We start from the raw sequence: 55877 nt of genomic DNA on the forward strand, positions 1-55877 counted from the left end.
ACGAATCTCATAGAATTTTTTGAGGATGTAACTAGTAGAGTGGATAGGGGAGAACCAGTGGATGTGGTATATTTGGATTTTCAAAAGGCTTTTGACAAGGTCCCACACAGGAGATTAGTGTGCAAACTTAAAGCACACGGTATTGGGGGTAAGGTATTGGTGTGGGTGGAGAATTGGTTAGCAGACAGGAAGCAAAGAGTGGGAATAAACGGGACCTTTTCAGAATGGCAGGCGGTGACTAGTGGAGTACCGCAAGGCTCAGTGCTGGGACCCCAGTTGTTTACAATATATATTAATGACTTGGATGAGGGAATTAAATGCAGCATCTCCAAGTTTGCGGATGACACGAAGCTGGGTGGCAGTGTTAGCAGTGAGGAGGATGCTAAGAGGATGCAGGGTGACTTGGATAGGTTGGGTGAGTGGGCAAATTCATGGCAGATGCAATTTAATGTGAATAAATGTGAAGTTATCCACTTTGGTGGCAAAAATAGGAAAACAGATTATTATCTGAATGGTGGCCGATTAGGAAAAGGGGAGGTGCAATGAGACCTGGGTGTCATTATACACCAGTCATTGAAAGTGGGCATGCAGGTACAGCAGGCGGTGAAAAAGGCGAATGGTATGCTGGCATTTATAGCGAGAGGATTTGAGTACAGGAGCAGGGAGGTACTACTGCAGTTGTACAAGGCCTTGGTGAGACCACACCTGGAGTATTGTGTGCAGTTTTGGTCCCCTAATCTGAGGAAAGATATCTTTGCCATAGAGGGAGTACAAAGAAGGTTCACCAGATTGATTCCTGGGATGGCAGGACTTTCATATGAAGAAAGACTGGATGAACTGGGCTTGTACTCGTTGGAATTTAGAAGATTGAGGGGGGATCTGATTGAAACGTATAAGATCCTAAAGGGATTGGACAGGCTAGATGCAGGAAGATTGTTCCCGATGTTGGGGAAGTCCAGAACGAGGGGTCACAGTTTGAGGATAGGGGGGAAGCCTTTTAGGACCGAGATTAGGAAAAACTTCTTCACACAGAGAGTGGTGAATCTGTGGAATTCTCTGCCACAGGAAACTGTTGAGGCCAGTTCATTGGCTATATTTAAGAGGGAGTTAGATATGGCCCTTGTGGCTACGGGGGTCAGGGGATATGGAGGGAAGGCTGGGGCAGGGTTCTGAGTTGGATGATCAGCCATGATCATAATAAATGGCGGTGCAGGCTCGAAGGGCCGTATGGCCTACTCCTGCACCTATTTTCTATGTTTCTATGTTTCTATGTAACCGCTGAGCCAGTTAATAGTGTCCTCAGTGGAAATGTGTGAGTCCTATACAAGACCAATGTTGGCCTTAGTCTTCAAAATGACTTACCCATTGGGTGCCAGATGGGTTGTTGCAAAGTCCCCAAATGTGAAGACTGATCACACATGAGCCTTGCATTATCTACAACCAATTCACATGGCCAATGGCACACTGTAGCATCCGCAACAAGAAATGTGTTTGCTGGTTTCCCATTCATTGGTGTCACTGGCTTAGCAGTTTGGACTAGGAGGGGAATTGACATGGGCGATATGCAGTAGGAACACTCAAAAGGTTCTGAGTTGATACCTAGGGTAAGGTCCATGAGCCAGTCCTCATTAGGGGATCAGAAGCAGAAAGGGTCTGTAACTTTAAACTCCTTGGGGTGCCAGATACGGCGTATGAAGGGCTATCTCAAGACCAAAAGAACAACTATGGTTGAGGTTAGAGGCAGAATTGGATGCACGTCAGCTCTGGCAGGGTTTGCAGGCCAATTACTTCCAAAGTAAAACCTAACATGATGAATTCACTCCCAGATGAGCTCAATGCATACGAAGTTTTAATTTAGAGACGTGGAAGGTGGGATTGATCTTCAGGATCTTGGGGACCTACAAGGTGTAAGCCACCGGGTTTATTTTCCTCAGGACTTTGAAGGGTCTAATGAACTTGGGCACCAACTTCCAAGATTCCACTCAGAGAGGTAAATCATGAGTGGACAGCCTGACCTGTTGCCCAGGTTGCAAAGTGGGTCCCTGTCTTCTCCTTGGGTCCGCCTTGGTTTCCACTTTCTGTTCCGAGTCCAGCAAAATCTCTCTTGCCCTCATCCATTTTTGCTTGCAGCGTTGGATGAGATCTTCCACCGCAGGGACCCCAACCTCGGCCTCCTGTTCCGGAAATCTCCGGGACCCCAATCTCGGCCTCCTGTTCCGGAAATCTCCGGGACCCCAATCTCGGCGTCCTGTTCCGGAAAACTCAGGGACCCCAACCTCGGCCTCCTGTTCCGGAAATCTCCAGGACCCCAACCTCAGCCTCCTGTTCCGGAAATCTCCGGGACCCCAACCTCGGCCTCCTGTTCCGGAAATCTCCGGGACCCCAACCTCGGCCTCCTGTTCCAGAAAACTCAGGGACCCCAACAAAACTGGCACTTGAACAGTGACCCCCTGTTCACTGAATGCTGTAAGGTGTTGTGGACGACCTCTGCCACATCAAAAGGTCACACCACTCATCAGGTCTGTCTGAGGCCAGGCATCTTAGGGTACATTCTAAATCTTGGTTGGTTCACTCCATCCGGCCGTTGGACTGTGGGTGAAACCTGGAGGGAAAACTTGCTGTTGCTCCAATCAGCTTACAGAATGCCCTCCAGAAATCTGATATGAATTGTGGAGCACAATCCAACACAATGTCCATCGGGAATCTGTGGATCCTGAAGACCTGGTCAAGGACAATCTCAGCTGTCTCCGCTGCAGATGGTAGCTTCTCCAAAGCAATGCACATGTAGGCTTTTGGAAACCAAGCTACAACTACCCTGATGACCAACTTCCCTCTTGGATGGCGGGAGACCCATGGAGTCCATGGAGACATGTGCACGGGATCAGGTAGGGGCGGAGCAGCCCTTGAGGTCGGGTACAGGGATCCTAGTTCTTGGCACAAACCTCACTTGCCTGCACATACTGCTGAGCCTCTTTGATCATTTTGGGCCACCAATGCCGCCTCCTGATAAACCTGAGGGTCTCCGGGTGTGCAGTCATTCTTGATGAATGTCCCCTTTGGAGTACTTGGAACCGGATGGAACTTGGGATGAACAGCTAACCCAGAGGACTGTTCTTAGGAATCTCTCCTTGCACCTGGGCCTTGTGAGTAAGTGCATCGATTCCCCAACGAATTGGCACTTCCACCTTGGTTTGAGGCAAAATCGTGATAGGCAGCTTCTCCCGTTCCGGTTCATAAACTGATGGGACAGGGTATCTGGTTTCTGGTTCTTCAACCCCGGTCGATAGGTCAGGATGAATTCAAACAAAGCCCACCTGGCCTACCTGGAATTCAGCCTCTTGCGTCCTGAATTTAAGCCAGATTCTTGCGGTTAGTCTAAATGATAAACGATAACTTAGCCACGAGAACCTCCCGATTCCCGATGTCATAGTTCCTCTCTATTGGGGATAGCCACCTGGAAAAGAATGCACACGGGTGCAATTTACTGTCCAAAGGCCACTGAGCTGAAGTTCCTGATGAACTTCCGGTAAAAGTTTGCAAACCTCAGGAATTGTTTGATACTGGACATTTGTGGCCAGTCTCTGACTCCCTGTGTCTTAGTAGGGCCTATCTTGAGATTGTCATTGGAGATGATGAAACCCAAAAATGAAATGGTCGTCACGTGAAACTCAGACTTCTCCAACTTGACATAAAGTCCATGCTCTAGAAGCCTTTTTAAAATGTCCTTGACATCCTCCTCCATAGACTTCCAGGAGATGAGGATATCATCCAAGTAGACGAAGGCTTGCTTATGAAGAGTATCCCGGAACACGTAATTTATAAAAGCTCAGAAAACATCTGGAGCAAGGCCGAAAGACGTGACCAGGTATTCGTAGTGCCCTGTCAGTGTATTGAATGCAGTCTTCCCTAATACGGACCAGATTATACGTGCTCTACAGGTCTAGCTTTGTGAATACTCTCGCTCCTTGGAGCATCTCAAAGGCTATATTCATGAGTGGAAGGGGTCAACAATTCTTGGCCATTATGTGGTGTAACCCCCTATAATCAATGTATGGCCGCAGACTCCCATCTTTCTTTTGTATGAAGAAGGAGCCTGTGCCAACTGGTGAGACGGAGGGCCGAATGAATCCCGTGGCAAGTTTCCTTTATATCCTCTTCCATTGAGCTTATCTCTGGGCCTGAGAGTGCGTACAATTGACCCGTGAGGGACAATTACCAGGCAGCAGGTCTACAGCACAGTCGTAGGGTCGGTGCGGTGGAAGAGCTGAGGCCTTTCCCTTGCTGAAGACCTCCTCCAAGTAGATGGAAGGGATTTTGACCAGTTTGGGAGTTGCTGTCTCCTCTGGTCCTTCTTTTGAGGATGACTCCTGAGGCAGCTTAGGTGGCAGGGTGATTCGACAGACCTCAGAGTTCCCCTAGGCTCACAAAGCTTATTCGTAGAAACAGTGGCAAAATCAGATTCCAAATTCCCATCTGTATCCTCAGATGATGGCGATGAGGCGTTACAGATGGTCCTTGTCTCACCGGGAATAGGCTTCAAGGATCTGCATATAGGAGTCTTTCCTTTCCTCGACCTGGCGGCTGGATTCCTCAGGGTTAGCTATGTTTTCCAGACTGCTCAGGCATCTCCCTGGTCTTCTCCTGAACTAGAGATTCCCTTTCTCTAGTTCGCATACGGTCCCGACTAGACAGTGTCGGGGCACACACAGTCCCATTGGCTGGGACCGGCTTGTCTGTCCTTGAGGACAGGACTAGGTCTCCAGAAGGCCTCAGGTTCCCTTGCGCTGAAGACCACATCCTTGTTGGCCATTGGTCTTGGGAGAGTCTCAGGATTGGAACACCACACCGCAAACAAACTTTCTTACAGTGACCAGACCAAGAGTGATTCTTCCCTCCCTCCAGTCCACAGATGGGTTATGCTCGGACAGCCAAGAGTACCCAAGGATAGGTGGACGAGTGGAGAGTCAGTAATGATCCCCTATCCTCATCTACAACACCACAGTCTGTTGCTGGATCTGCCTAGAACCCAGTGGCTGGCCGTCCAAGATGGTTATGGGATGGAATGGCTCAACTCTCACAGCGATATGTCGAACCGACAGGCTGTTCCTAAATCCAGAAAATGACCCACTGCCCCAGAGTCCACAAAAGCCTTCACCTGTCTCAAGTTCTTACCCCAGGTGAACTCCACCTTCAGTACAAAACCAGAATCCATGGGATTGGGAATAGTGGCTCCTACCATCACAGTCCTCCTGACACTGGACCGTCTTAGCAGTTCTCCAGGTGGCTGCAGCTTCAGACATTCAGCCTGCAGGTGGCCTGCTTCCCCACAGTAAAAGCAGCAACCTTGACTCTATCACTGGGACCTCTCATCAGCGCAGGGTCTAGTGCCACCTATCAGCATGGATTCGACTGGATCTTGAGCAGGCAATAGTCGCGGTCCGAGTTGGGGAGTGGAACTACAGTGCATAGGGACCAGGCTCTGACTGGCTCTCTTGGATCTCCTGAAGTGGTCCCACTCTCATTCTGCCAGACAATTATCGAGACGGATGGACTGGCCAATCAGAAACTCTAAGTTCTCTGCTGGCTCTCCCAAGGCGAGGGCATTCTTCATCTCGGAGTCCGTGGCCAAGGCTTCCCTGTACCAACCATTCTGCTGGGCCAAGGTCCGAAATTTGATTGTGTAGTCAGCCACTGACTGACTACTTGAAAAGGATGGGTTGGACCCAAAAACTGGGGTATCCAAAGCAAGGTTCAAGACATGGTATCAAATTGGATCTGAGCACAAAACCAACACTAGACGATATCGCCAGTAGGCTTACGATTGAGCACTAAACCACAGTTCAGGTGTTCTTTAAATACTTATTTCTTGGCACCCAAAACATGATTACCAATTATCGGGACCATCCTGAACCCTTAAAGGGGCCATGCCAGCTATCCGTACTCCGGGAAGTTAGGGCGTCAAAATCCGGGAGGCTGGCATGGTTGGAAGCATCTTGTAACAATGGTGATGAACTACTTTGAGAGCTTGGTCATGGCTAGAATTAACTCCTGTCTCAGCAAGGACCTGGAGCCACGGCAATTTGCTCATCGCCACAATAGGTCTACAGCAGATGCTTAACTCACTGGCTCTCCATGCAGCCTTGGATCACCTGGACACTACCAATATTCACATCAGGCTGCTGCTTATTGACCACAGCTCAGAGATTAATGCAATCATTCCTACAGTTCTGATCAAAAACCTCCAAAACCTGGGCCTCTGTACCTTCCTCTGCAACTGGATCCTTGACTTCCTCACCAGAAGACCACAATCTGTGTGGATCAGAAATAACATCTCCACTTTGTTGATGATCAGCGCTGGTGCACCTCAGGGATGTGTGCTTAGCCTACTGCTCTACTCTCTCTATACCCATGACTGTGTGGATAGGCACAGATCGAGGACCATCTATAAATTTGCTGACGATACAACCATTGTTGGCAGAATTTCAGACGGTGATGAGGGGGCGTACAGGAGCAAGATCGATCAGCTGGTTGAGTTTGGTCACAGCAACAACCTTACGCTCAACATCAGAAAGATGTGGACTTTAGGAAGGGGAAGTTGAGTGAGCACACACACCAGTCCTCATGGAGGGATCAGCAGTGGAAAGGATGAGCAATTTCAAGTTCCTGGGTGTCAATATCTCTGAGGATCGATCCTGGACCCAACATATCGATGCGGCTACAAAGAAGGCATGACAACAGCTTTATTTCATTTGGAGTTTGAGGAGATTTGGTTTGTCAACTAAAACACTTGCAAATTTCTACAGTTATATACTGTGGAGAGCTCTAACTGATTGCATCTCTGTCTGGTATGGTGGGGGGGGGCGGGGAGGGGAACACTGCACAGGATTGAAAGAAGCTGCAGAGAGTTGTAAACTCTGTCAGCTCCATCATGGGCACTGGCCTCCCCAGCATCGAGGACATCTTTAAGGAGTGATGTCTCAAAAAGGTGGCATCCATCATTAATGACTCCCATCACTTGGGATGTCCCTCTGCTCGATGATGCCATCAGAAAAGAGGTACAAGAGCCTAAAGGCACACACTCAACGACTCAGAAACCACTTCTTCCCCTCTGCCATCAGATTTCAGAATGGACATTCAACCCATGAACACCACCTCACTACGTTTTTTCTCTCTTATTGAACTCACAGTTTTTATTATGTATTTCATTGTACTGCTGCCACATAAAACAAATTTCACGACATATGCCATTGACGTTAAACCTGATTCTGGTTCAGAGGATCGTTCTGGGACCTGCATAAAGTGCCATCACAAAGAAGGCACAACAGAGCAACACACACAGAACGCTGGAGGAACTCAGCAGGTCAGGCAGCATCTATGAAAATGAATAAACAGTCGAGGTTTTGGACCAGGGCCCTTCTTCAGAACTGGAAAGGAAAGGCAAAGACACAAGAATCAAAAGGTGGGGGGGAGAAGAAAAAGGATGGCTGGAAGGTGATGGGTAAAGCCAGGTGGGTGGGAAAGGTCAAGGGCTGGAGAAGAAAGAATTTGATAGGAGAGGAGAGTGAACAATAGGAGAAAGGGAAGGAGGAGGGGACCCGGGGGAAGTGATAGGCAGGTGTTAAGAAGTGAACGGTCACAGTGGGGAATGGTGGGCGGTGGGGAATTCATTTACTGGAAAGAGAAATTGATTTTATGCCTTCAGGTTGGAGGTACCCAGATGGAATATAATGGTGGCCTCATCTTTGCACGAGGAGGCCATGGAGCGACACATTGGAACAGAGCCTCGACTTTCTTAGAAGTTAGTGTAGATTTGGCATGTCATCTCAAATTTTGATAAACAGTGGAGAGTATCCTGACTGGTTGTATCACAACCTGGTATGGAAACACCAATGCCCATGAATGGAAAAGCTGACAAAAGTGGTGGATACGGCCCAGTCCATCACAGGCAAAGCCCTCCCCACCACAGGGAGTGATGCCACAAGAAAGCAGCATCCATCATCAAGGACCGCCCACCATCTTTGCTCTCTTCTCATTGGGCAGGTGGTAGAGAAGCCTTATGCCCCAGCTCACCAGGTTCAGTAACAGTTATTATCCTTCAACCATCTGAACCAGCGTGGATAACTTCACTCACCTCAAAATTGAATTGATTGGCAAGCTGCTGGCTAATCAATTGAAATCTAATTATGTTAAATCTCAAATCAATCAGATTTATAACCAAAATGATCGATTGATACTGGATCATGTGGGGATTAATCAAACCTTTTGTGATTTTTATTCTTCTTTATATCAATCAGAGTCTCCTCGAGATTCTAAATATATGAATGATTTTTTAGATAAGTTAGACTTCCCTCAGATTTCACAGGATATGTCTTCTATATTAGATACTTCCATTACTATGGATGAGATTAAGAATGTTATTTTTTCTATGAATTTGGGGAAAGCTCCTGGCCCGGATGGGTTTACCGTTGAATTTTATAAATGTTTTGCTTCTTTATTGATCCCTTGGCTCTGTAGGGTTTTTGAGGCTTCTCTGAAACTTGGTAAACTTCCTGAATCTTTTAATAGAGCGTCAATTTCTTTAATACTAAAGAAGGATAAAGACCCTGCTCAATGTGCATCTTATAGACCAATATCTTTATTAAATGTTGATTCTAAAGTTTTTTCTAAGTTATTAGCAAATAGACTAGAAAAAGTACTTCCTTCTATTATTTCGGAAGACCAAATGGGTTTTATTAAAGGTCGTTACTCTTTATATAATATTCGTACATTGTTAAATATTGTTTATACTCCCTCACAAAATGTTCCTGAGTGTGTTATTTCTTTAGACGCCGAGAAAGCTTTTGATAGAGTAGAATGGCCTTATTTATTTAAGGTGCTTGAAATGTTTAATTTTAGCTTGAAATTTATATCCTGGATTAAACTGTTATATCATTCCCCTGTAGCCTCGGTCCGTACTAACTCTTTAAACTCACCTTTTTTTCCTCTCTTTCGTGGTACTCGACAAGGCTGTCCTCTTAGTCCCCTATTATTTGATATTGCATTAGAACCTCTTGCAATTGCCATTCGAGAATCTTCAAATATTACTGGGATAACTCGGGGATTAAAGTCCCATAAATTATCACTCTATGCTGATGATTTACTTTTATATATTTCTAATCCTGAGAAATCCAGTCCTGCTGTTTTAGAGTTATTAGCACAATTTGGGTTTTTTTCAGGTTATAAATTAAATCTTAGTAAGAGTGAACTCTTTCTGATTAATAAACATCTTCCCTTATATTATAAATTTCCATTTAAATTGATTGATAACTATTTTTCTTATCTTGGGATTAAAATTACTTGTAAATATAAAGATTTATTTAAGATTAACTTTTTACCATTAATAGACCATATTACTCAACTTTCATCTAAATGGTTTCCCTTATATTCAACTTTGATTGGTCGTATTAATGCAGTTAAGATGTTATTTTTGCCAAAATTTTTATATGTGTTTCAGGCATTACCAATTTTTGTTCCAAAATCTTTCTTTGATAAAGTTGACTCTAAAATTTCTTCATTTATTTGGCAGAATAAGAATCCGAGACTGGGTAAAATACATTTACAGAAAGCTAAGAGAGATGGAGGTTTAGCATTACCTAACTTTAGATTCTATTATTGGGCTATTAATATTCGACATATGAAATTTTGGTTACTTGATCAGGATATACTATCTATTCCTAAATGGGTAGCATTGGAACTACAATCTGTTCAGGGTTATACACTTGGCTCTATTTTAGGCTCCTCTCTCCCTTTTGATTCGAAACGCCTTAAGCAGGTGTCTAACCCGATAGTTAAATATGCTTTGCGCATTTGGTTTCAATTCAGAAAATTTTTTGATCTTAATCAATTCGGGTTAGCGATTCCTATTTTAGGTAACATATTTTTTCCTCCCTCTTTTACGGATCGTGCTTTTCAAACTTGGAAGACTAAGGGTATTTTACGGTTTTTGGATTTATTTTTAGATGGTTCCCTTATGTCTTTTGAACAATTATCTAATAAATATAACTTATCAAGAATACATTTTTTTAGATATTTACAAGTTAGAAATTTCCTAAGTACTATACTTTCTTCCTTTCCAATGCTTCCTCCTACATATATTTTAGATTCGATAATTAACCTCAATCCATGTCAGAAAGGTGCATCGGCTATGATTTATAATATTATTATGAAACTTAGGAAAGCTCCATTTGATAAGATTAGGGTAGATTGGGAACAGGAATTGGGGCTTACCATTTCTGTGGATGATTGGGGGCAGATTTTATAATTAGTTAATACTTCCTCTATTTGTGCTAAACATTCCCTAATTCAATTTAAAGTGGTTCATAGAGCACATATGTCCAAAGATAAGTTAGCGCGTTTTTACTCGCATATTAATCCTTTTTGTGATAGATGTTCGGGGCAGATAGCCTCTTTAACTCATATGTTTTGGTCTTGCCCTACTTTGGAAACTTTTTGGAGAGATATTTTTAATATTATTTCTAAGGTATTAAATATAGATATCTCTCCTCACCCTATTACTGCTATCTTTGGACTACCTAAAATTTCTAGTAATCTTTCCCCTTCAGCCCGTAGAATGATCGCATTTCTTACTTTAATGGCGAAAAGATGTATTTTACAACATTGGAAAGAGCTTAATGCTCCAACTACCTTTTTTTGGTTCTCTCAGACGATTTTATGTTTGAATCTGGAGAAAATTAGAAGTAACCTTTATGATTCTTCATTTAAATTTGAACAGATTTGGGGACCTTTTATTCGATATTTTCATTTAATGTAATATATACCCTTCTTGTTTTTTTTCTTCACTGTTTTTAATGGAGGTCGGGATTGAGGACGTGATTTTAAGTTTAACTCTGTTTGGTTTCAAGTTAGCCCATTGCTTTGCTTTGCTTTTAGTTAGTTGCACGGTGGGTTTTTTTTGGGGGTTTTTTTTTCTTTTTTTCTATTAATATATATAAAATTTAGTATACTATTATGTTATCTTGGTTTCTTATGTTTAAATTACATTGTAGTATTTTTTTTGGTATTGATACCTTCTGGAATTTTATTATATTTTAACATTGTATTAATGTTTATATGGCTTACCTTTTTGTATACTTATTCAATAAAAAGATTTAAAAAGACAAAATTGAATTGATCACTGAACACAACCTATGGACTCACTTTCACGGACTCTACAACTCCTGTTCTTAGTATTATATATTTATCCATTTGCATTATTTGTTTTCTTTTGCAGATTGTCAGTCTGTATTTATGTGTAACTTTTCATAAATTCTATTGCACTTGTTTGTTTTCCTGTTAGTGTCTGCAAGAAAACTAATTTTAAGGTGGCATCCGTCATTAAGCATCCTCACCATTCAGGACATGTCCTTTCCTTGTTACTATCATCAGGGAGGAGGTACAGCAGCTGAAACACTCACCCTCAACACTTTAGCAACAGCTTCTTTCCCTCCATCATCAGCTTTCTAAATGATAAACACAAAATGCTCAAAGAACTCAGTAAATCAGGCAGCATAACTACTGTAACACACATCAAAGCTGCTGGTGAACGCAGCAGGCCAGGCAGCATCTCTAGGAAGAGGTGCAGTCGACGTTTCAGGCCGAGACCCTTCGTCAGGACTAACTGAAGGAAGAGCTAGTAAGAGATTTGAAAGTTGGAGGGGGAGGGGGAGATCCAAAATGATAGGAGAAGACAGGAGGGGGGGGATGGAGCCAAGAGCTGGACAGGTGATTGGCAAAGGGGATATGAGAGGATCATGGGACAAGAGGTCCGGGGAGAAAGACAAGGAGGTGGGGGGGGGGTATAGTCAGAGGGACAGAGGGAGAAAAAGGAGAGAGAGAGAGAGAGAAAGAGAGAAAGAATGTGTGTACTCTAGCTCTTCCTTCAGTTAGTCCTGACGAAGGGTCTCGGCCTGAAACGTCGACTGTACCTCTTCCTAGAGATGCTGCCTGGCCTGCTGCGTTCACCAGCAACTTTGATGTGTGCTGCTTGAAATTCCAGCATCTGCAGAATTCCTCATGTTAGCATAACTACTGCCTGATTTGCTGAGTTTCCCCAGCATTTTGTGAGCAGCCACTGAGCACATCTACATGAAATGCTATCATAGAAAAGCAGCATCCATCATCAAAGATCCTCACCACCCAGGCAATGCTCTTTTCTCACTGCTGCCATCAGGTAGAAGGTACAAGAGCCTCAGGACTCTCACCACCAGGTTCAAGAACAGTTACTACCCCTCAACCATCAGGCTCTTGAACAAAAGGGATAACTACATTCACTTGCCCAACCATTGAAATGTTCCCACAAACAATGATCTCACCTTGAGGATTCTTTACCTGTCTATTTCATACTCTGGTTATTTATTGCTATTTATTTATATTTACATTTGCAGTTTGTTGTTTTTTGGTTGATCTTTCATTGATCTTGTAGATTTGCTGAGTATGCCCACAGAGAAATAAATCTCAGGTTTATATGTGATGACATAAATGTGGTCTGAAAATAAAATGTGCTTTGAACTTTGAATGTTGTTCAAGATTTCCAACATCTACAGAATATCTTGTGTTTACAATGTTAGGAAAAAATATAAACTGCAGATGTTGGAAATCGTTAACAAAATCATGAAGTGCTGATTATGATTATGAAACACTCGAGAGAGAGACGCGGTAAACATTTCAGGTGGAGAACCCTTCGCCACATTGTACATTGCCTTGCTCATATAGGTTGTTGCAGCTCTGCAGCAAAGGAAGTGACGTCGCCGGGGAGAGGTGTCAAAGTTCAGCGAGAACGCTCTGTCTTCCTCTACTGTGGGCGACGGCCATCGAGCAACACCGCTGGTATGTCTTCCTTCACCATCTATTGCCATCCTTCGCCCTTGGGTCTCATAGCCTCCTTACCGCCTCACGCCGAGAAACAGGCGGTCCCTCTCCTAGTGTTCAGCTACTTATTTGACGACTTGATGTCCGCTTTATCAGTGGATTTTAATGGTTGATGGGGGGGGGGGTTATGGAACCTTCCCGGGCAGGCAGCACCGAGACTCTGAAGCCCCACGTCCCGCCGGCTCCTGCAGCGAGGGTAGCCGCTCTACAGATGGGGCAGGCTTTGCATTAAATCCACCGGCATGCTGAAGCTGGGCTGTTGGGCTTCACGCTCCCGTACAGAGGCAGCAACCCATGGGGCCAGGCTGGGCAATAACCGTAGGCCCCCGCTGCGGAAGCCGGCGGAACATGGGGCTTCAGAGAGTCTCGGTGCCGCCAGACCGGGAAGGTTCCTCATATGTATCTGAGTCGTCTTCTAGACGAGTTCCTTTTCACATTCCATGTCGTGGGTTTTGAAACACAAATCATTTTTTGCGGAAACCGGGAATCAGCACGATCCTATAGATAAAAATTGGACAACCTTTCGTGAAAGCCTTTCTTAAGTCTGGCTTCTTTCAGCGTGTCCCAGGCACCTTGTGGGGGTTTGTGTTCCCATAACCAGCAATTTGAGAACTAAATGAATGATTTATTTTAGTCATTTAGATTTGAGGGATCATTGTTGGCCAGATCCCAGGGATGAATGCTCTCAGCCTATCAGCACTGCCTTTGGTCTTTGAACTAGTCCGATGGGATCTTGCTACCTTTTCAACCTTGTCAGAAAGAGAGCACCTTGCAGCAGTTTCCTCAATGTTGCATTAGGTCGTGCTAGGATTTGTGCTTAAGTTGGTTGCAGGTTTAAAACTTCCCTTACAACTAAGAAGAGCATACTGTCTGTATATCAGAGTTACTTGTTTTTGATGTACTGTTTTTGTGATAATCAACCTTTGTTTCTTGCAGAAATGGGAAAATTTATGAAACCCGGGAAGGTGGTTCTGGTGCTGGCTGGTCGCTATGCTGGACGCAAAGGTGTTATTGTAAAGGTACAATTCCTATAATTGTAGTTCTGGGTGGAATTTCATGACTCAGTCATTAAGAAAAGGTTGTCCATTTTTAAGGAAATTTTGCAACCGTCTATAAAACTTAAACTGCTTCTCAATGCATTAACGTATTTCAAAAACAGCTGTACTTGAAGGTGGAAATTTGTGTAGTAAGGTGTCACTGAATACTTCATAGGAATTTGGTTAATGGTTTATTCTTGCTAATAAGTTGATATTGGCCATATAGTCCAGCTTCTGTATGTTGGTCTGGTTTTGGAGTCAATAGTATTGACATGATGACAGGCAGAAATAGACTACTTGCATGTGACACTTAACTTCATAGCGTCAGATATGATGGAAGCATTGGGATAAGTGGAAGTGGTGAAGGGTAGAGGTGGGCAACTGGAGATCAAAATAATACACACAAATTGTTAGAGAAACTCAGCATTTTGTGCGTACTACAGATTACCAAATGTGATATCTGCCACCTTCCCCCATTTCCTGCTCTCACCTCATCTCCTTACCTGCCTGTCACCTCCCTATGGTGCTCCTACTCTGACTTCTCATCTCTTTTTTCCCCGATCCTAATGAAGGATCTCGGCCCAAAACGTTGACTGTTTATTCATTTCCATAGATGCTTGCTGAACCTCTGTTGACCTTTTATCTTGATGGCCAACAGAAAAGTATGGGTTGATAGTCCCAAAAACTGCAGATACTGGAAGTTTAGAGCAAAGAAACAAATTACTGGAAATATTCAGCAGGTCAGCCTGCCCCTTGGTGTACTGTTACTGAAATGCGTTGGTTCATGATTCCAGGGACATGGGTTCTGAGAACCTCATGCTGCAGTATACTGCCTAACCACCAGTGGTAGCTAGATTTTGAATAGGAATTGTCTCAGTTGCAAAGGGCGATAAATTTAAATGTGCTTTTCTTGTAGAACATTGATGATGGGACTTCTGACAGGCCTTACAGTCATGCCCTGGTTGCTGGTATTGATCGTTACCCTCGAAAAGTGACTGCAAAGATGGGTAAGAAGAAGGTGGCCAAGAGGTCCAAAATCAAGTCCTTTGTGAAAGTCTACAACTACAACCATCTGATGCCAACCAGGTGAGTATTGGAACATATTCCATGTCTTCATGTGATTCTCTTTTCTGCCTCTGTAGTAATGTGTTCTGAAATACCTTTCGGAAAGATTACTCCTCGGTGGAAAGGCTAAGAGGATCAGATTCTAAGGTTGCCTACCATCTTAAATAGCTTCACAAAAGCCCTTCAAAATTACTGCAGAAGTTCATAGGTGCTGTAGGATGAGGGTAGGGTGTGGGGTTTTATCTTAATCTGGCTCTTCTGAAATGAATGGATGTTATCCTGCAAGTGTAGTTAGTCATTGTCTTTACACAGTGAGTTAATTAGAGGTGGAGAGAAAAGACTGAAAAGGTAGGTTGTTCCTCACTATGGAATATTTGCATGTGTGGCAAAATGAAGGGAAGCATAATATACCGATAGTTTGTTTTGCTTACTTTTATCAAACCCACCGTACCCCTTTCCATACCTTACCGTTCATTAGCTGAAATATGGAGATGCCCCTGTATGAGGAAGTTACTGCATTTGAATATTTGTACTTGTCCAATTGATAACAAGGGCAAAAAGAGCTCTCAACCACTCTTCATGTGCCTGGTGTTTTATTCAAATAGTGGTGTTGAGAACATGGATGCATGCCTTTGCTAGATAGGCCACGTCCACCCCACCTTTTACAAAGCAAGAGAATTTACGACCCCCTACTGTGTTCCTCCACATTTTCAGCATCTTCACTCTTGTACCTCCACAGTATAACTTAACTAATTTTGTATACATTTATCTATTATGAATGCGTTTTCAATACAGGTTGCCTGATGTTCTAAAATAGTTGCAAATTTTATTGTGGAGTAGATAGCCTTGTGTAACCTGCATATATATGAATCAGTCTATTTCAAGTTCCCCATAGTCACTGGTAATTTGGATTTTTTTTTTGTTCGCAGATACTCCGTTGACATTCCCTTGGATAAGACCATTGTGAACAAGGATGTTTTCAGGGATCCTGCTTTGAAAAGAAAGGCCAGGCGGGAAGCCAAAGTAAAATTTGAGGAAAGGTATGGAAAAATGTGAGATTGAGATGAAGAACCTTGTACCTGAGTATTAGTCATTTGTGCTACTGTCGCTGCTTGCTTGAAGGTTTTCTTGCAGCCAACTTTCATTTTGGGGGGAAAAAATTGTCCTTTACCATGAACATAGCTGTGGAGGGAATGTACTCATTGATCTTGCAAATAATGAGGTGTTTAAAAGCAGAACTGTCTGCATTTAAACTGGTGAGACTCATGAGGAATCTAATTTGATTAAATGCATATGAATGATCAAGTTGCGCTCCCAACTTCATTGATGTGCAGGTGATTTTTCCCTCCCCAAAATGTATAGACCTGTGGCGTGCATATTTAACAAGTTACTAGTCTCTAGATTGATATGTTCCATCACATCTTTCACACTTTAGTGGGAGGGAGGGGGGATCAGTAATCTGTATCTAAAGTAAATACATTTTAAATCCAAGCCTTTGTGATTTAACTTATTTGGTGCAATATTCATTGTTGGGGAAATACAAGCACAATAGCTTTTTAACCAAAGAGTAATTTTAGTTAAAGATTATTGCCAAGCATTCATCTGAAGAGAAAACTTTTACTTCAATATTTGAGAGGTATCTTCAGTTGGTAATAATGCAGAGTAATTGATGTGCTAATTGATTGCCTTATATTTGTGGCAATAAAATTGTAGAATACTTGTATTTTGAGGAAATAATTTTTTTTTTATCTTGTGCAGGTACAAGACAGGAAAAAACAAATGGTTCTTCCAGAAGCTCCGGTTCTAAGTTGTATATCAGATAAAATAAATTTCATTTAAATTGTATTTAATATCAGTGTCATTCATTGCCAGAGTACTGGAAATTTGTTGATCTGACGTTACCTGTACCCGGCTAAAGCCCACGAGAAAAGCTTATTTGTTGATCTGGCATTTTCAATAATTTCTGTATTGGGACAGCCATGTAGAAAGGGGATGTCCCATTTCTCTGCATTTGAGCCAGAGACGATAGTCTTAAGTTGATTTTTAGCAAAACTTTGCTTAACATACTTGGGTTGAGAAGTAATGGTTAAAATAATACAGAATCCTGTAAATTGTGGCAGATTTAATGATGGTGTAGTGGGGGTAGATGGATTCTGGTGGAAGAAAATAGCAGATTAGAGAAATCACATGCTAATTTTGTAGTAGTCAATTGATTCTACTTGGGATACAGCTAGTGTGCTAAAATCTCAACTGAGCTAAGCAATGAATGAGAAAATACTTTAATTCTGTCAGCCTTCTACAGTGTGATCATCTACATAACTGGTTCATGGGGTGTACAAGCAAGGGAGAATGATGTGATTTTTTTTAAAGTTAATTTTAGAAATATAGCATGGTAACAGGGCCTTCCAGCCCAATGAACCCAAACTGGTATGTTACACCCATGAGACCAATTAACCTACTGAACCATGTCTTTGGAATGTAGATGAAACCAGAGTACCGGGAGAAGCACCTTATGGCCAAAGGCAGAACGTACAAACTCCTTACAGACAGTGCCATACATATATTTGTACCCTTAAAGTCATCAATATATTTGGGAAGTAGAAAATTGTTTCTGGGATGATGCAACTATAACTCCAAGCTGGTAGATTTAAATATCAAAGTTTTGCAGTTTAAAGTTTGCATCCTAAATTATTCCCAACTTGGGGGTGGATATTGGGTGTACATTCAAAACCTAAAAGCTTGCTTTTAAGGGTTCCAACACAGTTTGCAATATAGAATACAGCGCAGGAACAGGTTCTTCAACCAATGATGTGCTGAATTATTCAAGCTAGCAATGATTAATTAAACTATCTGGCTGTATGTACACCATCTACAGCTTTGAGATTCAGCATCTTGCAGGCACCCACAAAATAAAGACAAAGTCCACAAGAAAACACTTGCCACGAAGGCTGACGAGTATCCAATGTGCAAGAGGAAAATCGTGCAAATATTAAAAGATGTAAATAATACAAAGAACATAGATTGCAGTTACAGAAAGTGAGTGCACACTCAGTTTAGCACTCAGGTGAGTGAAGTGTATACCTGCATATACTCTGTATTAATGTGCATATCTAAGAGCCTCGATCACAACCCCCAGCAGCACATTCCATACACCTACTACTTGCCATATATACTTTGAACTGCATCCTTAGTGCATGCCTTCTGGTATTGGATATTTTGACTGGGCGGGAGGGCAACTGTTGCCTACTATGCTTTTGATAAATGTATGCTTGGTACCCATGGTTCTTTAAAGTCACATAACACTTGCAACTCCAACTTGCAACAAGCTTTAGCTTACTTTCTCTTCTAGCTGTTTAATTCAATCTGAAGTGTTACAAGTAATTTTAAATAATGTTCCAGGTCTTTGAGGAAGTTCAGTAGTTGAATTTACACAATTTGATAGAATTTCACATTCATAGTGTATTTTAGGAGGAAAATTACACCTCTGAATCTTCATTCACCTGCTTGTGTTGATGGACTGAAAGCTAGTTATTCCCATGAGAATAATTTGCGTATGTCAGAGACACAAGGGACTGCAGGTGCCCCTTCATCTATTTCTAAAAGCTAAAGCAAAATTCAGACATGAAGCTTCCATTATCAGTTGATAATGTGATTACTGCGAATGTTAACGGCCCTGTGGGTAATCAAGGCCATAAGTCAAACCCTGGCTCCTTCATTTCTGTCACATTTCAGGGCTTTGGTTTTCTCAATGCACCCTGGGCTATGGTGATTTTAGTCTGTTTCTGGAAATGTGGGCATAGATTCTCGTATTGTACAGCACCAGCACAGCCAAAACAATTGTAGATAATGCAGATACTTATCCAGCAGACATGTAGTTCAACTGCAATTTAGTAATCAGTACTTGGACCCAGAATTCTCTACGACCCATTAGAAATTGACTTATTTCCCATTTTTTGAATGGTGGCTTCAGTTTTAGAATCTGAGATAATTTATATATAGGGTTTTAAACGGGTGTTGCTGAAATAATTTCCTGTCTTATTGTGTAAATTTGAACATGTACGCACAAAAGTACAAAATAGTATGAAACCCATATCACTGCCCAAGTTATCAAAACATGTTTAGAAACATCAGAAAGAGGTTGTTCGGCCCATTGTTTATACTGGCTCCCAGTAAACCTATCAGTCAAATGCTCCTACGTTTCCCATAATTCAAGCACGAGAATATCTGCAGATGCTGGAAATCTGAGCAATACACACAAAATACTGGGGAAACTCAGCAGGCCAGGCAGCATCTATGGAAAAGAGTGAACAGTTGACATTTCAGGCTGAGACCCTTCTTCAGGACTGGAAAAAAGGACGAGTAGTCAGAGTAAGAAGGCGGGGGGGGGGAGGAGAGGAAGAAGTATTAGATGATAGGTGAAACCCGGAGGGGGTAGGGTGAAATAAAGAACTGGTAAATTGATTGGTGAAAGAGATAAAGGGCTGGAGAAGGGGGAATCTGATGGGAGAGGGCAAAAGGTCATGGAAGAAAGGGAGGAGCACCAGAGGGTGGTGATAGGCAGGTAAGGAGACAAGGTGAAAGAATGAATTGTGAAGGAGGAAGTTACAGAAATCGACATTCATGCAATCAAGTTGGAGGCTACCCAGACAGTATATAAAGTGTTGCTCCTCCAATCTGAGTGCGTCCTCATCATGGCAATAGAGGAATCTATTTTCTCATCCCATTAGCGTCCCAGTGATTTACCATCTACACAACAGGCTAGTTACAGCAGCCAATTTAACAAGCAGCATGAAAATGGAGTGCCCAGGGCATCACCATGCAGCTATAGAAAGAATGTGTTAACGCTATACACACTGCATCTGATGTCAAAATTGAACTGTGAACCTGTAGCTGAAAGACCACTGTACTATCTGCAGTACCACTCTGCTTTCTTGGACCAGGGCCTGAAATAAGTAGCTAGAGCTTCTACTAATTGATAGCTGTTCCCAAATACACTCTGTGGGTGACTTACCCCCTAAGTGGCCAGTGAGTGTATGTTTGTGATCTTCTGCTGCTGTAGCCCATCCACTTGAAGGTTCAACGTGTTGTGCATCCAGAGATGCTCTCTGCACACCATGGTTGTAATGTGGTGTTACCTGAGTCACCTTTCTGTCAGTTTTAACCAGTCTGGCCATTCTCTGACCTCTCTCATTAACAAGGCGTTTTCACCCACAGAACTGCCACCCGCTGGATGCTTTTTGTTTTTTGCACCATTCTCTGTAAACTCTAGAGACTGCTGCGCATGAAAATCTCAAGAGATCAGCAGTATCTGAGATACTTGAACCACCCCATCTGGCACCAACAATCATTCCACAGCAAGTCACTTGGATCACATTTCTTCCACATTCTGATGTTTGGTCTGAACATCAACCGAAGCTCTTGACCATGTCTGCATGCTGTTATGCATTGAGTTGCTGCCACATGATTGGCTGAGTAGATACTTGCATTAACAAGCAGCTATATCTAATAAAGTGGCCACTGGGTGTAAATCCCCAGCTGTGTTCAAAGTTCAAAGTAAATTTTATTATCAAAAGTACGTAAATATTACCATATACTATATTGAGTTTCATTTTCTTGCAGGCATTTATAGGAAAAAAGAAATACAATAGAATTTGAGAAAACTGTACATAAACAAAGACTGTCAAACAACCAATGTGCAAAAGAAGACAAACAGCAAATATATAAAGTAAAGGCATCCGTTAGTCTTGCAAGACCATGGATCTGCGCCTGGAAAGTCTTCACTCTCCAGGGCACAGGCCTGGGCAAGGTTGTATGGGAGACAGGCAAGTTGCCCATGCTGCAAGTCTCCCCTCTCCACAACACCAATGTTGTCCAAGGGAAGGGCATTAGGATCCATACAGCTTGGCACCAGTGTCATCGCAAAGCAGTGTGTAATTAAGTACCTTGCTCAAGGACACAACACGCTGCCTCGGCTGGAGCTTGAACTCACGACCTTCAGATTGCTAGTCAAATGCCTTAACCACTTGGCCACGTGCAAATATATATGCATGTGTGAATTTGGCTGAAATGTGCCCGTTGACAGGTGTAGAAGCATAGTCAATACCTTCAAGATTTAAAAAATATTCAGTTTATACTGATGGGATGCAAAACATTCTAAAGGGATTGGACAGGCTAGATGCAGGAAGATTGTTCCCGATGTTGGGGAAGTCCAGAACAAGGGGTCACAGTTTGAGGATAAAGGGGAAGCCTTTTAGGACCGAGATGAGGAAAAACTTCTTCACACAGAGAGTGGTGAGTCTGTGGAATTCTCTGCCACAGGAAACAGTTGAGGCCAGCTCATTGGCTATATTTAAGAGGGAGTTAGATAGGCACTTGTGGCTAAAGGGATCAGGGGGTATGGAGAGAAAGCAGGTACAGGGTTCTGAGTTAGATGATCAGCCATGATCATACTGAATGGTGGTGCAGGCTCGAAGGGCCGAATGGCCTACTCCTGCACCTATTTTCTATGTTTCTATTCAATCAAAACTGTCCTGAATGCCATGAGATTTTAATATATGAGATTATATTAAATGATTTAATTTCACAGATTAAATAAAAATTCCCAGCCAGGAGTACAGAGTCTGGTTTGCTGGGCACTTGCTCCTCATTCTGATGAGGGGGATTGGGTTCATCTAAATAATGGAGCACAGGGAGAACTGGTGGGAAATAGCACCTGATTAGTTCTTCCGCTCCTAGAGTACCTAAACTATAGAATTTATGTGAATAAACCAGTAGAAGTGGGCCCTTCAGTGGTTTTATAATCATTTGGTTTCCGGAATGATTGATTACCAATAGAAAGCAATATTGGCAAACAATGAAAAAATTGCCAGTAATGTCTCAGCCCAGAAGCTTGGCAGATACCAGGAAATCCATCTTATACCAATCGCCATCCACAGGTTTAGGACAAAATCTACAACAGTCGGCAGAGTAAGGCTTGAACAATTTTGACCAAAACCAGTCAACCACTGTTGCAGGGCGGTGAAGGGGAGTTGGAACTGGAGCCCCGAATCCTTGGACCAAACGTTGCGCTTCTGGGCTGCGTAGTGCGCCTGCCTTGTCTTTTGTGATACGGTCGAGTCACAGTTGCAACACCCAAGGGTTTGTTGGTTAGTTTCACTTTCCCGAACTTCCGCGGAGTTTGCCTGCTGCTCTCATTTACCGAAGGTTGTTTTCAGCGTAAGTCCTCGAGTTTTCCATCCACTTTAATTCACGAAGTGTCGAACAAGTTGTACCATTGCCGATTTCCTTTAGTGCTTCACCGGGTAGGAACGCCAGATCCACGCGGAAAAACAAATACAGGGGCGAATGGGACAGAACTCCAGTTCACAACTCGTCATGGAAAAAGAAAATGAAGGTTTTAAATTTCACATGCCGGGGATCTTGTATACTGCATCAATTTGGCAATTTTTATTTTGTGGGAAAGAACAACGAGCAGAGTATATGAAAAATCGAAAGTGAAAGTGCTGTCGCTCTTTGGAAAATAAGATGTAACTTGCTTTTCATGAATGTGTAAACAATCTTTAGTATGTGTTTTCCTTTGGTTATATTGTTAAAATGTTAGTGCGAACATAAAATATCTATTAGAGTAATTCAACAGGGATATAGGCCATTCGGCCCGACTAGTCCGAGCCGACCAGCGCAAATTTTTCCGTATGAATTCCAACTCCAAGCACTTGGTTTCTAACCTAAATGATTCAAATGCTCATCTAGATACGTATGCTGTCGGCGACCTAGCATCATTCACTCACTCCAGTAGGGTCTGAGGGTCGCTGCATGCACCATATACCACTGTTGCATTAAGTAATGATTGAACTTTTAGACTGATCCACCCTTTCCCACTCTGCGCCAGAGTGATAGGGTTACCGAAAGGGGCTGCATTGAAACAGGCATTTTGTCCCACTGAGACCATGCTGACCAGGCTAGGATGGGATAGGAATTTCAATGAATATAAATAGCTAGTGACCAACCACGGCACTTTGGGTCAGAACGTTTAAAAGGACCACATCCCGTGAGTGAAGGAAGTTGTAAATGTTTCACTCAAATGAGAATGATCTTGCCTCCAGACTGAAAATCAGCGAATTTCAGATCACCATCAAAAGAAAATAATTGGATTACCTGGATTCGAGTTGAAGATCACTGATTATATGTCTAGGGTACAAAGAGTTTTTCTTTTTTTATGCAATCACATACTGTAAAACTAAAATACTACACGATCTGAATTTGGAGATCACAATGGTTTGGCTTCAGGCTCACTTGGTGAAATTTGCTGTGCTCCAGTTAACCACAGGGAGGCCTGCCCTGATCACTGCGCTCTCTTTCCCCCAGCAAGACTTCAATTTCTGTGCTGCTTCACTTCCCTTAGCCACATGTGCATCAGCATATTGATTATTTCCTTGTGAAATTTAACGCAAAACTTCACATCTTTGTGACAGGTTTACAATCTTGAAGCTTTGGAAATTACACCATGGAATTCTCTAAAAATAAATGGGTGAGTCCATTCTTTGAACCAGTTTATATATGAATCAATTACATGAAATATAATTAAGTGGAAGCAATGCAGCCCTGCAAGCCTGCTCCATCATTCCTTACCTCAAGCCTGCTATCCTACCTGATCACTGTATATTTTGATCTGCATTCCTCTTAAAAATCTATCAATCTCAGACTTGAATTTACTCAACTGCTGTGCATCAATGGTGGAGAATGCCAAAGGTTTATAATCTGCTGTGTAAAGAAGTTCCTTATAGAATGAAGTTTCTAGACACTTACTATTGAACCTTGCCCCTGGTTCTAAACTCCAGCACAAATAAATGGCATCAACTCTGTCAATCACCCTCAGTACCCCGAATGAGCCATATCACATTCTACTGAACTCTGGGGAGTATAGAACATTATTACTCTCTCTTGCCTCAAAGGATAAATCCTTCTTTCCAGGAATCAGCTGAGTGATTTCACAAATTACTGTCTCCAGTGTTTAAATAGATCTTGTACTCTACTGAATACAACCCTTTTCTGGAGCACAAATACATAATGTCCTTTTTTTTAAAAATCAGTGGAGTGTGTGTATGCTGGTGGACAGGTTAGTTCCCCACGCTTCAAGTTAGGATGACACAGTGCCTAAGGAGAGAAGCAAAAATGCTCCCCAAATGGCCTTGTTCTTATTTGAAAGTTTTGCCTTTTGCTCAGAAGTAATGTTTTATTTTATCTCCCTGATCGAATCTATAATTTTAAAACGGTTTTACCAAATTCACTGGCAACTTTCAAACCACATGGAGTACAAATCATATTTAAACCACATACTGTAACTTTCCATTGTTGCTACTATTGGTAATGGTATCATTCCATTGTCACCAAATCCTGGAAATAACTACTAAATAGTTTTATTAGGTATCTTCATTTGAGGTACTGCCATGGTTCATGCTGGTGGGGGAGGTGGATCGTTGCTTTGCTGCTGCTTGTGCATGGCAGGGCGAGCCGGCGGGGTGGGGGGATGTCTTTGGGGTTCTAACATTTAAATGTCATTCATTCTTTGGGGCACTGCTCTGTTTTCGTGGATGTTTGCGAAGAAAAAGAATTTCAAGATGTATATTGTATACATTTCTCTGACATTAAATGTACCTATTGAAACATGGCTCGTCATTATCTTCTCAACAGTAATTAGAAATGCTCCCCAAAAATACAAACAAAAAATTACAATGAGCTTCCACAAGCCACAAAGAATTGATATACTGGATATTAAGATGATATTAGCTGAGACAGGAGTCTTGACTAAGACATCAGGAAAATTCTAACTTGTTTGGATGAAGTACCTTCTTTGTTAAAATTCCATGATTTTAAGTAGGTATTTTGCCACATTTTATATTGTTTTTTTTTGTATTTAGATTAGTTGGAATACAGCCTTAAAACAGAAGGCACATAGGTTTGTCGGTGGCTTTGTGATTTCATCCAGTTAAACTTTACTTGGAAGCATTTAATTTAAAAAGCATAAAATAACTTACAAAGACGCAGTTTTTTAAATTTTCTTGGCAAAGAAGGAAATTACCTTTTGAATCTGGATGTGGTTGGTTTTATATTGTGTGTTGGGATTTGTTACATTGTAGCTGTGGACAGGGGCTTCAGTGCAAATCACTGCAAAAGACAATTTGTTGGCAACATAACAACCATTTCCTCAGGATTGTGTAGAGACTTCTGAAATCATCAGCGAGTCTTGAAGTTACAAACGTCTGAAGCAGAGCTGAGAATACTACTTATAACTATATCAAACTGTGTTTAGTAAGAAAATACGCTACAAGTATGCTCCTTATTCACATGTTGCTTCCTTTTCACAGGGCTTGCCTGTCAATCCACAGAACCAGGCCATGAATGAAGCCTCACAGCTGCAAATACTGAAACAGGAAATAGAAAAGTGCAAGGTCAGAATGCTGGGGTATTTTTTAATTACCATGAATATGAATTCAGGGCACTGTAAATCCGTTTGAGAAAATCTCTTTTTTTTTCCAGTATTTCCAGTGAAACTACAAATGTACATTCCCAGATGCATATAATAATTATTGCGAGTTTCAGAAAGTTACTGTGCAGTACAGCAAACATTTAGGAAGTGACATGGCATACTGTCCTTTACTGAAAGCTAGAAAAATATGAGCAGCACACACAAAATGCTGAGGACCTCAGCAGGTCAGGTAGCATCTATGGAAAAGAATACGGTTGACGTTTCGGGCCGAGACCCTTCATTAGAACCTGATGATCTCGGCCTGAAACGTCGACTGTTTATTCATTTCCATAGACGGTGCCCGACCTGCTGAGTTCCTCCAGCACTTTGTGTGTGTTGCTCTGGATTTCCAGCATCTGCTGAATCTCTTGTGGTTTAGAAAAATATGAGTAAGGAGAGGAAAGATGAAGGACAAAGGAGTTGAGAGCTTAGAAGTATGAGTGGTGATCACAGTGGAATGGATAAAGTTCTTGAATGATTGCAGGGTGGAAGCTGAGAGAGAGCTTCTCTTGACTGAAGAACCTAGAGCTGGTAGTTGTCACAGTCTCAGATTGAGGAATTGGCGAGACAGAACTGAGATTGGGAAACTGTTATGAATCTCTGGAATTCTCTGTCCCAGAGCACTGCTCATTTGTTGAATATAAATGAGTGCAAAGTGGAGAGACTACAAAGTCTAACAAAATCAAGCAAGAAGGAGACAGCGACACATTAAATGATCTTATCAAATGGCAGGAGTGGTACTTGTGTACAGTAGACTGCTCCTGTTCTCCTTCCACAAGGAGAACAGGAGCAGTCTACTGTACACAAGTACATTATATTACACAATATGAGAAGCAATTTTCTTGCCCCTTATAGACTCTGACAGAGTTGATCAAAGTAGCAAGGAAGGAGTTTAAAGTCTATTTTTAATATGCTGAAACTCAATCAAAATTATCTCAGAGAGTCAGGTTGTCAGAAAAGTCTTCCACAACAGTTGTATGTATTAGATATGATGCTATGACAGATGAAAAAATATGATTGGAAGAATGGCAGGTCCTTGCCACCTTTCCTAAATCCAGTGGATTCCAGTTAATTGGAACACATTTTTGGTCCAATTAAGTGACTGCCCCAGTTAGCCGAAGATTCATGGAGATAATTGAAAAGGTATGAAAAAAACAAACTACCATTTAACTGAGTCACAAATTATGTATTTAAATTAAATACAGAACAAATTAGAACATTACCAATGCTACTACAGTACTATAAAACTGTGCACTAGTTCCTAATAGTTACTAGTGGATGAATTCATCCAGTGTACGCTGCTATGCTCTTTTGATGGACTATAAATGAACAAAATTAGCGCAGACACCTGGTGCGGATAATGAACTGCCATCATACAATGCAGCCTCCAAATCTTCATTTTAATTGTAACAGTCAAGCTGATTGTCGATAACTTCAAATTCTTTGTAGTCCCTAACTTTTCGAAGTAGTGACATTTTTACTCCCGGCTGTTTCTGACATCTCTAAGCCTGAATGCTTGAAACCGCAGTGAGCAAAACAGTTCTGAATTGACTTACTGCTTATTTCTAGCCAACTATCAGTGACAAAAATCACTGCTTTTTGAACATAAATACAGGCAACTGAGGCTATTTAAAAACTGCTTGCTCCAAGCACGGCGTAGTGTCTAATGGCCACATAATTGCTTGCCACTGGTGCCAGTTGAAACTGTTTGGCAACAGTCCCCTGACCCAGTTAAGCATCATATTGTCCCAAATAAATGAAGTGATTTCTGGCTATTTTCTCAATTAGTTTTTGTTCTTTTACAGTTGTCCCAAATAAGTGGCTGTCATAATTAGCCAATGGCCCAATTAACCAGAATCCACTGTATTTGCAATTTTGGAATTCACTTGGACAGCAAAAGTGGTTCTTTAATTAAAAAACTATTTTATATTCTACCAGGGCCGTTATAATTTGATGTCAAAGGACAAGGATGACTTGTTTCAAGCAAAATTTGAACTTGAAGACCTGACAGCAAAATACAATGCCCAGATTCAAACGTACCAACAAAACTCTGAGGCTAACAAATTTGGAACTACAATTCAGGACCCGAACATGCAGGTTGACATTTTTATAGTTTATATTTATTTTTATTTATGACCAACTTAATAACACTTAATATGAAGCAATAGTTTATCCACTTTGTGCATGGTGCTTGTAAATCTGGTATTTGAACAAGGTGGTTTAATAATCAGGACAAGCAGAAATTGTGGATTAAACAGCAAGAAGATTCTGTTATAGTTCTTTAGGTTCCATTCTTGTTCTCCTGTTTACATCTCCCCAGATACCTGTCTACCTTTGCTTCCACTGAGTCATACCCAGACTTTCATCTTTGATCTCTATGCTTTTGGAAGAACCATCTTATTTTTGCTTTATATTAAATTAGGTTAATACTTCATCAGGATGACTGCAGAGACATGGTACGGTACGAGTGTGCCAGCTCTGTGTACCTATTACTGCTCAGGCTGCTGATCCTGTCTTACTCTGTAAGTGGATTAACAAGTGACCAATGTAGGATTGTTGTGACTGGCTTCATTTGAGAGGCTTAGTTTTTATCAAATGTATGGAATAATGTTTGATTTGGGGGAAGTGGTTGCAATGAATGTAGATTTAATAGCAGTGCTCTAAACTGTGCGACGGTTTGGAGAAATGAAGAAGAGTTGTCTACACACAAAGCACATTCCTCCTGATTTTAAGGCAGGCTTGACAGGTGAGTGGTTTACTTTCTTGGCCTGTTATTTTTGTTTATTTGTACTGTAAGTATGTATGTTAAATACATCTAACATTGGCAGGAAGTCAACATGTGCTTAAAAGAGAAATTAAATGGTGACCCATTCTTTTCAAATCTTTTTATTGTTATATTATACAAAAGAAATAACATGAGTACATTGAAGTAACAACACTTACAATGTCTCAAAAAAGATATTATCTTAAAGATTGAAAAAAAAAATTTGTGATAACAAAAAAAACCTACTAAGCAGAAAAAGTGAGAAAAAAAAGAACCCATTAGGCGTACAACCCCGGAGCCATGCGTCATACAAAAAGCTTCTAAATCTAAACATCAAACCTCCAGCAAGAAAAGAAAATATACCAAAAAATTTACAATTAGATCGTGGAAAAAATCTATCAATTAGCTCAAATGATAATAACGAGCAAATGAGCCCCATCTTTTCTCAAAATTAAATAAAGGTTCAAAGGTTCGACTTCTAATTTTCTCCAAACTAAGACATAGCATCACTTGAGAGAACCATTGTGACAAAGTGGGAGCTGATGTATCCTTCCACTTCAACAAAATGGCCCTCCTAGCTATCAATGTAACAAATGCAACAACATGTTGGTCAGACACAGAAATACCATGGATATTTTGAGGAATAATTCCAAAAAGCATGGTTAATTTATTAGGTTGTAGATTGGTGACCCATTAATTAATAGGTAGCACGGTAGCTCAGCAGTTACTGTAACAGTGCCAGCAACCCAGGTTCGATTCCGCTGCTGTGTAAGAAGTTTGTACATTCTCCCCATGTCCACATGGGTTTCCTCTGGGTGCTCCAGTTTCCTCCCACATTCCAAAGACGTAAGGGTTAGTAGGCTAATTGGTCACATGGGTGTAATTGTGTGGCGTGGGCTTGTTGGGCCAGAAGGGCCTGTTACCGTGCTGTATCTCAAAATAAGCATACATACAAACAAATAAATAAATAAAATGATGAACGAATGAATAAACAAACAAATAAACTTACTTTTTATGCAGTTCAGTGGCTGTTCTTACAAGGGGAGCACCTTCACTGAAGCTGTTTCTCAGATTAGGACTGAGATTTTCTGGAATTACTTTCTGGTCACCTCTGCTTGTTACTTTTGGCAGAATGAAAATGCTCAGTTGTCATAAATTACAGGAACAGATTGGTATGTATGGTGCTCTCTGCTGTATGCAGCTCTAGAATATGCTTCATCAAAGAAGGAAGTCTGTACTCTGAACTCACTAAAACTACCTCATAGAATTCAGTACTTTTATTGATCTATGTTTGCTCTTCGGCAGGAGAAATTGAATGAAGAGGAGAAAAAAATTGAGAATGTTATCAAGCAGCAGAATACAGTAAAGGAGAAGTTAACAAAACTCAGAGAGCAGAAAACAATGTTGGAGAGGCAGGTCAAGGTAAGACAGAAACAGAGTTCTGTTAGTTGACCAAAAGTCATAGAGAAAAGTTGTCTCTGCGCAATGGTCAGGATCGACTAATCACATAAGACAACTATCTTGGTGATGACCTGCACTGGCAGGTGCCCATGAATTGTGACCTGGGATCATGGTGGGTAGTGGTATGAGCAAAAATAAGAAGCAACAATTTGAAGGTCAGAGGAAACCAATGGCGTGTGCGAGACGTCTGGAGTTACATTGAAGTAGTTTGGAGAGAAGAAATTCTCCCAGGAGATTCTCTCTCAATGATTTCTAGTACTCTCCATGCATACATTGAATAATTGTCTTACATAATTGGACTTTCCTTGTGGATACTGTTCCCTCTAAGCTGTATGGGTACTCAGCCACGCGGTAACCGAAATGTTCCCGTGCACATAGTCTTTGTTGCCATGCAAGTGGAATTGGAGCTAGAGAACATTTACGAAATGTGATTTTCTTTCTATTTCATTATACCCTTCAATTAATGAATAAAACCAAAAGTATATGATTTTTCCATTTTCATTCTAAATTTTCAAAGTAGAGTTGTACAGTTTTCAGGCCTGTAAACATTTCCTGCTCAGAGCAATGGTTAGTTCATGCAACTGTAAAAAAAGATTAGAGGGAACGTTGCTTGCAGATAATACTTTGCACAGATGTCTCATTAAGAACAATCTGGCCAATCACAGCCTCTAATATTGGGCTGTATGTCTTAATAATCTCCTGTCAATGTATTAATGAAAAGATACATTTACATAAGTGCTACACTCTTGTTTTCCATGTTAATCACATTCAAATTTGGGCTTTCTATAGGTTTCTTCATGTATGCCTGAGAAAAAATGGGTTTTTGCTGGCCAAGAAACAGAAAAGATTAAACAGGAAGTAAAATTTGATGTCAAGCCAAAGATACAATATCCAATCAAAGTGGGATGTGCCCTGATCACTTTTGATGATGTCAAAGGTAGGATACTTCTCCTCATCAGTAAGTTTAGGGTAACGGGATGAATTATAACAATCACTACCAGCGCCAATTCAATCCAGATTCTGGTGAGCAAGGTTAAAGTGTTAAACACTGAATGTGGAGTTAGCTCATTGTTACACTCATTTTGTTCCCAGTATGGAGAAGACTGTTTACATTCTGCCTGTAACTGTCCCAGAGAAACATTGTAAATGCATTGCTAAATCAAATACAAAAGATCCTGATCTCAGGGCATTTACTCAACGTTAACATCTTATGATGTAGACATTTCTGGCAAGACCAAAATTTGTTGCCCATTCCTTGTTGCCCTTGACAAGTTGGTGCTGAACCATCGTCTTAAACAGCTACAATCCTTCTGATGAAGGTAGGAAAGGAGTAGAAGCATTTATGTTAATGACGAATGAACGATCGGCAATATGCTTCCAAGTCAGGATTCTGTTCGACTTGGAGGAGGATCTTCAGTTTGCGGTGTTTCCTCGCAGCAGGTCCTTTGTCTGTCCTGGTGGTAGAGGTCACATGCTTGCAATCTGCTGCTGGAGCTGCTGGGTGAGTAATGAGCCAAATAACAAGAGTGCATTTTGTCAATAAGATGAACTACAGCTACTGTTTTGGGTAGTGCATATGGTACTTATTAAGCAGGCTGCTTTCCCCTGGATGGGGTCAAGCTTACTGGGTGTTGAATGAGATGCAGCTGTCAGAGAATTGGAAAGTATCACATTACGCTCCTGACATGTGGTTGGTGGAAAGACTCGGAGATGTCAGGAGGTGAGTTATTTACCACAGGATACTCAGCCTTCCTCTCGCAGTTACAATATTTACACGTTGGGTTTCTGCTTTAACATTAGCTTAAAGATTAGCTTTATTTGTCCCACGTATATTGAAACATCCAGTGAAATGTGTTGTTTGCATCAAATCAAGTCAGGTAGGATTGTGCTGGGAATCCCGCAGTGAGTGATGACTGCCCCCAGGATGCTGTGTTGGAGGATTTGGTGATGGTAAAGCTTATGAATATTGAGGATAGGTAGTGATCCTGAATTCTATTAACCAATATGACAGAATGAATCTGTAATCTAGTAGAACTTCTTATTCACCATCTGGCACACTAAGTGACGATTGCATACTTTCCAAACACTTGCCAGGACTCCCATTCCAGCACTCCTTTTAAAGTTACTAGTCCCCCAATCCTGCACTCTCTTTAAACTTACCAATAAGATGGAGTATGGCTGTGTAACCTCTGACAAAAAGCAAATTTGAAATGTATGGATAAAATAACATCTGACAGGCCAGATGATTTGCAGGCCCAGCACTGACAAAGTCCTGAAAATGGCAAATTAATAAAGTTATACTATATTAAGGGTTAGAAATTCAGTTGCAATAAACACAGCTTTCTGTAGTGGCTGTTTGAGATTTTTTTTTGTTGAAGTTGATCTAACTGTAACTCTGAAACAGATTAAATGCACAGACTATGTTTCACATTTCCTGCAAGTGACCAGGAAACACTTTCTACCCATTGTGGTTTTCATTGTATTACCTGGAAGTACCTATAACTACAACCAGAAGCATCAAACTTACATTTTATGAGTCTTTAAAATTGTTTTTTAAATTATTATTACAGTTGCTAGCAAGATATTGGAGATGGGATATCACAAGATTGAACTTGGAGAGTGTTCAATTAATATAGAAGCTCACTCAGTGAAGCTGCCGACAGTGGAAGAAATTGAAGTAAGTCTGATTGTTGCCTGCAGATCATCCTCCCAGTGAAACCGGAGCCTATTCTCACCAACAGAACCTTTCCCATTATTGGTCCTTGTCCCAATAATTTTGCCTTCTGTTTTCTGGTTATAAGTTGGGATCAATATCATATATCAGAGCCAGTTAAGTAGTTTGGTTACTTGTATCTTGCATGTGTACATTGGCCGTAAAGAAGGGCACAAGTGTAAGGTAGTGTCCTTTGCTATGCTGCCATAATACTCTTCAATTTATCTGCATCTGGTTGAGTACAATGTTCTGTCCAGTGCTATGCCCTAATAGGTGAGCCTGCCCTCATTTCATCCCATGGTTGGCATGAAAGCACTTCAACAATGAATATTAAGGATTAGAAACACAGCTGCACTAAACATACCCTTGAAATTTGTTTCAATTAAAATCAGCAATTACTTTTTCCCCCAAGCTCCTGCAACTTCCTTCGAGTGTTAACCGTTGGTGCCCCACTCCCTTTCCTTATTTAAAAGCTACATCTTGCTGGCACCATCTAGTGGTGTGTGATCAGCTTTCATCAGTACACTGAAGGCACCTGGGTCTGTCAGTTATAATGAGCCCTCAGCTGTCATTCAGATAGTAATTCCAAAAAGGGAGGGTTGTAGATTCCTCTCCGGACAGATGAATGGAAAAATCTACGCTGCCCTTCGCTGCGCCACATTCGGAACTCTCCAGAGTCAGAGATATTGTCTTACGGATGAGTTGTTAAACTGAGGTCTCATCTACTCAAGATTTAGTGCTACTTTTTCAAAAGAGTGCAGTGGAGTTATCTCTGTGCTTTCACAATTTTTAGCTGCCAATTAAAACCACAAAAAGAAATTATCCAGTTACTGTCATACTGTCGTTTGAGGGAGTCTATACTTGGAAGATATATTTCATATGTTAGAGCTGTAGCCCACTTAGTTCCATCATGTATAATGCTGATTATTTACAGAACCTATTGCTTCCACAAAATCCTGAAGGAACTCAGCAGGTCAGGCAGCAGAAATAAGCCTGAAGTATTGACCGTTTATTTCCCTCCATAGCTGCTGCCTGACCTGCTGAGTTCCTCCAGGATTTTGTGTGTGTGTTACACTTGAGTGTGGAGATGCTGGCAACAAAGACTGCTGTTGGCTGGGTTGGGCTGTTTGTCAACATGTGGAGTAGATGCTGCATGTTCACTACAATGGGCTGGGCTCTGCCAAACAAAGGTTCAGTTGCTATATATTGATGCTACTATAATATATCCTGTGGTGATTCCGGATCCCAGCCTGTCAGCCACTATAGAATGGATATTAAGTTGCAATCTCTCGTGAGTTTTATGTGGTCAGTTAATGACTCTGACCTGTGCTGAATCTGCCATCTGTCTCCATGAAGTAAGAAAATCGATACTGAAAATTATGAACTCTTCCTGCAGATTCAGACCAAAGTTTGCAAATACAGAGTGCTGATTTCAGATGTCCCAAAGTTTCTTCCAACTGACCAGTTGCTGGACAAGTTAGAACTCCATTTCAGTAAATTCAAAAACAATGGAGGAGAAGTGGACAATATTGAGTTCTTGGAAGATTCTGGAAATGTGGTGATCAAATTTGTTGATTGTGGAGGTAAGTTATTAAAAGTAATGTTTTCTGAAAATCTATGCCTGTATCCTTGATATTATTAATCTTTTCTTGATGACTGTTCACAGATTTTTACTGAGCTTCGTGCTGAGGGATGACCTGGTTCTGGTTCTTCTTAAGCCCATCACCGCTTTCACTAAAGGACTTCATATGTCTTCCACATGAAGACCCTTTCTCCTTCAGGGTTGAGGTCTTTGGAGCTTCTGTTGGCATTTCTGTAGCTCTGGGTTTTTGTGGGATGGGGTTGCTAGCTCCATGCCCAATCCTCCTCCTTTCACAGCCAGGTTTGGAACCATCCATGGTGGAGTTGGCGACCTGATAGAAATATACAGAATTATGAGAGGGATAGATAAGATAGATAGTCTTTTTCCGAGGGTGGGAATGTCAAATACTAGAGGACATAGTTTTAAGGTGAGGGAGAAAAGTTTAAAAGAGATTTACAAGGCAAGTTTTTTACACGGAGAGTGATATGTACCTGGAATGCATTGTCAATGGAAGTGGAGGAAGCAGATGTGACAGCAGTGCTTACGAGATGCAGACAGCCAGAGAGTGGCGGGATATAGACTGTGTGCAGGCAGGTGGGATTAGTTGAAATTGTCAGCATAGAAGCTGTCGGCTGAAAGGCATGTTCTTGTGCTGTGCTGTCTTAAAAAGCCCACGAGTATCTTTGGCCAACATTGTTTCCAGCTTTTCACCCTCTCAAGAATGCCTTCACTTTTTTAGAATCGCATTTGCCTACTGGTCTTGTGAGGAGCTGAGACTGCATACAACAGTCCAAAAAGCAGTTGTGAAGGTTTTATTTAAGCTCAGTTATGTTAGTTTATATTAGGTATTCCTCTGAACTACATTTGTAAAGCCAGTTGGAATATCCTACCGTGCCAAAAATGCGATATAAATAAACAGTCAACGTTTCCCATCAAGCACCTTCATCAGGACTGGAAAGAAAGGGAGAAGAAGCCAGAATGAGAAGGTGGGGAGGGAGTACAAGTTAGAAGGTGATACGTGATGCCAGGTGAGGGGGTAGATGGGTGGGGGAGGGGGAATGAAATGAGAAGCTGGGAGTGATAGGTGGAAAGGGTAAAGGACCAGGTAAGAGATCCTGGTGCCCACCCATTTTAATTCTACTACCCATTCCCATTCCAACATGTCTGTCCAAGGCCTCCTCTACTACCATAGTGAGGTCACTCTCAGGTTGGAGGAGCAACACCTCATATTCTGTCCAGGTAGCCTCTAACCTGACGTCATGAACATTGATTTCTTTAACTTCCAGTAATTTCTCCTCACTCTAGCTTCTCTCTTTTTCCATTTCCCTTCTGGCTCCCCTCTTACCCCTTCTCTTCTCCTCACCTGCTTATCACCTCCCTCTGGTGCCCCTCCTCCTTCCCTTTCTCCCATAGCTCACTCTCCTCTCCTATCAGATTCCTCCTTCTTCAGCCCTGTACCTTTTCCACCTATCACCTCCCAGCTTCTCACTTCATCCCCCTCTCCCCACCTTCTTATTGTGGCTTCCTCCTCCTTCCTTTCCAGTCCTGATGAAGGGTCTCGGCCTGAAACATCGACTGTTTATTCTCCTCCATAGATGCGACCTTACCTGCTGAGTTCCTCCAGTATTTTGTGCGTGCTACTGTGATCTTGAATCTTGCGTCTGTCTTCAAAATTGAAGTGCATGAATTCTTCCTGCAGAATCAGACTCACGTATGCAAACACAGAGTGCACGTCAGGCAGGTTGGGTGTTCTGGCCACAGGAAGGGATACACATTTGGTGATTTCCCCCCACCCCACCATCTTTTATTGTCATGTGCCTTGCTGCCAGATTACCCAGCAGCCTGACCTCTGGGTAATTTGCTGCCCTGGTGGGAGTGGCGAGCAAGTTGGAAGGAACAAGTGAAGGATATTGGAGACGTTAACAAAGTAATTGCAATGACACGGAAATACTTGCAAGACATTACCTGGATACCGAACGGTTTAATACATTTAATTTTTTTTGTAGTTGCTGAGAATTTGACAAATACAGAGTTTCATCGGGTGACATTTCGGGGATGTGACAAAACAGCCATTTTAAGGGTCTCACCATTTATTAACGGAGAAATTGTGCACATAAAGGTATAGAATTTACTTCTTATTTTATCAGGGTGATTGTAAATCATGTAAAATTATACCATATAGGAAAGCAAGAAGAAAACGCATGCATGATATATTTCTGATGGGTGTATTGAGTTTGTGGTTGTAAGTTTATATAGTAGAATTGACCATTTGGCAGGTAGAGGTACTGATCAGCTCTATGGTTGGAACAACTGATAGGAAGATCGAACACACATTTTAACATTGGCAGCATTTGATACTTTCTTTTCTATCACTTCAATCTGTTTGCACTATTGCTCTGGCTCACCTAATGGCACTTACGTTTCTCTGTCAGAAGGTTCTGGATTCAAATCCCACACCAGGAATTTGAGTTTGGAAATCTAGGCTAAACTCAATAATCTGATGAGGATTGCCTGCTCAGTGATAAGACCATAAAACAAAGAAGCAGAATTAGGCCATTCAGCCCATCATGTCTGCTCCGCCATTCCATCAAGGCTGATTTATTATCCCTCTCAACCCCATTCTCCTGCCTCATTTCTGTAACCTTTGACGCCCTGACTAATCAAGAACCTATCAGCCTCTGCTTTAAATATACTCAATGACTTTGCTTCCACAGCTGTATGTGGCAATGTATTCCCCAGATTCACAACTCTCTGGCTGAAGAAATCTCTCTTCATCTCTGTTCTGAATGGGTGTCCCGCTATTCTGAGGCTGTGCCCTCTGGTCCTAGACTCACCACTGTAGGAAACAACCTCTCCACATACACTCTGCCCTGTTTTTTGTGTGTGTGCCATACTCTGCCAGAGCCTCGGCGACCACTTTTCAAGTGATTGTCTTGGAGGAAAGATTCTGTGAGTGGTCCCCCACGTCCTTCTCGCAGCGCAGTTTTTTTTTACGAGGCCGAGTTGCGAGCTCGACACTCAACCCAGCACAGATGGAAAGCGTGTCCGGGAGCAGCCCGACTGGATTCGAACTCGGGAACCTTCGCTCCGGAGTCCGGCGCTGATCTCGCTGCGCCACCAGCCGGCCTAGACCTTTCTGTCTCTGTCTAGACCTTTCAATATTCAACATGTTTCAATGAGCTACCCCCACATTCTTCTAAATTCCAGCAAGTACAGGCCCAGAGCCATCAAATAGTTCTCATACGTTAATCCTTTCATTTCTGGGATCATTCTTGTGAACCTCCTCTGTACCCTCTCCAATGCCAGCACATCTTTTCGTAAATAAGAGCCCCAAAACTGCTCACAATACTCCAACTGTTGTAATGTCTTTTGGTCAAGATTTTAAAATGGGGAAATCCCAGGACATTGTTTGAAAAATAGGGAAATTATCTCTGATCTCCTAATTCTATTTTATCATTCAATTTTTTGGTAAGGAATAATCATTTGGTTATGGGAGCTTGTTACATGAAAGTTTCATATTACCAATTTTACGCTTGTGATTACAATTTCAAAGTTAATTGTCTATAAAACACCAGGATGACTGGAAAGGGATGCATAAAGTGTTAGGGAAATGTGCATCCTGTCCAAATACATGTGTGCTATATTTTTCACCTTTTTCTTTCATCTTGTTCATTCATCGACTATTAACATACGGATGAAAGAGTGTACTAGTTGAAGCTGGCTCAGCAAGCCAGAAAGAAAATGGGCAACATAATCAGTACAAATGGGGCAATGTTGGCAATGTCACAGCACCATAAGCAGTTCAAGTTACTTTCCACCCACTACATTATCTACCTTTTACTTTCTCTTCAAAATACTGCCTAACTTGCTTCTGCTTTGTGCTATACACTGCTGCTATACTCCCTGCTGTGCTCCGGACAACTTACACATTGTGTTATTTTCTGTTCTATCCTCAGGTAAACGAAGTTATTTCTAAAAAGAGTGTGCTGCTTACTGGAATTCCAGATATACTGGATGAAGAGCAGCTTAAAGACTTCTTGGAGATTCATTTTCAGAAACTGAGAAATGGAGGCGGGGAGGTGGATGCGATCACATATGTCCCTCAGGGGAAAAGTGCATTAGCTTGGTTTGAGACAGACTGATCATTAACATAATATATTCATTAACATAATATCTTAAGGTGTTATGAAAGGAATACAAGCGTGTTAAATATTACTTCAGAATGGCTAACTTCTTCTCATATTTGATTTTTAGATAATGTTAGTGTCCATATTACCCAACTGGACTATAATGTGTCTGTCAAAGGAGTGTGCTGGGAACCAGCCATAGCATGGGCCTATCCCTCTCCCAGCCTGGCCAATACTTAAAAATACGTTAAAGATGAATGTACACGTCTAATATGTGCACCTGGTTAAGGTGTGTTTTCAAAATGTTTCAAAATTAAATTCATGCTGGTGGGTGGTTTGATATTAAACTGGGGAAAAGGACGTGCAGTTCTTCCCTCTATCTGAAGAGCATAAGACTCACAGTAGTTGTGAGGCAAAATTATTTTCTCCAGAACTATTGCTATAGGCACCATAAAGCCATTAGGAATGTGTTCTGCCTTTCCCTGTGGGCTGTTGACATAATTATGACCCAACTGTCTTGTAATGTTGGGTACTTTTTACTCTCGGTGAACAAAACGAGATGGCAGAGAGTCTAAATTGGAACAAATGCCCATTGTGATGCCCAGAATAAGTATATAAGTATCCCTCAGTGATTTTGCTTTGATACCCTCATTGTTGGCTGCCTTTATATTTGTAGACCATGTTGCAATAAAATATAGGACTAGTCGTTATGGTCCAATTACGGGACTTGAGTCTCAGGTGGACCTAATTCTGGTGAATGCAGTAAAACTAACTGTAAACTCCAAAATCTCTCTCAGCTATGCAATCCCCACTTCTTTGTTATTTCTGAAGTTAATCTCACCACCATTCATGGTTAAGGGTCTAAGCTCTGGAATTTTTCCCCTCACTTCCTCTGCCTCTCCCCTTTTAGGACACTTCCATCTGAAAAAGATTCATAGGTACCCAGCTCGAAGGGCTTGACTACCATTGGGCTATTAATGTTAATACTCCAGCTTAATATCTTAAGATATAAATAGTTTGCATTTTTGCAGATAAAATTTATCTTTTGGTGACTTTATGCTATATCCGTTTATGTTGGTGAAGGCGTTACAGAGTTTTGTGCTCAGGACTGCTGTTGGAACTCAGAAGGTCAGGCAGCATCTATGGAGAGGAATAGCAGTCAACATTTCAGGCCGAGATCCTTTCATCAGAACTGGAAAGGACGGGGGCGAAACCAGAATAAGAAGAATGGGGTGGAGGGAAGGAGTAAAATCTGGCAGGTGATAGGTGAAACCAGGTGAGGGGGAAGGTGGGTGGGTGAGGGGGAGAATGAAGTAAGAAGCTGGGAGCTGATAGGTGGAAGAGGTAAAGGGCTGAAAAAGAAGGAATCTGATAGTAGAGGACAAAGAAAGGGGAATGAGAAGGGGAACCAGAGGGAGGTGATGGGCAGCTGAGCAGAAGAAATTGGAAGAGAGGGTAACCAGAATGGGGAATGGAAAAAAAGAGAGTGGGGGGGAAGAGGAGAGGAGTAATCCCCGGAAGTTAGAGGAATCGATGTTCATTGCCATTAGGTTGGAGGCTACCCAAATGGAATATGATATGAATTTCTAGAGTGCTCAATAGTTCCATTTAATATCAGAGGATGTATATAGTATACAACCTGAAATTTTTACTCTCTGCAGACATCCACAAAACAGAAAAAAAACCCAAAGAATGAATGACAAAAAAAAGTTAGAACTCCAAAGCCCCCCTCTGCCCCCTCACGTGCACAAACAGCATCTACCCTCCCCCCTTCCCGCCCCCATTTACCAAGCTATAGCACAGCCCGCAAAGAGAGACCACGATCTGCAGTACAACAAAAACTGTTGTTCACCCGATGATTTGACAGGTCACAGGCTCTCTCTTTCTCACTAACAAGAGACAGCTATCACCACAGCGAGAGGGGAGAGCAACAATTCAGTGGCTTAGCAACATCTTAACTGTTGCCAGTGACCTAGAAATGGTGGGTGTAACATTCCCATTCTGGGAAAAATCAATTTCAACTTCATAATGTCAAAAATCACCACTTAATGTTATTGAATTTCTAAGTACCTATATAAATCTCTCTGAAAAAAGCTAATGGTCATCGATCTTAATAACTTCTCATGTTACTCGATGTCTGATTGTCTTTGCATTTAAACTCTTGTGAAGTGCCTTCAGACCTTCTTCTATAGACCTCATACAAATAAAAGTTGTTTATTTTGAACAGAGGTTTGTGATTTTCTATTAATATACATACAGTTACACATGCAAACACAGGTGACCATTTTAAGGTTTATAATCAATATCAGGGGCATCTGTTAGTCTTGCGAGACCATGGATCTGCGCCTGGAAAGTCTTCACTCTCCAGGGCACAGGCCTGGGCAAGGTTGTATGGAAGACCAGCAGTTGCCCATGCTGCAAGTCTCCCCTCCCCATGACACCAATGTTGTCCAAGGGAAGGGCACTAGGACCCATACAGCTTGCCACCAGTGTCGTCGCTGAACAATGTGTGATTAAGTGCCTTGCTCAAGGACACAACACGTTGCCTCGGCTGGGGCTCGAACTCACGACCTTCAGGTCACTAGTCCAATGCCTTAACCACTTGGCCACGTGCCCACACATAATCAATATATTCTTTTAAAATAACTGAATATTGAACAACCTATTTTTAATGTTCGTTAGACCATAAGACATAGGAGCAGAATTAAGTCATTTGGCCCATATAATCTGCTCCACCATTCCGTCATGACTGATTTATTATCCCTCTTAACCCGATTCTCCTGCCTCCTCCTGTAACCTTTGAGGATCTGACTAATCAGGAACCTATCAACTTCCGCTTTAAATGTACTCAATGACTTGGCCTTCACAGCTGTCTGTGCAATGAATTCCACAGATTCACTACACCCTGGCTACAGAAATTCCTTCTCATCACCATTCTAAATGGATATCCCTCTATTCTGAGGCTGTGCCCTCTGGTCGTTAACTTCCCCCACTAAAGGGAAACATGCTCACCACATCCACTCAATCTAGATAGGTTTCAATGACACCACCCTCACCCCCCACATTCTTCTAAAATCCAGTGAGTACAGGCCCAGAGCCGTCAAATTATCCCTTTATGTAACCATGTCATTTCCGGAATCATTCTTATGAACCTCCTCTGGACTCTTACCAATGCCAGCACATTTTTCTCTTAGACAAGGGCCCCAAAACTGCAATTTTCCAGTCCTTTGGAACTATTCCAGAATCTAGTGATCCTTGAAAGGTCGTTACTAATGCCTCCACATTCTCTTCAGCTACTCCTTTCAGAACCCTGGGATGTAGTCCATCTGGTCCAGGTGACTTATCTACCTTCAGACCTTTCAGCTTTCCAAGTATCTTCTCCTTAGTAATACCAACAACACTCATTTCTGCTCCCTGACACTCTCAAATTTCTGGCATACCGCTAGTGTCTTCCACAGTGAAGACTGTTGCAAAATGCTGATTAAGTTCATCTGTGATATCTTTGTCCCCCATTACTACCTCTCCAGTGTCATTTTCCAGTGGCCCAATATCCACTCATCTCTTTTGCTCTTCATATATCTGAAAAAACTTTTGGCATTATCACTTATACTATTTCCTAGCTTATCTTCATATTTAATCTTTTCTCTCCTTATGGCTATTTTAGGTGTCTTCTGTTGGTTTTTAAAAGCTCCCCAATCCTCTACCCTCCCACTAATTTTTGCTGTATTATATGTCCTCTCTTCTTTTTATGCAGTATTTGACTTCCCTTGTCAGCCAAATTGACTCATCCTCCCTTTAGAATATTTCTTCATCGTTGGGATGTATCTACCCTGCACCTTCCAAATTGGCCCCAAAAACTGCAGCCATTGCTGTTTTGCCATCAACCCTGCTAGTGTCCCCATCCAATCAACTCTGGCCAGCTCATCTCTCACACTTTGGTAATTCCTTTTACTCCACTGCGATACTGATGCATCTGGCTTTATCTTCTTCCTCTCAAACTGTAGGTGAATTCTATCATATTATGATCACTGTCTCCTAAGGGTTCCTTTACCTTAAGCTCCCTAATCAAATCTGGATCATTGAACAACACCCAATCCAGAATTGCCTTTCCCCTATTAGGCTCAACCACAAGCTGTTCTAAGAAACCATCTCATAGGCATTCTACAAATTTCCTCTTTTGGGATCCAGCACCAACCTGATTTTCCCAATCTACCTGCATGGCTATCTTGGCATTGCACTTATTGCTTGTCTTTTCTATCTCCTGTTGCAATTATATCTCACATTCTGGCTACTGTTTGCATGCCTGTATATCACTCCCATCAGGGTCTTTATACCCTTGCAGTTTCTTAACTCTACCCACAAGGATTCTACATCTGATGCTATGTCATCTCTTTCTAAGGATTTGATTTAATTTTTTCACAAACAGAGTTACCCCACCCCCTCTGCCTACCAACCTGTCTCTTTCATACGTTTATCCTTGGATATTAAGTTACCAACTATGATCTTCTTTCAGCTAGGTTGATGCCCTCAAAATCATACCTCCCAATCTCTAACTGCACTACAAGATAACCTACCTTATTCTGTATACTGCATGTATTCAAATATAACACCTTCATTTCTGTATTCATCACCATTTTTGATTTTGCCCCTATGTTGCACTTCATCTCATCCCACTGACTGCAATTTTGCCCTATCATCTGCCTGTCCTTCCTCACCGTCTCACTACACATTGCATCTAGTTGTATATCACTGCCCAATCCTCAGCCCTATTACTCCAGTTCCCCTAGCTATTGATTTTCAATAGACAATAGACAATAGGTGCAGGAGTAGGCCATTCGGCCCTTTGAGCCAGCACCACCATTCACTGTGATCATGGCTGATCAACCACTATCAGTACCCTGTTCCTGCCTTCTCCCCATATTCCTTGACTCCACTATCATTAAGAGCTCTATCTAACCCTTTCTCGAAAGCATCCAGAGAATTGGCCTCCACTGCCTTCTGGGGCAGAGCATTCCATATATCCACCACTCTCTGGGTGGAAAAGTTTTTCCTCAACTCCGTTCTGAATGGCCTACCCCTAATTCTTAAACTGTGGCCTCTGGTTCTGGACTCACCCATCAGCGGGAACATGCTTCCTGCCTGCAGCGTGTCCAATCCCTTAATAATCTTATATGTTTCAATAAGATCCCCTCTCAGCCTTCTAAATTCCAGTGTATACAAGCCCACTCGCTCCAATCTTTCGACATATGACAGTCCTGCCATCCCAGGAATTAACCTTGTGAACCTATGCTGCACTCCCTCAATAGCAAGAATGTCCTTCCTCAAATTTGGAGACCAAAACTGCACACAGTACTCCAGGTGTGGTCTCACCAGGGCCCTGTACAGCTGCAGAAGGACCTCATTGCTCTTATACTCAATTCCCCTTGTTATGAAGGCCAGCATGCCATTAGCTTTTTTCACTGCCTGCTGTACTTGCATACTTGTTTTCAGTGACTGATGTACAAGAACACCTAGATCTCGTTGTGCTTCTTCTTTTCCTAACTTGACTCCATTTAGATAATAATCTGCCTTCCTGTTCTTACCACCAAAGTGGATAACCTCACACTTATCCACATTAAACTGTATCTGCCGTGCATCTGCCCACTCACCCAGTCTGTCCAAGTCACCCTGCATTTCATAACATCCTCCTCGCATTTCACACTACCTCCCAGCTTTGTGTCATCAGCAAATTTGCTAATGTTACTTTCAATTCCCTCATCTAAGTCATTAATATATATTGTAAACAGCTGCGGTCCCAGCACTGAACCCAGCGGTAGCCCACTGGTCACCGCCTGCCATTCCGAAAGGGACCAGTTAATCGCTACTCTTTGTTCTCTGTCAGCCAGCCAATTTTCAATGCATGCCAGTACTCTGCCCTCAATACCATGTGCCCTAATTTTACCCACTAATCTCCTATGTAGGACTTTATCAAAGGCTTTCTGAAAGTCCAGGTACACTACATCCACTGGCTTTCCCTTGTCCATTTTCATAGTTACATCCTCAAAAAATTCCAGAAGATTAGTCAAGCACGATTTCCCCTTTGTAAATCCATGCTGACTCGGACCGATCCTGTTACTGCTATCCAGATGTGTCGTAATTTCATCTTTTATAATTGACTCCAGCATCTTTCCCACCACCAACGTCAGGCTAACCGGTCTATAATTCTCTGTTTTCTCTCTTCCTCCTTTCTTGAAGAGAGGGACAATATTAGCCACCCTCCAATCCACAGGAACTGATCCTGAATCTATAGAACATTGGAAAATGATTACCAATGCGTCCATGATTTCTAAAGCCACCTCCTTAAGTATCCTGGGATGCAGACCATCAGGTCCTGGGGACTCATCAGCCTTCAGACCCAACAGCCTATCCAACACCATTTCCTGCCTAACATAAATTTCTTTCAATTCATCCATTACCCTAGGTCTTTTGGCCACTATTACATCTGGGAGATTGTTTGTGTCTTCCCCAGTGAAGACAGATCCAAAGTACCCGTTCAACACGTCTGCCATTTCCTTGTTCCCCATAATAAATTCACCCGCTTCTGTCTTCAAGGGCCCAATTTTGGTCTTAACTATTTTTTTTCCTTTTCACATACCTAAAGAAGCGTTTACTATCCTCCTTTATATTCTTGGCTAGTTTACCTTCGTACCTCATTTTTTCTCCACGTATTGCCTTTTTAGTTACCTTCTGTTGCTCTTTAAAAGTTTCCCAATCCTCCGGCTTCCCACTCATCTTTGCTATGTTATACTTCTTTTTTATTTTTATGCTGTCCATTACTTCCCTTGTCAGCCACGGCCTCCCCTTACTCCCCTTAGGATCTTTCTTTCTCTTTGGAACGAACTGAACCTGCACCTTCCGCATTATTCCCAGAAACACTTGCCATTGCTGTTCCACTGTCATCCCTGCTAGGGTACTGTTCCATTGAACTTTGGCCAGCTCCTCCCTCATAACACCATAGTTCCCTTGTTCAACTGTAATACTGACACTTCCGAGTTTCCCTTCTCCCTCTCAAATTGTAGATTAAAACTTATCATATTATGGTCACTACCTCCTAATGGCTCCTTTACCTCGAGGTCCCTGATTAAATTCGGTTCATTGCACAACACTAAATCTAGAATTGCGTTCTCTCTGGTAGGCTCCAGTACAAGCTGTTCTAAGAATCCAGCTCGGAGGGACTCCACAAACTCCCTTTCTTGGGGTCCAGTACCAACCTGATTCCTCCAGTCTACCTGCATGTTGAAATCCCCCATAACAACTGTAGCATTACCCTTGCGACGTGCCAATTTTAACTCTTGATTCAACTTATACCCTACATCCAGACTACTTTTGGGGGCCTGTAGATAACTCCCATTAGGGTCTTCCTACCCTTAGAATTTCTCAGTTCTATCCATACTGACTCTACGTCTCCTGATTCTATGTCCCCCCTCGCAAGGGACTGAATATCATTCCTCACCAACAGAGCTACCCCACCCCCTCTGCCCATCAGTCTGTCCTTTCGATAGGACGTATACCTTGAATATTCATTTCCCAGACCCTGTCCACTTGAAGCCATGTCTCTGTTATTCCCACAACATCATACTTACCAATTTCCAACTGAGCCTCAAGCTCATCCACTTTATTTCTTATACTCCGTGTGTTCATGTACAATACTTTTAATTCATTACTCCCCTCACCTCCCATATCAGTTCCTATTTCACTTGGCCATACTGTACGATCCCTTCTTGAGCTTTCTGCTCTGTTGATTCTGCTGTCTTCCTTAACTTTTCTTATTCTCACTTTCCCTTTATCTCCATCCTTATGTTTCCAGTTTGTCCCCTATCCCCCACAACTTAATTTAAACACACCCGTGTTGCAGAGACAAACCTGCCTGCCAGAATGCTAGTGCCCCGCTTATTAAGGTGCAACCCGTCCCTTTTGTACAATTCATCCTTACCCTGAAACATACCCCAGTGGTCCAAGAATGCAAATCCTTGCTTCCTGCACCAGTTCCTCAGCCACACATTCAGATCCATTACCTCCCTGTTCTTGACCACTCCAGCACGGGGAACTGGAAGCAAACCAGAGATAACCACCCTGGAAGTCCTGCTTTTCAGCCTTTTTCCGAGTTCTCTGAAGTCACGTTGTAGAATGCCTTTCCTCTTCTTCCCCACGTCATTAGTGCCGACATGCACCACCACTTCCGGATGTTCACCTTCACTCTTGAGGATTCCCTGCAATCGGTCCGTGACATTCTGGATCCTGGCACCAGGGAGGCAACACAGCATCCTTAAATCTCACCTGTTGCTACAGAAACCCCTTTCTGTACCTCTCACTATGGAGTCCCCTACTACCACGGCTCTGCCTGACGTCTGTCTCCTCGGGTTTCCTATCACTATCACTCTGCCTGACTTTACCCTTCCCAGCTGAGCCACAGTGCCACAGGGCTGGCTGCTGCTTCTGTGCCCGATTGGTGATTCCTCCCCCAGCAGTATCCAGAAGAGTATACTTGTTGCTAAAGGGAACGGCCACAGGGGAACCCTGCACTGACTGCTTACTCTCCTTACTTCTCCTGGTGGTCACCCATCTACTACCTGAAGCCTGCACTCTGGGTGTGACCACCTCAATAAAAGTCTCATCTGTGAGGTTTCCATCCTCCTGGATGGTCCTGAGTACATCCAGCCCCAGCTCCAGTTCCTTGACCTTGGCAGCCAGGAGCTGAAGTTAGGTGCACTTCCTGCAGATCTAGTCATCAGGCAGACCATTAGGTATGTTTTAGAGGAGGAACATTCCACTGTCTTAACTACAATCTTGCCTACTCTTGTCATACTTCTATCTTCTCAAGATTAAGTTCTAACCTGTGCCTGTTCTCACTGAAGCCTGTTGAGCCAAAGACTGACCACTCTAACACTGACCCCACAATGGCCACCCCGCTTACACCTCGCTTCTTTTTATTGGCTCCTGCCAAGTACCTAAAAGAGCGTTATGATTGCAGCCCACCCAAAAGTTCTGAAAGGCCCCAAGCCTTTGCACTGCCTCACCAACAAATGATCACTTGCGATGATTGCATCCCGTGGTTTGAGAACAGCACACAGGAACTTGATGCATTGTAGGCAGAGGAAGTTTGGTTATGGAGAGGACATAATGAGGCTGAAAAGAGATATAGGTAGGTTAAGTGTTGGCGCGTGGCCAAGTGGTTAAGGTGTTCATCTAGTGATCTGAAGGTCGCTAGTTCAGGCCTTGGCTGAGGCAGTGTGTTGTGTCCTTGAGCAAGGCACTTAACCACACATTGCTCTGCAATAACACCGGTGCCAAGCTGTATGGGTCCCTTCCCTTGGACAACATCGGTGGCGTGGAGAGGGGAGACTTGCAGCATGGGCAACTGCCGGTCTTCCATACAATCTTGCGCAGGCCTGCGCCCTGGAAACCTTCCAAGGCGCAAATCCATGGTCTCATGAGACTAACGGATGCCTATAAAGTGGGTGGACAAAGAAGTGGAAAATGGAGAATAATATGAGAAAATATGAAATTGCCCATTTTGGCATGGAAAAAATAAAATAGAGGCCTATGATAAATGGTGAAAGATCACAGAGCTCAAAGATGCAGCGATTCCTGGGTGTCTGAAGGCATGGTTCCCAAAAAGCGAGTTTACAGGTACAGCAGGCAGTTAAGAAAACTAACAGAATATTGTATTTTGTTGCCAGAAGAATTGAACACAAAGTAGAGATGTTATGCCTGTCATTGCTTAGACCACATCATGAGTATAGTGTATAATACTGGTATCCTTATTTAGGATAGGATGCTAATAAATTGGAAGCTGTTCAGACTGGTGTACTGGACTAATCCATGGAATGGATGCATTATATATGAGAAGGAGTTGGACAGACTAAGCTTATTTCTGCTGCTTTACATGACTGAGAGGGAACAATTGAATGAACCATCCCATCAAGGAGACAGAATGGTAAACACAGGATGCCTGACACCACTTACATATTCACCCATGCAGGACTGTGCCTGAGCTCGCTCAGGAGTTTCCTCAGGTCAGTACTACTGTTGTGACCACCTGCAAGGGAAGGAGGTGGGCATAACTTGTATTTTGATTGTGGTGTTAATGTGGGCATCTGGTTGATGGAGCAGTACCCTGTGGAGCAGAGGAGAAATGGACCACCTGGAATACTCGAAAACTCCTCCAGAACTTAGCTGACTGTTGGAAAGCTAACACAGTGAAATGGGCTGTACCCAAGATCTGTGGTCAGAAGAGGCAAATCAAGCAACACCATACTGACTACATTTATCTACTGGGTTTGTTGCATTCTCCTTGTAACAAGAAAGTGACAGAGTGGGCATTTTTCCAGATCATGGCTTAGTTGCAAGCTATGGCCCTGGCTTGTGATAGTTTGCACAGCTTTACCCACCATTGGAGGTCCTTTTCATTACTTTACAAATACTGGACCTAGATCAGATAAATTTTACAAGAACGTTGCCAGGACTTGAGGACCTGAGTTATAGGGAAGGGTTGAGCAGTTGGGACTTTATTCCCTAGAGTGTAGGAGATTGAGGGGAGACTTGATAGAGGTATAAAATTATGAGAGATATAGATAGAGTCAACGCAAGCAGGCTTTTTCCACTGAGATTGGATGAGACGAGAACTAGAAGTCATGGGTTAAGGGTGAAAGGTGAAATGTTTAAGGGGAACATGAAGGGGAACTTCTTCACTCAGAGGGTGGTGAGCGTGTGCAACGAGCTGCCAGCAGAAGTGGTGGATGCAGGTTAAATTTCAACATTTAAGAGAAATTTGGATATGTGCATGGATGGGTGGTTTATGAAGGGCTATGGTCTGGGTGCAGTTCATTGGGCTAGGCTGAGTAATAGTCCGGCTTGGAAAGGATGGGCTGAATGGCCTGTTTCCATGCTGTAGTGTTCTATGACTCTATGACACTATCAGCATTCGCAACATAATATTCAAGGTTCTGCAGTCAGTGGCAAACTGATGGCACTCACCTCTAACCTTGAAGAAAGCTACCCTCCAGCATCTGACCATCTCCGTGTTCTCCTTTCCCAACTCAGATGGAGCTACACGTTATTCTGTGGGGATCCTCTGCTTCCAGCAGCAGTGAGATCATCAGGCTGACCCAGGAGTCAATCAAAATGAAGAATCTGCAGATTCTGGAGTGGCACAGTGGTGTAGAATTAGAGTCAGAATCAGGTTTATTATCACTGGCGTATGTCATGAAATTTGCTGTTCTGTGGTAGCAGTGCAATACAATACATAATGATATCAATGACTTAGGAAAGTAAAGAAAGGAGGTCCAAAAGAGAGAATATAGGGAGTTCGGCTGAAAGCTGAAAAGCAGGGCCAACGGGGTAGTAATCTCTGGACTGTTACCTGTGCCACGCGCCAGTGAGGGCAAGGATAGAATGACTTGGTAGGTGAATGCGTGGCTGAGGAGTTGGTGCAGGGGGCAGGGGTTCAGATTTATGGATTATTGGGATCTCTTCTGGGAAAGGTGTGACCTGTACAAAAGGGACGGGTTACACCTGAACCCGAGGAGTTCCAAGATCTTTGCGGACAGGTTGGCTAGAGATGTTCAGGTGGGTTTAAACTAATTTGGCAGAAGGATGGGAACCGAAGTGATAGGGCTGAGGATAGGGATGTTGGTTTACAAGCAGAGGCAGTGTGTAGTGAGACTGTTAGGAAGGACGGGCAGATGATAGGGCAAAATTGCAGTCAGTGGGATAGGTTGCAGTGTAAAAGGGAGATAAAATGGAAAATGGTGACAAATACAGGACTGAAGATGATATATCTGAATTCACAGAGTGTGAACAACTTTAATTTCCTCAGCATACACATCACTGAGGACCTCACGTGGTCTGTACATACCAACTGTGTGGTGAAAAAAGCACAAAAGCACCCCTTTCACTTCAGCTGGTTTAAGAAGCTTGCTATGGGCCCCCAAATCCTAAGAACTTCCTGCAGGGGCACAATTGAGAACATCTGACTGGCTGCATCACTGCCTGGTATGGGAACTGTACTTCCCTCAATCGCAGGACTCTGCAGAGAGTGGTGTGGACAGCCCAGCGCATCTGTAGATGTGAACCTCCCACTATTCAGGACATTTACAAAGACAGGTGTATAAAAAGGGTCTGAAGGATCACTGGAGACCCGAGTCACCCCAACCACAGTTCCCATACCAGGCAGTGATGCAGCCAGTCAGGATGCTCGCAATTGTGCCCCTGTAGAAAGTTCTTAGGATTTGGGAGCCCATACCAAACTTCCTCAACCGTTCGAGATGAAAGAGGCGCTGTTGTGCTTTATTCACCACACAGTTGGTGTGTACAGACCATATGAGGTCCTCAGTGATGTGTATGCTGAGGAATTTAAAGCTGTTCACCCTCTCAACTCCAAATCCATTGATGCCAATAGGGGTTAGCCCACCTCCATTCCTCCTGTAGTTCACAACCAGGAGAAGTTGTTTTCTTGATACCACTGTGTCAGAGAGATGACTTCATTCCTGTAGGCCACCTCATTATTGTTTGAGATTAGGCCAATCAATGTAGTATCATTGGCAAATTTAATTAGCAGATTAGAGCTGTGGGTGGGTGTCATGGGTATACAGGGAATAAAGGAGGAGACTTAGTACACAGCCCTGAGGGGTACCTGTGCTGATGGTCAGAGGGGCAGAGGTGAGGGATCCCACTCTTACCACCTGCCGGCGATCTGACAGGAAGTCCAGGATCCAGTTGCACAAAGCAGGGTGAAGGCCGAGGTCTCTGAGCTTCTTGTCGAGCCTGGAGGGAATTATGGTGTCGAATGCTGAACTGTAGTCCAAGAACAGCATTCTCACATGAGCATCCTTCCTCTCCAGATGTGCAAGGACAGTATGCAGAGCAGTGGCTATTGCGTTGTCTGTCGATCGGTTGTGTCGGTGAGCGGATTGTAGGGGGTCCAGTGTGGGTGGTAGCAAGCTGCAGATGTAGTCCTTGACCAGCCTCTCAAAGCATTTGCTTTTATTGAGGTGAGTGCGACAGGATGCCAGTCGTTCAGGCATGTTACCTTGGTCTTTTTTGGTACAGGGACAATGGTGGATAATTTGAAGCAGGAGGGCATTCTACACTGGGAGAGGGAGAGATTAAAAATGTCTGTAAACACACCTGCCAGTTGTGCTGCGCACATCCTGGGTACTCGCCCTGGGATGCCGTCTGGTCCCGCAGCCTTGCGACTGTCCACTCATTGGAAACATCTGCGTCCCTCAGCCTCAGAGCTGAACAGGTTGCAGGCTGTAGCGGTGGCTTTCCTCGGAGGCTCTGAGTTAGCGACATCGAACTGAGCATAAAAACCATTGAGTTCATCTGGGAGAGAGGAGGCGATGTTGGCAGCACAACTACGTTTGGCTTTGAAGTCTGCGATGATATGTTACCTTCGCCACAAGTCACGTGTGCTATTCGTTGTGAATCTTGACTCAATCTTGTCCCTGTATTGTTGTTTCACAGCCTTAATAGCTTTGCACAAATCGGAGCTGCTTTTCTTGAGCTCCTGCACTGATTGCCGGCAGTGTAAGCTCTGTGTCGCATGGTAAGTGCTGCTCGCATGGAACTATTGATCCTGCGTTTCTGGTTTGGGAAGACCCTGACCGACTTCTGGGGGACAACATCGTTGCTGCACTTCCGAATGAAGCATGTGATTCCATCCGTGAACTCAGAGGCATCCTCATCATGGAAGACATTGCAGTTGACATCATCGAAGCAGTCCTGCTGTGTGGAGACCGATTTGTTGGACCAACAGTGGACAGTTTGAACTATGACCGCCTCTTGTTGCAGCTTCTGCCTGTACGTCGGGAGAAACAGGATCGAAGAGTGATCTGATTTTCCAAAAGCAGGGTGAAGGAGAGCTTTGTAAGCGTTGCAGAAGGGAGTGTGAAAGTGGTCAAGTGTCTTATCTCCACAAGTGCTCACCCGGATGTGCTGAGAAAACTTTAGAGAGACTTTAATCAGTGATGCTCAATTAAGGTCACCGGTGACAACAAAGGCAGCCTCTGCGTGTGCACTTTCTAGGGCTTACACCCCAGGATTCTAAAGAGGTAGCTAAAGAGATTGTGGAGGCATTAGTAATGATCTTTCAAGAATCAAGGGATCCTGGCATGGCTCTGGAGGAATGGAAAATTGCAAATGTCACTCAACTCTTCAAGAAGGGAGAAAGGCAGAAGAAAGGAAATTAACCAGTTAACCTGATCTCAGTGGTTGAGAAGATGTTGGAGTCAATTGTTAAGGATGTGGTTTCAGGGTACTTGGAGGCTCATGACAAAATAGGCCAAAATCAGAATAGTTTCCTTAAGGGAAAATCACGTCTGACAAATCTGTTGGAATTCTTTGAAGAAATAACAAGCAGGGTTGAGAAAGGAGAATCAGTGCATGTTGTGTACTTGGATTTTTCAGAAGGCCTTTGACAAAGTGCTGCACAAGGTTCCTTAACAAAATAAGGGTCCATGGTATCTGGCATGGATAGAACATTGGCTGATTGGTAGGAGGTAAAGAGTGGGAATAAAGGGAGTCTTTTCTAGTTGGCTGCCAGTAACTAGTGGCCACAAGTGGTGGCAGGGGTTGGTGTTGATACCACGTCTTTTTATGTTGCATATTCATGATTTGGATAATGAAATTGATGGCTTCGTGGCCAAGTTTGTGGATGATATGATGATAGGTGGAGGAGCAGGTGGTGTTGAAGAAATAGAGAGGCTGCAGAAGGACTTAGACAGATTAGGAGAATGGGCAAAGAAATGGTAGATGGAATACATTGTCAGAAAGTGTATGGCCATGCACTTTGGTAGAAGAAATTAAAGCATAGACTATTTTCTAAATGGGGACAAGATTTAAAAGTCTGAGGTTCAAAGGGATTTGGAAGTCCTCATGCAGGATTCCCTAAAGGTCATATTATAGGTTGAATCAGTGATGAGGAAGACAAATGCAAAGTTAGTATTCATTTCAAGAGGACTAGAAGACAAAAGCAAGTCTTATTGTTGAGACTTTATAAGGAACTGGTGAGGCCTCACTTGGAGTATTGTGAGCAGTTTTTAGCCCCTTATTTAAGAAAGGATGTGCTGACTTTGTAGATGGTTCAGAAGAGGTTCATGAGGATGATTCTGGAAATGAAAGGGTTATCATATGAGCAGCGATTGAAGGCTCTGGGCCTGTTGTGAGAGGGCAGGAGAATGGGGTTGAGATGGAAATGGATCAGCCATGATGAAATGGTGGGACAGATCCGATTGGCCAAATGGCCTAATTTTGATCTTATGTCTTATGGTCTAAAATTACTAAGTTACAATAAATAAAAAAATATTTTAAAAAGTACAGAAGATGAATACAAGCATGGATTCAATGGCTATTCAGAAAACTGATGGTGGAGGGGAAGAAGCTGTTTCTAAAATGTTGAGCGTGTGTCTTCAGGGTCCAGTACCTCCTCTCTCATGGTAGCAATGAGTAGAGGGCATGTCCTGAATGGTGAATGCCCTGGATGATCAATGCCACCTTCATGAGGCACCACCTCTTCAAGTCAAGTTAAGGTTATTGTCATTTAACTATCTACATGTATATAACATATATAGTCACCATAGAATGTATATAGAAACATTTCTCTGAACCAGGGTGTAAAGCACATAACACACTCCAATAACCACTAATCACCAGTAGCCAACCAGAAAAGACTCCCTTTATTCCCACTCTTTACCTCCTACCAATCAGCCAATGCTCTATTCATGCCAGATACCATGGACCCTTATTTTGTTAAGGAACCTCGTGCAGCACTTTGTCACTCTGAAAATCCAAGTCCACAACATCCACTGATTCTCCTTTCTCAACCCTGCTTGTTATTTCTTCAAGGAATTCCAACAGATTTGTCGGACATGATTTTCCCTTAAGGAAACGATGCTGATTTTGGCTTATTTTGGTAAGGATAAAATCTACAGATGAATCACACATAAATAACAAACTAAAGTGCATTAATATTAACTCTTCTAAGGTATGGAACAGATTAACCAGTGACACTCCAAATGCAATGTGGCAAGCAGTTCAGAAGCCTGAAGGCCGGAGGGAAGAAGCTGTTTCCCATCCTGACTAATTTTGTCCTTATACATCGGAGTCTCCTGCCTGATGGTAGAAAGTCAAAGAGGATGCTGGATGGATGGGTGGGATCCTTAATAATACTAAGGGCCTTGGGTACGCAGCGCTCCTGATAAATCTCCCTGATGGATGGTAGGGAGACCCCTATGATCCTCTCAGCTGTTCTCACAGATGTCCTCCATGTTGTGGAGGGTTGTACCCATGATGGAGCTGGTTGAGTCTACAAATGTCTGCAGCCTCTTTTAATCGGGCACTTTGGAGCCTCCATACCAGGCTCTGACGTAAGAATGCTCCCCATGCTATATCAACAGTAACTTCCAAGAATCTTGCAAGTGAGGGGAAGGGGGAGAAAATGGCAGCGCGATGGCGGCGTGCGTGGCCACTTTGGTGATGATATCTGTTATCTGTCAAGTAGGGGACCGTGCACAATTCTGATTTGATGGAGACAGACGTGAGAGTACGGAGGAACATCTGGAAAACTTCTGAAATGCCTGCTTTGCTGCCACTGCTACTGTATGGTAACCAGAATCTCCAGAGCTGAAGGCCCCGAAATCCTCGCCCTTGTGTGTTTCAGCAGCCGGGGCAAGGTCGACGGTGCTCGGCAGAGGATGGCGCTCGGGAGGCTGGTCGGAAGCTCGAAGTTTTCGGACAGATGGATTCAGTGTCGGCTGTGGTCGGCTGCTTCCAAGGTATCGGCAAGTTGTCGGTGCCTGGAGGTTTATGGCAGGGAGTTTCTCCCTTTTGCCGTCTGCTATCAGGGATTCGGGAGTCAATCGACTCGGGGACTTTTGAGACTTTTTTTACCGTGCCCATGGTTTGTTCTTCATCAAATTACGGTAGTGCTTTGCACTGCTGTAACTATATGTTATAATTATGTGGTTCTGTCAGTGGTAGTCTTTGGTTTGTCCTGTTTTCTGTGCTATCACCCCGGAGAAACATTGTATCATTTTTTAATGCATGTATGCATTTCTAAATGACAGTAAAAGAGGACTGAGTGTTCTCATAATCTAGAAAAAAGTGACATATGAAATCTCCTCAAACTCTTAATGAAGTAGAGCCACTGGTATGTTTTCTTCGTGATTGCATCCTCTGAGACATTGATGCCCATGAACTTGAAGCCTTTCCACCATCGACCCCTCAATGATTGGTGTGCATTCTCCTGACTAGTGCTTCCTGAAGTCCACAATCATTTCCTTGGCCTTTCTGACGTCTAGAGCAGCAGCTTCAGCAAACGGGGTTCAATTCTGACCTCTGCTGCTGTCTTTGTTGAGTATTTATACATTGATTGCATGGGTTTCCTCAGGGTGATTTCCTCAGGCAGATTGGTTGGTTATCTAGACCATGTAAAAAGCCTCTGGTGTGTAGGTAAATGTCAGATTCAAATTGGGAGTTGATGGGAATGTGGGAGAATAAAACAGGATTAGAATCAGCATACAAGTGTGCTTGATGGTCAATGCAGACTTGCAGAGGTCAAATGGGACTTTCCATAATATATAATTATACAGTTTACACCAGGAAATTAGACGGACAATCTTTATCGAAGGTGAAGCAAAGTCAAGGAGGGGAGAAGTT

At 42.7% G+C, this 55877-nt stretch overlaps 2 protein-coding genes across 3 annotated transcripts; both read left to right on the plus strand.

The window, feature by feature from the left end:
- The first annotated feature begins 12791 nt into the window (after positions 1-12791).
- On the plus strand, positions 12792-16853 carry rpl27 (ribosomal protein L27). The gene is made up of 5 exons (XM_063038071.1): positions 12792-12864; positions 13843-13925; positions 14860-15029; positions 15938-16048; positions 16767-16853. The coding sequence occupies exons 2-5, from the start codon at positions 13845-13847 to the stop codon at positions 16813-16815; spliced, it is 411 nt and encodes a 136-aa protein (XP_062894141.1). The 5' UTR covers positions 12792-12864; positions 13843-13844; the 3' UTR covers positions 16816-16853.
- A 5269-nt stretch (positions 16854-22122) lies between these two features.
- ifi35 (interferon-induced protein 35) lies at positions 22123-40404 on the plus strand. 2 transcript variants are annotated; one of them, XM_063037203.1, is made up of 10 exons: positions 22123-22223; positions 23480-23535; positions 25373-25456; positions 27472-27630; positions 29603-29719; positions 30548-30695; positions 32329-32435; positions 33868-34054; positions 36060-36172; positions 38010-40404. In XM_063037203.1, exons 2-10 carry the CDS (start codon positions 23512-23514, stop codon positions 38193-38195), a joined length of 1125 nt encoding a protein of 374 aa, XP_062893273.1. In that variant the 5' UTR covers positions 22123-22223; positions 23480-23511; the 3' UTR covers positions 38196-40404. The 2 variants fall into 2 exon arrangements, with proteins under 2 accessions (XP_062893273.1, XP_062893274.1); XM_063037204.1 differs by lacking the exon at positions 22123-22223 and adding an exon at positions 22309-22401.
- Positions 40405-55877: the final 15473 nt, after the last annotated feature.

The sequence above is a fragment of the Mobula hypostoma genome, chromosome X1 (assembly GCF_963921235.1).
Source record: "Mobula hypostoma chromosome X1, sMobHyp1.1, whole genome shotgun sequence".
NCBI classification, from domain to species: Eukaryota; Metazoa; Chordata; class Chondrichthyes; order Myliobatiformes; family Myliobatidae; genus Mobula; species Mobula hypostoma.

What these genes read in the sequence shown, in the direction of transcription:
- rpl27 (XM_063038071.1), top strand. Translation starts at nt 13,845, where the DNA reads ATGGGAAAATTTATGAAACCCGGGAAGGTGGTTCTGGTGCTGGCTGGT. An exon ending in AACCATCTGATGCCAACCAG is followed by an intron (nt 15,030 to 15,937) that starts GTGAGTATTGGA and finishes TTTTGTTCGCAG; the next exon opens with ATACTCCGTTGACATTCCCT. An exon ending in AAAGTAAAATTTGAGGAAAG is followed by an intron (nt 16,049 to 16,766) that starts GTATGGAAAAAT and finishes TATCTTGTGCAG; the next exon opens with GTACAAGACAGGAAAAAACA.
- ifi35 (XM_063037203.1), top strand. Translation starts at nt 23,512, where the DNA reads ATGGAATTCTCTAAAAATAAATGG. An exon ending in AATTCTCTAAAAATAAATGG is followed by an intron (nt 23,536 to 25,372) that starts GTGAGTCCATTC and finishes TCCTTTTCACAG; the next exon opens with GGCTTGCCTGTCAATCCACA. An exon ending in TTCAGGACCCGAACATGCAG is followed by an intron (nt 27,631 to 29,602) that starts GTTGACATTTTT and finishes GCTCTTCGGCAG; the next exon opens with GAGAAATTGAATGAAGAGGA.